This window comes from Hoplias malabaricus, chromosome 12 (assembly GCF_029633855.1).
Source record: "Hoplias malabaricus isolate fHopMal1 chromosome 12, fHopMal1.hap1, whole genome shotgun sequence".
NCBI lineage: Eukaryota > Metazoa > Chordata > Actinopteri > Characiformes > Erythrinidae > Hoplias > Hoplias malabaricus.
This window is the reverse complement of record NC_089811.1, coordinates 6,336-78,424: the sequence shown is the minus strand read 5'-3', so window position 1 is coordinate 78,424 and position 72,089 is coordinate 6,336. Positions and strand designations below refer to the sequence as shown.

The window sequence follows — 72,089 nt, the reverse complement described above, 5'->3', positions numbered from 1 at the left end:
CATCAGTTTAGAGCATCATCTGCACTTCTACTGACCACAGTTGTCATTTCCAGATGTTGCTTTGTGTAAACTGCAGGGGGCCTAGCATTCGCTGCACTACAGTAAACAATGCAATGACATTATCTGTAAGGGGCATCAGAACAGTGTCCTGGGGGGCTATGGAGTGGCCCAGTTGTCTAAGCGCTGTCATCAGGAGGTCGCTGGAGGGTGTCTGTGAGACCCAGATGACCTCGCTCTGTCTGGGTGAGTGGGTGGGTGGGATGACCCCCTCCCTCCACTCGTGAGGTGGCACGGTGCCAGCCAGTTTGGACATCTGTCGGCTGATGAGACAGACCTGAGCAGTGTGTGCTCTCCTCCGGTGCGATGAACTGTCCAGTGGCGTAAAAGATGAAGGCAGTGAAGGTCATGTGTCTCAGAGGAAGCACATGCTTGTCCTCCCCTGCCCAGTGTAGGGGTTTTGTGTGAGAGAGGAGTTCAGTTAATGAAAAACAAAACAGATCAGAGGGGTACAATTCTGTCAAAATCCAAAGGAAAAAAAAGTTATATTAATAAAGCTGCTGATGTGTGACTATAGAAAACGAATGCATTATTATCCGAGTCCAGTAGGGGGCCATAGTACCTCTGAAAGAGAGACATCAAAACACCACGAATCCTGAGAGAAACACAGGTTTAATCCCAAATCACTCCATCCTCCCTCTGTAGTGCACCACACACGTCCTGAAACGACTGAATCTAGATGTTAACAGTGCAGTGTATATTTCTAACACACATCATTTCTATTTATTCATCTGTGTGAATCTGAACTCTAGTGCTGTCTGTGTGTGTACAGTGTAGTTTATGACTGATGTAGTTCACTGTAGAGGGAGTGAGGAGCTGTGTGTGTACAGTGTAGTTTATGACTGATGTAGTTCACTGTAGAGGGAGTGAGGAGCTGTGTGTGTACAGTGTAGTTTATGACTGATGTAGTTCACTGTAGAGGGAGTGAGGAGCTGTGTGTGTACAGTGTAGTTTATGACTGATGTAGTTCACTGTAGAGGGAGCGAGGAGCTGTGTGTGTACAGTGTAGTTTATGACTGATGTAGTTCACTGTAGAGGGAGCGAGGAGCTGTGTGTGTACAGTGTAGTTTGTGACTGATGTAGTTCACTGTAGAGGGAGTGAGGAGCTGTGTGTGTACAGTGTAGTTTGTGACTGATGTAGTTCACTGTAGAGGGAGTGAGGAGCTGTGTGTGTACAGTGTAGTTTGTGACTGATGTAGTTCACTGTAGAGGGAGCGAGGAGCTGTGTGTGTACAGTGTAGTTTGTGACTGATGTAGTTCACTGTAGAGGGAGCGAGGAGCTGTGTGTGTACAGTGTAGTTTGTGACTGATGTAGTTCACTGTAGAGGGAGCGAGTTTATGACTGATGTAGTTCACTGTAGAGGGAGCGAGGAGCTGTGTGTGTACAGTGTAGTTTGTGACTGATGTAGTTCACTGTAGAGGGAGTGAGGAGCTGTGTGTGTACAGTGTAGTTTATGACTAATGTAGTTCACTGTAGAGGGAGTGAGGAGCTGTGTGTGTACAGTGTAGTTTGTGACTGATGTAGTTCACTGTAGAGGGAGCGAGGAGCTGTGTGTACAGTGTAGTTTGTGACTGATGTAGTTCACTGTAGAGGGAGAGAGGAGCTGTGTGTGTACAGTGTAGTTTGTGACTGATGTAGTTCACTGTAGAGGGAGCGAGGAGCTGTGTGTGTACAGTGTAGTTTGTGACTGATGTAGTTCACTGTAGAGGGAGAGAGGAGCTGTGTGTGTACAGTGTAGTTTATGACTGATGTAGTTCACTGTAGAGGGAGTGAGGAGCTGTGTGTGTACAGTGTAGTTCATGACTGATGTAGTTCACTGTAGAGGGAGTGAGGAGCTGTGTGTGTACAGTGTAGTTTGTGACTGATGTAGTTCACTGTAGAGGGAGCGAGGAGCTGTGTGTGTACAGTGTAGTTTGTGACTGATGTAGTTCACTGTAGAGGGAGCGAGGAGCTGTGTGTGTACAGTGTAGTTTGTGACTGATGTAGTTCACTGTAGAGGGAGAGAGGAGCTGTGTGTGTACAGTGTAGTTTGTGACTGATGTAGTTCACTGTTGAGGGAGCGAGGAGCTGTGTGTACAGTGTAGTTTGTGACTGATGTAGTTCACTGTAGAGGGAGCGAGGAGCTGTGTGTGTACAGTGTAGTTTATGACTGATGTAGTTCACTGTAGAGGGAGAGAGGAGCTGTGTGTGTACAGTGTAGTTTGTGACTGATGTAGTTCACTGTAGAGGGAGAGAGGAGCTGTGTGTGTACAGTGTAGTTTGTGACTGATGTAGTTCACTGTTGAGGGAGCGAGGAGCTGTGTGTACAGTGTAGTTTGTGACTGATGTAGTTCACTGTTGAGGGAGTGAGGAGCTGTGTGTGTACAGTGTAGTTTGTGACTGATGTAGTTCACTGTAGAGGGAGTGAGGAGCTGTGTGTGTACAGTGTAGTTTGTGACTGATGTAGTTCACTGTAGAGGGAGTGAGGAGCTGTGTGTGTACAGTGTAGTTTGTGACTGATGTAGTTCACTGTAGAGGGAGCGAGGAGCTGTGTGTGTACAGTGTAGTTTGTGACTGATGTAGTTCACTGTAGAGGGAGTGAGGAGCTGTGTGTGTACAGTGCAGTTTGTGACTGATGTAGTTCACTGTAGAGGGAGCGAGGAGCTGTGTGTGTACAGTGTAGTTTGTGACTGATGTAGTTCACTGTTGAGGGAGTGAGGAGCTGTGTGTGTACAGTGCAGTTTGTGACTGATGTAGTTCAATGTTGAGGGAGTGAGGAGCTGTGTGTGTACAGTGTAGTTTGTGACTGATGTAGTTCACTGTAGAGGGAGAGAGGAGCTGTGTGTGTACAGTGTAGTTTGTGACTGATGTAGTTCACTGTAGAGGGAGTGAGGAGCTGTGTGTGTACAGTGTAGTTTGTGACTGATGTAGTTCACTGTAGAGGGAGTGAGGAGCTGTGTGTGTACAGTGTAGTTTGTGACTGATGTAGTTCACTGTAGAGGGAGCGAGGAGCTGTGTGTGTACAGTGTAGTTTGTGACTGATGTAGTTCACTGTAGAGGGAGAGAGGAGCTGTGTGTGTACAGTGTAGTTTGTGACTGATGTAGTTCACTGTAGAGGGAGCGAGGAGCTGTGTGTGTACAGTGTAGTTTGTGACTGATGTAGTTCACTGTAGAGGGAGCGAGGAGCTGTGTGTGTACAGTGTAGTTTGTGACTGATGTAGTTCACTGTAGAGGGAGTGAGGAGCTGTGTGTGTACAGTGTAGTTTGTGACTGATGTAGTTCACTGTAGAGGGAGCGAGGAGCTGTGTGTGTACAGTGTAGTTTGTGACTGATGTAGTTCACTGTAGAGGGAGTGAGGAGCTGTGTGTGTACAGTGTAGTTTGTGACTGATGTAGTTCACTGTGTTTCAGAAAGAGAGAGAGACACTGTGTGACGTCAGTGATTCAGAAAAGCTGCATTTCGCTATAAAATTGACGCCACGGACAACAACCTTCTCAAAAATCTCCATTTTCAAAACACAGAGGACAGGAGGCTAAAACACACACAAAATACCTTTGTATTTAAAATTATCTAGATTCGTGTGGATGGGGCTTAGAGGCTGGTGGCGGTGATGTTTTTGTGTTTGATGTCTGTTATTGACATCTTTAGAGGGCGACAGTAAGCGATGTCTGTTTCTTTGATGTTTGTTTGATGTCTGTTTGATGTACAGTGTAGTGACGCTGTTGTTTCATGGTGGTGAGGAGACAGGGACCAGTTTGTGTTACATCATCACTGAGAGACCTTGGGCTAATGCTAATAAGCTGTGTAGCTAACACTAATGTTTTCATGCACTGTCCCATTATTCACTCCCTGTCCCAGATGAACACTTCCATTATCAGACTCCTGCTCTGTGTGTATTGATCGTTTAAAGCATAATGCTGGGTGTAGTGCAGTATCCGAGTCCATTTGCTTTTGAATAAAATTAAACGAACGACCTGCCTGCTCTCAGAGGGGCTTTAATGTGGGGGGGCTTTTAATTTCCCCAAATCGAGGGATTTTAATGACTTTTCTCAGAGAGAGAATTAAAGCAGAGAGCAGAGTTCGTGTCCCTGGAAAAGCGCAGGAGAGAGGAGAGACACAGTGTTGTATCCAGGGCCTGGCTAATTACTGATCAGTGCCTGATTATTGATTATAAACAGCCGGAGATAAGAGGTTTTCCCTGGGGCTGCAGCGCGTGGCCTTTGGCCGAGGGAGAAGAGCCACATTAGTGTTATTAGTGCCTTTGATTTGATTCCCGTTCTTCATTAAGGCGATTGATTGAAGGGAGGTGGATGCCTGCTTCCTCCTGTGTCCGGCTCCGCGGGGATCGGCCTGGAAGCGCTGGGCTCACCGGCGACCTGCTGTGGCTTTTAGCCTCCCACCCTGGGGTCGCCGCATGCCACTAGCATGCTAATGAGGACGGGAACAGGATGTCACGCTGTATTTTCCTGTCTCTGTCCACTCTGCCTGAGCATCACTACCGAGACACACATCTTACAGTCACACACTTCCTCCCTTCACACAGAACACACTGACCAGCAGTGGAGCAGCTGCAAATGAGCCTAGGGTCACATTCCCAATGATGCAGCCCACATTTTGTTCAGTCGTTTACACACCAGTGTAGTCTCAGTGGATCATGGCACTTCAGAACAAGCAGAAAACAGAGTGGTGCTAATGTCCTGGTAGTTAATTTCCACATTAAATGGTGAATCAATTACCTTCTAGCACCTGACATTTACTGTAGCATTTAAGGTGGAACTGAAAGGTGGAACTGAAAGGTTTAAAAAAAAAAAAAAGCTGTGGAATAAGAATCTGAATTGAGCTCTATATCACAGAAGAGTGAGGAGAGGGTGATGACAAATGACTGAGGTTCAGCACTGTTACATAAAGCTTCCACAAGGGGGCGTTCCTGTACATGTTCATTTTGTGTTTATATGCCTGTGACCCTTCTTTCGGCTTAGTGACCCCCTCCAGAGGTCGTAACCCTGTTCTGGAGCCGTATAAACCCCTCTAGTGACAGGGGGATGAAGCTGGACTTCATTGCTCACTAGCAGCTCAACACAGTGCAGTCTCAGCGCTTCACAAACAGAGAGACAGTAGTGTCCTCGCTGATCTGGTGACAGAGGACCTTATTTGGTTTCACTGTACATTCTGCAGGTGGAGTGGCCACTAGGGGGCGTACAGCTAGAGGTTAATGTAAACAGTGAATTTACCATCAGGTTCTGACTCTAAAACTCACAGCAGTCTCCTCACTGTGAGACTGGAGGTCACCAAGCATTCCCTCGTCAGCTGACAGAGCTGCCTGTGTGTGTGTGTGTGTGTGTGTGTGTGTGTGTGTGTGTGTGTGTGATTTGTGGATGACAGAATTGCAGGTGGCACCTCATTTAAAGAGCATGTGCAAAGCACTGACTCCTCTCCGCCCGCTCTGTGCCCCGGTGTGAAAATGGTAATTTACTTGGCCCCACACATGCAGCACCTCGCTCACTGGTTTTCCTGCATTGGTGAGGACTCCTACACATTTCTGTCTTATTGAAGCTAGATAATTATTAATCTACTTTTAAAGGTGTGCCTGAGTCTGACCGGAGGGTGTGAGGTGAGGTGGTCGGGAGGTGTTCACTGAGAGTCCTGGGGTTTTAATCCGAGTCGAGTCAGAGGGGTGTGTGAGGTCTGGTGGCTTCTCCACACAGATTCGGTTCCCCGAGATGAGCCCGGTTCTCTCAGCGCAGTTAGAGAACCATTCTGTAGGAGAGGCTTAAATGACATAGCGATCCTCTGATTGGATCAAACATGGCATTATTCTACAGCCCCCTGTGTTTGTAAACGGTGTTAGTACCTGGACCACACGAGTCCTCCTGTTGGACACGGACCCTGCAGACGTCCACGGGTGAGTTCCTTCCTTCTGTTCCCGGAGTGGAGCGTTAGTCTGTGCTGCTTTACACACAATAACAAAGTTCAATCCAAAACACTCAGAGCTCAGTAATTATTGAGCATTGCAAACACACGAGACACTGTGCACATCCTGCTCCTGATGTCCCCAACCTTCTTACGGCCCCCAACTTTAAGAAGCGTTTGTCCCCGCAGTGGAAAAGAGGCAAACGACAGCTGCACGAATCAAGTCACAGATGGATTTTGAAACCCTTTGACCTCCTCGTGGATGTTTGTGGACGTGTAGTTGACTGCATCATTTGAACACAGCAGCTCTCCTTCAGACTGTATGAGAATCTCATGAGGAACGGACCAATAGAAACGCTCCAAAATTGCTGTAAATAAAATCTACATTGTCTTTCATTAAGAGTTCATAAGCTTTCCCCTCCTTCTGTAAAGTTACTATGGAAGGTGTGAAAGGGGCTCTGTAAATAAACCTCCCTCTCTTTACCCTGTGTGTGTCTGGGCTGTTTGAGTCTTGGGAGTCTTGGGAGTTTGAGTAGAGTCTTGGGAGTTTGAGTAGAGTCCCGAGTCACTGGGGACTTCAGCTGTTCACTGTGTCTCTGATGGTGACTCGACTTCCTCCATCTCCCCAACTCCACCCTTCACCACAGGGTCTGGGTTTCGTCTGTGGAAACGTCCCCACCAAAATCTACTGTCCTTTAGTCCTCACAAGGGTAAGAAAACAAGTATACATACAGCTACCCCACCACACACACACTCACCCACACACACAGTTGGCCTGGTGCTCTGTGCTGGAAGTGAATGTGTTTCTGCACCTGGACTCCACAGGTGTCCGACAGCTCACGTCACAAATATAATGACTCTACTACTACACACACACACACACACTCACACACACTCACACACACACACACACACTCACACATACAGAAGACAGACACAAACGACCCAAAGAGGCGCTGTCAAGCGGAACGCTGAGCACTACAGCAGGGCATGCTGGGAAAGTTTGACAGGAGCCCTGAGTCTCTGAGAAACTAATAAAGAACTCAGAGCCTGTGGCTAATGGACACTCTTCAGCTGGATGTGGACGTCAGGAGCTGGGTCTGTTCAGAGCACCACACTGAATCTCCTCAAACACTTCAGGACGCTGTGTTTCTGCCTCAGAGCCGTGGATGTAGCGGTTAGCTTAGCCTACCTCCCAGAAAACACGGCGACACACGTTCGGTTCTGTGACGTGGACTGACAGACAACACTCACGTGAACATTGGAGAACCCTTCTGACGCGGTGGGCATGGCCTCTTCTCAGTATCTGTCAGTCCAAGATCAGTGACCAATGGGGATTCTCCTGTGAAAACAGGTCCGAAATCTGAAGCTAAAGACAGAGCAGAAGCAAAAAGAAAAAGAAAAAAAAAACAGAAAGCAAAGACAGGCAAAATGCAAATGAAAATAAGTATCAAATAACTGCAAACAGTAATAAAGTAGCTAAGTATCTTTTAAAAATATACTTCTGATGTATTTTCTGTGGTGGATTCACAGCATACTTTCGGCTCTTGATTCTAATAATTGCTCACAGATTTATTTCTGCTTTTGTTCGACCTTTGACACAAGGTTCGCTCCTTGGACTCGTGTCTGAATTAGATGCATGTATCAGGTGTGTCTTGTTTTTACTGCTCACATATCATTCATTCATTATCTGTAACCCTTATCCAATTCAGGGTCGCGGTGGGTCCAGAGTCTACCTGGAATCATTGGGCGCAAGGAATACACCCTGGAGGGGGCGCCTGTCCTTCACAGGGCAACACACACACACACACACACGGACACGGACACTTTTGAGTCGCCAATCCACCTACCAACGTGTGCGGAGGAAACCCATGCAGACACAGAGAGAACACACCACACTCCTCACAGACAGTCATCCGGAGGAAACCCACACAGACACAGGGAGAACACACCACACTCCTCACAGACAGTCACCCAGAGGAAACCCACACAGACACAGGGAGACCACACCACACTCCTCACAGACAGTCACCCGGAGGAAACCCACACAGACACAGGGAGAACACACCACACTCCTCACAGACAGTCACCCGGAGGAAACCCACACAGACACAGTGTGAACACACCACACTCCTCACAGATAACCACCCAGAGGAAACCCACGCAGACACAGGGAGAACACACCACACTCCTCACAGACAGTCACCCGGAGGAAACCCACACAGACACAGAGAGAACACACCACACTCCTCCCAGACAGTCACCCGGAGGAAACCCACGCAGACACAGGGAGAACACACCACACTCCTCACAGACAGTCACCCGGAGGAAACCCACACAGACACAGGGAGAACACACCACACTCCTCACAGACAGTCACCCGGAGGAAACCCACGCAGACACAGGGAGAACACACCACACTCCTCACAGACAGTCACCCGGAGGAAACCCACACAGACACATTGTGAACACACCACACTCCTCACAGATAACCACCCAGAGGAAACCCACGCAGACACAGGGAGAACACACCACACTCCTCACAGACAGTCACCCGGAGGAAACCCACACAGACACAGAGAGAACACACCACACTCCTCCCAGACAGTCACCCGGAGGAAACCCACGCAGACACAGGGAGAACACACCACACTCCTCCCAGACAGTCACCCGGAGGAAACCCACGCAGACACAGGGAGAACACACCACACTCCTCACAGACAGTCACCCGGAGGAAACCCACGCAGACACAGGGAGAACACACCACACTCCTCACAGACAGTCACCCGGAGCGGGACTCGAACCCACAACCTCCAGGACCTGTGTGACTGCGACACTACCTGCTGCGCCACCGTGCCTCTCTGCTCATTGAGTGTTTGAAGACCTGTGTCTTTACTTGTGCCTTTAAATATCCAGTCAGTTACAATACCTTCGTTTTAAAATGCTGCCTTCCAAGGCACTGATTTGTGAGAATGGATGACACTGAGGTTACTGCCTTCAATTTCAGACACAATCTATATTCAGCTCCAGCGTCTCACCTTACAGCACGGACCTCGAGTGCATTGCTGCACTGTTATTGCTGATTATTGTTAGATCATTAAGATGGAGGACAGAAAAGTCTAATTTGTTCATCTTTGTTACGCACGTTTAAACAGCTCCATTCCTTCACACATTCCTTCTAGTTTCAGGAGATTAAAGTTAAAAGTGAGTATTTTGGGGTGTGACTCCAGAGCCGTCCTGAGATGGCGCAATAGAGTAATGTAGAAAAGTCAAATAAAACAAACCAAAAACATGCCTCAGCTCCAGAAAGCACCCACACAGAGCACTTTCCTGTTCTCTGTTTGTGACCAATCAGAAAGTGGAGACTGGGTCCACTGCTCTAACTCTTTCATCTCTGAGCTCTTTCTGGAGCTTCTTTAGCTTGAAATGCCCACAGACGCCATCACGTTTCCTGCTGAAGTACTGTCTATTGTTTGGTTCCAGCTGGGAGTGAACCTTCTGGGTTCCATTTGTGGAGTGGGTAAGGATTCAGCCAATTCAACCTCGTCTCTGCTCACACATAAACACGGGTCCAGCGCTGTGATTGGACAGACTCAGACGAGGGGGCGGGGCCATTCTGAAGTCTCTGCACTTGACGTCAGAGCGACTCGTTTTATCCTGTGTTTCTGACTCAGGCAGCGCACAGAACACTGACTGGGGTCTTGTTTCACAGTGTGTGGGTTGGAAAGCACATTCAGCCTCGCTCTCTATGAGTAGGTGGGATGATCCCATCTCGCCTCATCACACAGTACACTGCCAACTAATGTGGGCATCTGTCGGCTGATGTGACAGAGCTGGGCAGTCAACCTGTTGTGCTTTTCAGTGATATTACATTAGCAACAGAGTGAAAAGATGTGGTAATGGACATCATGTGTCTCGGACAAAGCACATGCTTGTCCTCACCTCCCAGTGTGAAGTGTGTGTGTGTGTGTGTGTGTGTGTGTGCGTGGGGGGGGGGGGGCATCGTGTGATGGGGGCTTAGACTAACAGCTAATGTCTAATGAGGAGAACTGGGGATGATGAATGACTCTCTGGAGATTTAGCAGAAATCACGCAACGTCTTGTAGATGTAAGATTATTTCATTTATTTCTCAGCTCCTCTCTGTGCACTGGTGGCTGAAATAAAGTATGTGTGTGTGTGTGTGTGTGTGTGTGTGTGTGTGTGTGTGTGTGTGTGTGTGTGTGCGGTGGGCATTGGGGAGGATGGGGTGAGGTTCAACTGCAGCTCTATTGGAAAAGGTAGAATTGGCTGTGATTGGATTTTAAAGAGCCTGATTGGATTGAGGTTATAAACTGAGAGCCTGGGCCTTTGCTGTTGTTTATGAGCCTTCTCTGGGAAAGGGGCCTGTTGTTTTCTGTGTGATTTACACTGGACCTTCAGAAAAGCCCCGATTTCCACCTAAATCACTGCTGTCTGAAGAAATACTGAAAGAGCCGTGTGATTCACAGCTTTCTGTACAGCCATAATTCAGCACTGTGTTTGTTTTAAGCTGCCATTCTCCCCCTCGTCTCCACAGAGGAACACAGTTCTGTTTCTTAGGGAACCGTCTGTGACCCGCTTTGGTCCAAACCCCACGAGCCCCACAGAAGTGTTCTCCCCCTGTGTAAACAGCCCCTGTTCAGAACCCCCACTTTCAGCACCTGTTCCTTTAAATGATAATGAGCCGCTCGCTGTTCACCCCGACCCCGAGCGCACAGCAGTGAGGAGCGAGGAGCAGAAGCTCTGGTTTTTAGCCGTTTTCACTCTGTTCTCTTTCTTCTCCGTTTTTACTCAGTGCTCTTATTTCTCCGCGCTCGTTGTGTCTGTTTCTCTGTATTTACCTCGTCTCTGTGCTCTCTGAGTCTGATCCCGAGGCTGTTGAATCATTACCTTATTTACTGATGTGTTTTGATCACAGTCAGTGGTTGTATCCCGTGAATATGTCTCCTTCGATTTACAGATTTTTTTCTTGGAGATGGAACACACTCAGCAGTGTGAAGCCAGTGCTCCGCCTCGTCTCAGTGTTAACACTTTGCTCTCATCGCCTGCTCATCACCTGCTCTGTACATTCCTCAGTCTTCACGCTTTAACCTGCACAGCTCCATGCTGCTCTCCCTGGTGGGGCTCAGTCCTGGGGGCAGAGTGTACATTTATTCTGCTTGTCTGGGTCTGTTCGTCCGTGGTCAGCGAGACTAACACTGTGTTACACTTACTTTCTGGGTGGGTTTTGTTACACAGTCACAATTTCTCATAACACTCAAACACACAAACACAAACATTACAAAAAACACAAGTTGCCCTTTAACCTCTCAGAAATAAACTGATGGTAGTTTGTGAATAGAATTACCTTAAATTCTGTATTAACTGTAGATCTTTAAATTACACTGATTTCTCTCAGGCTTCGTGGTGTTTTGATGTCTATCTTTATACGTTACTTTTGCCCCCTGCTGGACTGGAATAATAATGCAACCATTTGCATTAGGGCTGAAACAACTAATCGATTAAAATCGAGTGTTAAAATAGTTTGCAACTAATGTAATAATCGATTAGTTGGGTCTAAGTTATTATATACATAGGTACAGTTGCTACACGTGACGAACTCTGGAAGAAGGGTTTGAAAAATGGCGGAGGCGGTCACAGCAGAGGATAATGATAGCACAAGCAGAGAGAAAAATGTACGACCCAAGTCATCAAAAGTATGGGAACACTTTACATTAACGCCTTCAAGGAACAGCGTTAGGTGCTAAATGTGCACAGCTGATCTTGCAGGGCACGGCAGCACAACATCACGGCATGAGCATCTGAAAATGAAGCCTGTTGGAGCTGTCTGTGAAAGAGATTAAGTATAGTAAGTTAATTCTACTTTTTCTCTCACTCAATGTTACTAGAGCCTGCTAGAGTAGTTAAACAACATTTGTTTTTTCTTAGTACAGTTATATTACACTCGCGTTTATCGAACAAGCCTTAGCTTCCCCCCAAGTTTTCTCTTCCACCTTAAATGTGTCAATGCTCGACCAGCATTTCCAAAACAGGCCGTAGTTTTAGTCAAGCTAGCGTTAGCGACAAGTCTTTTTCTCTCACTCAATGTCACTAGAGCCTGCTAGAGTAGTTCAACTAGAGGTCTCATTTTTAGTAAATTTATATCACTCTTGTATTTAGCGAGTTTTCCGTTCCACCTTAAATGTGGCGGCAGTTACATTCAGAGTTAAAAAAAAAAATCCAAACATTTTTAAAAATATTATATTTAAAGCCTTTTTCAAGGTCTTTTCTGTGTGGCGCTGCGTGTTAGTGTTTGAGTATCACAGCCAAGTGTATATTACATACACTGTTAAATATTGAAAAATATAAAATGATTGTAACGGTTGGGTTAATTCTTCATGTAAACACAAATTTTTAATAATGGTAGGGTGTGTGTTCCTTATACAATTACAACATTAGTTCTCTAAAATCTTAAATATCTTAACGATATCTGATCATGTGTTAGATGAATTTCCCTTTTATTCTCAGCACATGGCAGCTTCACCCAATATCCATTTATGTCATTTCAATTTGCCTGCATTGTTGTCTGCATTTTAGATCAGTAGTTATTGACTTAAAAAAAGGTGTATGTCCATATCTACACTTTCTCTCACACCTCAGATAAAAACAGCCCAGCATTGCTGACTATGTTTTGAAGAAGCTCTACACACCACAGCGAGCAGCTGTTCTCACTGATTGTGTCCTGAATATGCTAGTAACAGACAGGAAACCACATTTGGCTTGTCTTCCTTTTTATCCAATTAATAATCGATTAATCGAAAAAATAATCGACAGATTAATCCATGATCAAAATAATCATTAGTTGCAGCCCTAATTTGCATAGTCGTCAGCTCAGAGATATTTTCAAAACAGAAAGAGGATGATGTCCATTTTTTTTAAATATCTGTGATTGGATGAAACCCTTTGCAGTGCTTTGTGGGATATGTAGTGATTCCAACATCAAACAGATTAAGTGCCCAGAGGATTTGACTTTTGTTCTTTTTTTTATGTTTTGTCTCCGATTTCATTTGTACACAGTCATGATATGTCTGCGATCTGATTGGTTCAGCTGAGAGCATACAACTCTGTACATAAGCATTTTTCAAAATGTCTGTGGAGAAAACAAATAGGATTTTTACTTCCAGAGACAGAGAGTCGCTAAAAAATAGTCAGTTACTGTTTGGCTCCATAGAGAGTTATGCCCCTCCCATTTGGAGGTTTTCCAGCCTGCAGAAATACAGCACTCCTAATGGTTAGAGCAGAGGGCTTAGGGCTGAAAGGTCATTGGTTCAGTTCCCATGAGTGGCAGGACAATTGTGGGTGGTGGGAGTGAAGGAAAAAGCTTGTTTACAATTTCAGAGTTAGGATATTTCTGTAATACAGCCCCAGTGTGTTCAGCAGAATGAAGCAGGTGGTCCTAAAGTTTTGGCTCATTGGTGGCCATCTCGTGTGTATAATGCCCATGTCTTGTTAACTCAGCAATTCCACCTTAAAATGCACCCCGTGTCCCTGAGGAGAGCGGTGGTTAGCGTCTGTCACTGTGGTGATGTATGGGTAAGAGCTGGAAGCTGACTCCTTTGTTAAAGACAAACAGCGTCCACACATCACTGAGGACAACATCTGGATCCAGCACTCATTAAAAAGATGGAGCACCCAGATGTGGCAGCAGTGTCGTCTCGTAACAAACATAAACACAGAGGACATGACTAAACATGAGGGACTCATTCTGTTCATACCTACAACCTGTCTGCAATGTGCAATGGAACATAGCAACCACCCTAACAACTGCCTGAAATACCAGAACAACCACCCTAACAACTGCCTGAAATACCAGAGCAACTCCCCTAATAACCCCCTGAAATACCAGAGCAACTCCCCTAACAACCCCCTGAAATACCAGAGCAACTCCCCTAACAACCCCCTGAAATACCAGAGCAACTCCCCTAACAACCACCTAAAATACCAGAGCAACTCCCCTAACAACCACCTGAAATACCAGAGCAACTCCCCTAACAACCATCTGAAATACCAGAGCAACTCCCCTAACAACCCCCTGAAATACCAGAGCAACTCCCCTAACAACCACCTGAAATACCAGAGCAACTCCCCTAACAACCACCTGAAATACCAGAGCAACTCCCCTAACAACCACCTGAAATACCAGAGCAACTCCCCTAACAACCACCTGAAATACCAGAGCAACTCCCCTAACAACCACCTGAAATACCAGAGCAACTCCCCTAACAACCCCCTGAAATACCAAAGCAACGCCCTAGTAAACACCTGGAACATTTTGGCCACCACCTTAAATACTGTAGCTACCACCATAGCAACAACTTTTAATGTATTAGCATCCACTGAAACAACATACCACAACAACCCCCCCCCCACACACACACACACAGAATTACCATGGCCCATAAAACATTATTTAATTCATAATATGCCTTCCAACCTATAAACATCACCCCACTGCTCCACAACCAAGTGCCTGAGGGGCTTGAGACCCTTTGTGCTCATGTTCATGTCTTTCCTCACCAATGATTTTATCAGGAACCCCAGTACACCTGTTCCATCATGCAATTACCTAATCAGCCAATCGTGGAGCAGCAGGGACGTGCACAAAATAACACGGATACAGTCAGCAGCTTTGGGCCATGTTCACATCAACCATCATAAAATGAGTGGGGGAACATGAGACCTCTGTGATTGTGAGTGATTGTGATCTCAGTGAAGTCCAGTGAGAAACAGTTCTGCGGAGGGAAACGCCTCAGAGATGAGAGAGCTCAGTGGAAAGTAGCCTCCACTCAGTTCAGTTGTGGTGAGCAGGAGAGCATCTCAGAAACAGAGTACTGCTGCTGACCACGGGCTTCCCTCCCTGACCACAACTCATCATCTTCTAACAGCTACTTCCAGCTGGTGATGCACCATGTCACCAAGTAAGCGTGGTCTCAAACAGGCTTCATGAGTTCTGGGTTCCTCAGTGGCCTACACAGTCATGATGGTGGTCTAACCTGAATCCAGTAGAACAGCTTTGGGATGTGGTTGAATGGGACATTTACAGGATCAGCACATGTGGAAAATCATTGCTGCATGGTCCCTACTGTACTGGACTCTACTGGTCTCAATTGGTCTCTACTGGTCTCTGCTGAGCTCTACCACAACAACGGCGGTGGTAACGTTAAGCGGTGTTTACTCATGGTGTATTGGCGTGTTGTTGTTGTTGGGGACTGAACACAGCTCCGTCATCAGTTCAGACAGATCAGTAGAGTTTGTTCCTTCCTTGTTGCAGCGTCCAGCTCTCGCTGGATTCTTTCGTCGGCCACCGATCCAAGGAGCGTTTGAACCTCTTCAAAAGACCACGGCGTCATTTTACGAGCTGCCGTCGTGAGTCGGATAAAAACAAACGTGATCTCTGCTGCAGCTGGAGATTTTACAGATGGAGAGTTGGTGCTGGTCGTCTGCGTTGCGTGGCGTAGAGTGACGACTCTCTCTGGACGATCAGCGCTCTGCAAGGTTTACACGCCACGGTTTAGTCCCTACTCGACTCGCTCTGAACCACGAGAGAACAGCCACTAAACAAGAACCCGCTTCCAGAACCAGGACCTGATTCACCTGCTGGAGGAGTGGAAAAACGCATGGAGATTTGGGTAGAGCAGGAACCCTGCACCCACTGCTGTTGTGTACCTCACCTCCAGACTGAGAGAACCTGATTTCTGCTGCTCTGTGCTACTTGTTGGTTGGCTACATGCGGTTATCGACACTACGTGTGCTGCTCTGTCTGTCGTGTTCTTGATATTATGTTTGTCTGTTGTTGTCCTTTGTTCTGTGTGCTGTAGAAAATGACATATTTAAGAACAACAAAAAAACAAACAAAGAAACAAAACAAAACAAAACAAAGAAAACAAAAAACAGGAAAATATGATCTCATCGTCCAGAACAAAAGGACTGAAAAATGCGAGAGGAAATATTTAATGATAAAATACTGTATGTTTCTCTCATAGCTGAGGATGACTGTGAGCTTCTGAGATTTAACATCAGGGAGCTTCAGCTCATTGTGCTAACAGCATGCAGATGATCAATACTTCTCCATCCCTCTCTCTCTTTCTTTCTCTCCTAAAGACAGAGAGTGGAAATGAGAGCGGTCTCTCGTCTGGGACTTCCCTGAGCTCTGAGGAGTCTGGAGAGTCAGGAGTTTCAAACTTAGCAGCGCTTTCATGTCACAAAACAGCAGGAAAGCAAAGAGAGAGAAAAGTTGGTGGTTTTGGAAGTGTCAGAGCAGCCACCCACCATTAATTAAAGTGAAGGAGCTTTTCTGAGGTGGGCCACACTTCATCTTTACCCCGATCTTCAGTTGAGTAACATCAGCCTTGGTGACGCAGTGTTTGGAAAGAAGTCTCAACTCGAACCCAGCATCGAGATCAAAGGCCGGAGACACCGCCTCGACTCGGAAAAGCAGCAAACTTTCCTCGGCTCACGAGCCGAGAGCGGAGATAAAACGGCCGGCACAGCGACGCTAATGAGCTCTTTATTCCTCAGAGTCCTCTCTGCTCCTCGGAAACAGCACACGGCTCCGGTCAGACTCCATCTCCATCAAAAACCACTACAAAACACAGGCTAACCGCAGAGTCTCGCACTTCACTGAAACTTCACTGCAACTGCAGCCACGTCTCGGAAAGGCAGATCAATCACGGAAATAATGTTACGAGATTAATTCATTATATATCAGAGATAGGTGTATCATTTCACTGGAGAGGATTGTAGTTATAAGTCGTATGTCATAACCATGGTAACCAGTGGTCTTAAATATGATGCTTATTTGTGTAGAATATTGTAACCTGGACATATGTGTAGCATAACTGGGTTTCATGTGGAGTCTGTCCATTTAAATTAGTCTGAAAATGAATGCAGTTTGACCACAGACAATGGTAATGGGTGTTGAGTATCCATGGCAACAAGTACAGTATAATTATATGGGTATCAAAGCGTATGATAAATATTGTTCATGGTTATAATACACCTATGACCATGTGTAACCATGACTATGAGCGTAGCGTATCCATGGTATCGAGTGTCACATAACGCTGTATTGTAACCATAGTTACTAGTTAAGTGTATCTACAATTAGAGTGCTATGTAATCCTGAGTTGTATCTAGTGTGTGTATAGCGTATCCATGGTAATGATTGTCATCATATAAAGCAGATTATTAGTATATTGCAATCATGACAATTTGTGTAGCATATCCATGTTAACTACTGTCCTTAATTAACCATGATCATAAGTATATGGTAACCATGGAAATGGAAGTAGCATATCCATGGTAACCAGCGTCCTGCCACAATAGGTAGTGGTGTAGTTTATCAAAACCATGATTGTGTGTACATCATATAACACTCTGTTGTTACCATGGTAATGAGTGTAGCATATCCATGGTAACCAGCATCCTGCAACCATGGATTGTTGACTGAAGTCTATTTTTGCCATGATTTTGTGCTAAGTGTATCTATGGCGACAACTGCCCTCATGTTGCCCTGGCCATAAGTATATGGTAACCATGGTAATGAGTACAATGTAACAAATAGGAAAGATGAATTGTAACCATAGTAACTGTGGTACAGGTAATATGGCAGTGGGTTATTGTGCATTGTGATGGATAAAATCAGTGTGTGTGTGTGTGTGTCCTCCAGGTAGAGCCCGTTCTGTTCAGTTTGCCCTCCAGATGCAGAATCTGTTCATTCCACAACAACACGGCCGTCCCCCTCCCCCCTCCCCCCTCATTTTCTCGGCGGGTGATGGATGCTCCTCTTCAGTCAAACGGGATGGAGAGCCGTGATTAAAAACGACATCCAATATGGGAACGCCACAATTCATTGTGCTGGTGGCCTGGGCCAGTGATTCTGCTTTAATGAAGACACATTTTCCAGGGGAAGCGTGCGAGAGCTGTCAGCTCGCTGCAGACTGACGAGTGCTATTTGGCGGGAGGAGTAATCAGCAGATTATCAGCTGTGTGTTACTGCGGGGGAAAGACTGTCAGATCTCAGCAGCGCTCCCCTCTATTGCTCTCCTCCAGGACAATGAGCATTTACACTGACGCCAATCAGCCTTCAGAGCTCGCTCCAACCCGGCCGCCGTCACAGCGGGAGAACCTCCTGATTTCTCATCCGGCGACACTCCGTTTGAAGGCTACCTGCACGCAGACATCTTAACACTTCCAAACCGTCGCCGTCAGCACAAAGCCCTGGTGTTTTCCTTTTGTATTCGGGCATAATTTGATGATCTCTGCTCTTTTTTATGATGAGACAGTTCCACAGAAAGCAGGCCAAGAGACAGACATGGGAAAGATCACTTTTAAAAACCCCCCACTGAAAGATCAGAAGGTTTTGTCATCCAGCATTACTTCTGAACGGAAGAGAATTAATCAGCAGTGTGTTCCTGAAAGAACTCACAAACACATCGTCTCCACAGAGGAACACAGTCCTGTTGAAACGTCTGTGACCTGCTTTGCTCCAAACCCCACGAGCCCCACAGCAGTGTTCTCCCCCTGTGTAATCAGCCCCTGTTCAGAACGCCCGCTTTCAGCACCTGTTCCTTTAAATGATAATGAGCCGCTCGCTGTTCACCCCGACCCCGAGCGCACAGCAGTGAGGAGCGAGGAGCAGAAGCTCTGGTTTTTAGCCGTTTTCACTCTGTTCTCTTTCTTCTCCGTTTTTACTCAGTGCTCTTATTTCTCCGCGCTCGTTGTGTCTGTTTTGCTGAGTTTAACCTCGTCTTTGAGCTCTCACATAAACACGGGTCCAGCGCTGTGATTGGACAGACTCAGACGAGGGGGCGGGGCCATTCTAAAGTCTCTGCACTTGACGTCAGAAGCGGAGCAGAATCTGAGCGACTCGTTTTATCCTGTGTTTCTGACTCAGGCAGCGCACAGAACACTGACTGGGGTCTTGTTTCACAGTGTGTGGGTTGGTGGGCTCCACACTTTAATGGGAACATGGGAATTCTTCATCTTATGTCCCCTCTGTAACACAATTTAAAACAGATATTAAACTGTGTTTGTCAAATAATTAACTTTTAGAACACGTGGCTCATTTAATTAATGGTCATTGTGGTTATCATTGGCTGAATATATTATTATTATTATTATTATTATTATTATTATTATTATTATTATTATTCAGTGTCCACATCCCTGAGCTTTACTCAGTGAATCAGAGCGAGTGTGTGGCACTTTCTTTTCTCGGAGAAAAGCCTGTGAAGTCTCCGTATCTGTGACTTTCCCCTCACCAGGAGAAAGAGCAGCGGCCTTCACTCAGTCCTAATCTCTGGACATTTTTAAAAATGCATTATGAATAAGCCCCGTTGGGCGCGGGTCTTTTTGAAGTCAGCGGTTCTGTTTATCTGCTGAAAGGAAGCGACAGAGAAGGAGAACTCGCCCTTGTTTACTCAGGCCACTGTTGTGTGACACAAACATATGCTCCGTATCACAGCTGACCACATGTCCACGGCTTTAATAGCATCACACGCGCTCGCACACGCACACGCACACATCCACGGCCTTAATAACATCACACACACACACACACACACACACATATACCCAGCGGATCACTGATATTTTTATATCAAACACACACACAAAATATTTTCAGTAATTTACGTGTTCTGATTATTTTTAAGTGGAAACTAGGAGCTTTTTTTCATTAATAGGAAAATATATCAAAAGGACATTATATAGAAATCTCATTCAGTTTATACTCACATTAATCTGTGAATCTGGAGCCCTCCAACCCACACACTGTGAAACAAGACCCCCAAGTCAGTGTTCTGTGCGTTGACCATAACCCCACTCATTACTAACTCTGCTAAATTACACTAATGAATAACAGTGTATGTTACTTATCTCAACTAAATGACCTACAAAGGCTTAATTAACGCTATTCTCTGAGTAATTCCGACCCTCGTTAAGTAGTAACTCGTTAGCATTCAAGAAAACTCGGCGGTCCCCAGCATCGTCCACTTTGTCCATCTCCGGCTGCTTTAACTTTAGCTTTGAATATTTTCAATACAATCTGTATCCAGAGGTCAACGAGTGTGATTTATGAGCTGAGTGTGTCTTGCTGAGGGGGAGTGCAGTGTGTGTGTGTGAGAGTGTATACTCTGTGTGTGTCTTGTGTGTGTAATGTGTGCGTGTTTAGGTCAAAGAGAGACACAGTGTGAAGTTTTTCATAGTGACACCATCAACGACAACATGCAGAGATTCACCACAGAGCCACACACACACACACACACACACACACACACAGAGACACACACAGAGTTCTTGTCTGACATTGAACACACAGTTCGTACCTGTTGAGAAGCACAAAGTAATAATGAACCCTAATCTTAGCCTCTGTTATCAGCACATCAAGAGTTAATCCCTGCTGATGCTATAATTTCCCAGAGCCACCGAGAAACACGGGCACCATACAGCGCTGAAATTCTGGCTCTTCCTTTTTCCATTCCACCTTAAATAGTTCAGCAGATACGTCCTGGCACCATAACTTTAATTCAAGAATTGCAGTGCCTTCTTGCACTTTTATTCTAACTGTCCATTCAACCTTAAACAACACACTCCTCCGAGCGTGTTGAGTCTGATGAACAGATGTTAGTGTTTTCCTCCGAGCGTGTTGAGTCTGATGAACAGAGGTTAGTGTTCTCCTCCGAGCGTGTTGAGTCTGATGAACAGAGGTTAGCGTTCTCCTCCGAGCGTGTTGAGTCTGATGAACAGAGGTTAGCGTTCTCCTCTGAGCGTGTTGAGTCTGATGAACAGAGGTTAGCGTTCTCCTCTGAGCGTGTTGAGTCTGATGAACAGAGGTTAGCGTTCTCCTCTGAGCGTGTTGAGTCTGATGAACAGAGGTTATTGTTCTCCTCTGAGCGTGTTGAGTCTGATGAACAGAGGTTAGCGTTCTCCTCTGAGCGTGTTGAGTCTGATGAACAGAGGTTAGCGTTCTCCTCTGAGCGTGTTGAGTCTGATGAACAGAGGTTAGCGTTCTCCTCTGAGTGTGTTGAGTCTGATGAACAGAGGTTAGCATTCTCCTCTGAGCGTGTTGAGTCTGATGAACAGAGATTAGTGTTCTCCTCTGAGCGTGTTGAGTCTGATGAACAGAGGTTAGTGTTCTCCTCCGAGTGTGTTGAGTCTGATGAACAGAGGTTAGTGTTCTCCTCTGAGCGTGTTGAGTCTGATGAACAAAGGTTAGCGTTCTCCTCCGAGCGTGTTGAGTCTGATGAACAGAGGTTAGTGTTCTCCTCTGAGCGTGTTGAGTCTGATGAACAGAGGTTAGTGTTCTCCTCTGAGCGTGTTGAGTCTGATGAACAGAGGTTAGCGTTCTCCTCCGAGCGTGTTGAGTCTGATGAACAAAGGTTAGCGTTCTCCTCCGAGCGTGTTGAGTCTGATGAACAGAGGTTAGTGTTCTCCTCTGAGCGTGTTGAGTCTGATGAACAGAGGTTAGTGTTCTCCTCTGAGCGTGTTGAGTCTGATGAACAGAGGTTAGCATTCTCCTCCGAGCGTGTTGAGTCTGATGAACAGAGGTTAGTGTTCTCCTCTGAGCGTGTTGAGTCTGATGAACAGAGGTTAGTGTTCTCCTCTGAGCGTGTTGAGTCTGATGAACAGAGGTTAGTGTTCTCCTCTGAGCGTGTTGAGTCTGATGAACAGAGGTTAGCATTCTCCTCCGAGCGTGTTGAGTCTGATGAACAGAGGTTAGTGTTCTCCTCTGAGCGTGTTGAGTCTGATGAACAGAGGTTAGTGTTCTCCTCTGAGCGTGTTGAGTCTGATGAACAGAGGTTAGTGTTCTCCTCTGAACGTGTTGAGTCTGATGAACAGAGTGTTGACATGTGATGATTTGCGGAAACTAAGTTATTGTGCGAAGTTAATCATCACTGAACAATGAGTAGAAAATAAATAAATATAAATATCATCAATAAATGCAATTAATCCACAACAGAGTTCACAAAGTCTTTAAGGGGAAAAAAACACCTCTTTTAGTTTCCTCTAAAATAAAAGTTCTTGCAAACAAAAATGTGTTGAAAGACGTCTCCGGGCACACTCATGCATATTCATGATTTAATTAGGCGGAAAATTTCCAGACATATGGAGGAATATTTGTGACTTCCTGATACTTATGCACAATTATTCAAATTCCTCACGCCTCCACCTCCTCGCCACAATCAGGAGCTGAAACCCTTCCCTTCACATGATGTGACCCAACAGCAGGAGGACGCTCACATGAGAATTCATTATTATTTTTTATATCTTTCGCCTGCTTCGCTGAGTCTCTATGAAAAACAATAGCCCAGAAAAGGTCACGTTATTCTGCTGGACTTCATCTCAGAAAAAAATAGAAATTAAAAGTTAGAGGGCAGTTGGGATGTGTTTGGATTAATGTTTACATCTTTGCATCAACACTGTGAGGCTCTGTGTTACTTTTCCAAAATAAAGCTTTCTTTTCTTCTCCGTCCTTGGGTTTAATTTTGTGTTCCACCTCAAACTGTTCAGCAGATTTATTTTGGAAGCTCTATCTAAACTTCTGTTCCTCTTTAAAAGGCCCAGCAGGTACCTTCTGGTGAGTCCATACTAATTTTCCATTCCACCTTAAATAGTGAAGCCTTTTGATGCTTTTAATTTAATGTTCTATACCAGGGGTGATTAATTAAAACTAATTAACTTAATTATTAAGGTCCAGCCACAGAAAATGTCCCCAAACCAAGGTCCAGAACAAAATGTATAACAGTGCCCTGTGCATTAAAACAGCCTTGTAGTTATAGCATCATTAACAACCGAACATAAAATCACTTTCAATTCCATTTCAATATATTTCAACAAGATTTATTAATAAATATAAATGACAAATACTCCTATTACTCCTACAATAAAATGTCCTATTTTCATTTCAAGTAAAATTTACAAAATATTTTGAAAAAAAGGCATAATGTCCCTAATGACTACTGTAGTTACAGTTGACTTTATAGCTTTTCCATAAGCAGTGATCTGATTGGCTGCTATAGCTGAAGGGCGGGACTTTATTTGTAAAAACAATCCTTCCCTTAGTTTTTACTGGCCTCATCATAATGCACAAATCTGATTGGCTGAGGAGCCTCACATGTGATATGCAGAAACACATGTGATTGGTCTGTGAGTTTCCTGGAGCGCTAAACCTGCACCGTAACGACTAGAAGAGTCACACCACTTCAAACACACACTCTGTTCAACATTAAACAGCTCTTAATGGTTTATCAGTTTATCATCTTAATGGTTTATCCGGTCCAGGTCCGGATCGGACAGAGTCTGTTCCTGACCCCTGGTCTATACTATCTTTAAATGTGGAGCAGGATTTTTCTGGTGGTTTTAATATAATTTTCCATTCCACCTTAAATGTTTTAAGGTGGAGTGGTGTGTGTGAGTAAGAAGTGACTGTATCTTTTAAGGTGGAGCGGTGTGTGTGAGTAAGAAGTGACTGTATCTTTTAAGGTGGAGCGGTGTGTGTGAGTAAGAAGTGACTGTATCTTTTAAGGTGGAGCGGTGTGTGTGAGTAAGAAGTGACTGTATCTTTTAAGGTGGAGCGGTGTGTGTGAGTAAGAAGTGACTGTATCTTTTAAGGTGGAGCGGTGTGTGTGAGTAAGAAGTGACTGTATCTTTTAAGGTGGAGCGGTGTGTGTGAGTAAGAAGGGACTGTATCTTTTAAGGTGGAGCGGTGTGTGTGAGTAAGAAGTGACTGTATCTTTTAAGGTGGAGCGGTGTGTGTGAGTAAGAAGTGACTGTATCTTTTAAGGTGGAGCGGTGTGTGTGAGTAAGAAGTGACTGTATCTTTTAAGGTGGAGCGGTGTGTGTGAGTAAGAAGTGACTGTATCTTTTAAGGTGGAGCGGTGTGTGTGAGTAAGAAGTGACTGTATCTTTTAAGGTGGAGCGGTGTGTGTGAGTAAGAAGTGACTGTATCTTTTAAGGTGGAGTGGTGTGTGTGAGTAAGAAGTGACTGTATCTTTTAAGGTGGAGCGGTGTGTGTGAGTAAGAAGTGACTGTATCTTTTAAGGTGGAGCGGTGTGTGTGAGTAAGAAGTGACTGTATCTTTTAAGGTGGAGCGGTGTGTGTGAGTAAGAAGTGACTGTATCTTTTAAGGTGGAGCGGTGTGTGTGAGTAAGAAGTGACTGTATCTTTTAAGGTGGAGTGGTGTGTGTGAGTAAGAAGTGACTGTATCTTTTAAGGTGGAGCGGTGTGTGTGAGTAAGAAGTGACTGTATCTTTTAAGGTGGAGCGGTGTGTGTGAGTAAGAAGTGACTGTATCTTTTAAGGTGGAGCGGTGTGTGTGAGTAAGAAGTGACTGTATCTTTTAAGGTGGAGCGGTGTGTGTGAGTAAGAAGTGACTGTATCTTTTAAGGTGGAGCGGTGTGTGTGAGTAAGAAGTGACTGTATCTTTTAAGGTGGAGCGGTGTGTGTGAGTAAGAAGGGACTGTATCTTTTAAGGTGGAGCGGTGTGTGTGAGTAAGAAGTGACTGTATCTTTTAAGGTGGAGCGGTGTGTGTGAGTAAGAAGTGACTGTATCTTTTAAGGTGGAGCGGTGTGTGTGAGTAAGAAGTGACTGTATCTTTTAAGGTGGAGCGGTGTGTGTGAGTAAGAAGTGACTGTATCTTTTAAGGTGGAGCGGTGTGTGTGAGTAAGAAGTGACTGTATCTTTTAAGGTGGAGCGGTGTGTGTGAGTAAGAAGAGAGTGTATTATGCTATTGTCTGATTTTGAATGTTTTGGGTCTAAAAACATCCAGAAAAAGGTTTTTTTCTTTTATTACATTCATGAACATTGCTTTTAATTTCCCCCTCCCCTGGACAATAATAATCTTGGAGATATGAGGTTTTATGTTAAGGATGGCTGTGTGTATGTGTGTGTGGGTCTGAAATGACAGTATGTAAATGGATCATTAATATTCATTTGTGTGTGTGTGTGTGTGTGTGTGTGTGTGTGTGTATGTGTGTGCCCCAACTGTCATGGCAGATTTTGAGGAAATCTGCATGGATGCTAATGCTAATGCTAATGCTCATGTGTAGCTGTCCACACACTACATTCAAATTCCATCAGCTCCTGGTTCTCCGCTGCGGCTGCAGTCGAGGGGCATTAACACACACTTCACTTCAGGGGCTTTAAAGGTGCAGCGTGTTTATTCTGGGGTTTATTTGTTTGTTCTGTTTACTGTTGCAGTTTGAGGTTTTCAAGAGTCATCCGCTTTCAGCTGGAGTGTGTCGTTTTCCTTTTTCATTCATCAGTTCATCTTCTGTGGATTCAGCACTTCATCCTGAGCAGGTAACTCACCCAGTCACTCACACACTCACTCACTCACCCAGTCACTCACACACTCACCCAGTAACTCACTCACACACTCACCCAGTCACTCACACACTCACTCACCCAGTCACTCACTGTGTGTGTGTGTGTGTGTGTGTGTGTGTGTGTGTGTGAGTGAGAACACACCAACTCCTCACAGACAGTCACCCGGAGGAAACCCACGCAGACACAGAGAGAACACACCACACTCCTCACAGACAGTCACCCGGAGGAAACCCACGCAGACACAGAGAGAACACACCAACTCCTCACAGACAGTCACCCGGAGGAAACCCACGCAGAAACAGGGAGAACACACCACACTCCTCACAGACAGTCACCCGGAGGAAACCCAAGCAGACACAGAGAGAACACACCACACTCCTCATAGACAGTCACCCGGAGGAAACCCACGCAGACACAGAGAGAACACACCACACTCCTCACAGACAGTCACCCGGAGGAAACCCACGCAGACACAGGGAGAACACACCACACTCCTCACAGACAGTCACCCGGAGGAAACCCACGCAGACACAGGGAGAACACACCACACTCCTCACAGACAGTCACCCGGAGGAAACCCACGCAGACACAGAGAGAACACACCACACTCCTCACAGACAGTGATCTGAGGAGAGGATCCACACAGGACCCAGAGATCTTTCTGTTAGTTGACGATATAAAACAGTGTTTTTCAGAGTTAAATTAAATGAGGGAGTGGAATGTAACTGTAATAATCTGCTGTTTGGCTGAGGACAGAGTCTCAGAGATTAAACTAAACTAAAGTCTGTGTTGTCCCTCGAGGCTGGAGTCGTACACTTCTCCAAACACGTCCCATCTGCTGCTGATAAACTCTGATTAACACACAGCAGAACTGCAGCCGCTCTCTACAGGACACTGTCGGAAATCTGCAGTTTACACTCGCTTTAAAACTCCTTCAGTTTAATAACACCGTTACCGTCAGAGCGACACATACACATACACACACACACAGACACACACAGACATACATACAGACACTCGCATCAGCAACACCAGGAGGAGGAGGGGGACAGGAGGATGGGAGGAAAGGAGGAGAGAAGAGAGGGGAGGGAGAGGAGAGGAGAGGAGAGGGAGAGGGCCAGTAGGAGGAGAGGAGAGGGAGAGGGACAGTAGGAGGAGAGGAGAGGAGAGGAGAGGGAGAGGGACAGTAGGAGGAGAGGAGAGGAGAGGAGAGGGACAGTAGGAGGAGAGGAGAGGAGAGACGAGGGACAGTAGGAGGAGAGGAGAGGAGAGGAGAGGAGAGGGACAGTAGGAGGAGAGGAGAGGAGAGGAGAGGGAGAGGGAGAGGGACAGTAGGAGGAGAAGAGAGGAGAGGAGAGGAGAGGAGAGGAGAAGGAGAGAGACAGTAGGAGGAGAGGAGAGGAGAGGAGAGGGAGAGGGACAGTAGGAGGAGAAGAGAGGAGAGGAGAGGAGAGGATTGGAGAGGAGAGGAGAGGAGAGGAGAGGGAGCGGGAGAGGGACAGTAGGAGGAGAGGAGAGGAGAGGAGAGGAGAGGGAGAGGGACAGTAGGAGGAGAGGAGAGGAGAGGAGAGGATAGGGAGAGGGACAGTAGGAGGAGAAGAGAGGAGAGGAGAGGAGAGGAGAAGGAGAGAGACAGTAGGAGGAGAGGAGAGGAGAGGGAGAGGGACAGTAGGAGGAGAGGAGAGGAGAGGAGAGGAGAGGAGAGGGAGAGGGACAGTAGGAGGAGAGGAGAGGAGAGGAGAGGGAGAGGGACAGTAGGAGGAGAGGAGAGGAGAGGAGAGGAGAGGGAGAGGGACAGTAGGAGGAGAAGAGAGGAGAGGAGAGGAGAGGAGAAGGAGAGAGACAGTAGGAGGAGAGGAGAGGAGAGGGAGAGGGACAGTAGGAGGAGAGGAGAGGAGAGGAGAGGAGAGGAGAGGGAGAGGGACAGTAGGAGGAGAGGAGAGGAGAGGGAGAGGGACAGTAGGAGGAGAGGAGAGGAGAGGGAGAGGGACAGTAGGAGGAGAGGAGAGGAGAGGAGAGGAGAGGGAGAGGGACAGTAGGAGGAGAGGAGAGGAGAGGAGAGGGAGAGGGACAGTAGGAGGAGAGGAGAGGAGAGGAGAGGAGAAGGAGAGAGACAGTAGGAGGAGAGGAGAGGAGAGGGAGAGGGACAGTAGGAGGAGAGGAGAGGAGAGGAGAGGAGAGGAGAGGGAGAGGGACAGTAGGAGGAGAGGAGAGGAGAGGGAGAGGGACAGTAGGAGGAGAGGAGAGGAGAGGGAGAGGGACAGTAGGAGGAGAAGAGAGGAGAGGAGAGGAGAGGAGAAGGAGAGAGACAGTAGGAGGAGAGGAGAGGAGAGGGAGAGGGACAGTAGGAGGAGAGGAGAGGAGAGGAGAGGAGAGGAGAGGGAGAGGGACAGTAGGAGGAGAGGAGAGGAGAGGGAGAGGGACAGTAGGAGGAGAGGAGAGGAGAGGGAGAGGGACAGTAGGAGGAGAGGAGAGGAGAGGAGAGGAGAGGGAGAGGGACAGTAGGAGGAGAGGAGAGGAGAGGAGAGGGAGAGGGACAGTAGGAGGAGAGGAGAGGAGAGGAGAGGAGAGGGAGAGGGACAGTAGGAGGAGAAGAGAGGAGAGGAGAGGAGAGGAGAAGGAGAGAGACAGTAGGAGGAGAGGAGAGGAGAGGAGAGGGACAGTAGGAGGAGAGGAGAGGAGAGGAGAGGGAGAGGGACAGTAGGAGGAGAGGAGGACAGGAGGAGAGGAGAGGAGAGGAGAGGACAGTTGTCTCACTCTGTACTAAGACCAGTGAAATATGTGGTTTTCTCTTCTTGAATGAATAGATATTTGCAAATGTTACTTCTGTCAAATTGATCTGACACACACACACACACACACACACACTAACACTAACATACACAGACACGCAAACACACTCACACACTTACACACACACAGACAATCTTCAGAAATCCTCTCCATCAAATCAGTTCATATCAAAAATGCGTCTCTGTCTGGCGTCCAGAAACATTTCAGTCTCCGTCAGAGGACAGACGCTGCACTGAACATTATTTAAAATGTGTTTCTCCATGAAGGACATGCACTGGACACCACTGTCCCCTGTCCCTGCAGAGCAAGGTCATCAGGGCGAGGTCAGCAGGGTGGGGTCGGCAGTGCAATGTCGGCTGGGTGGGGTCATAAGGGAGCGGTCATAAGGGCGGGGTAAGCAGGGCTCGGTTCCTGGGTGGGTCCTCTCCTCGGGTCACTGGCTGTGTGGAGTGTGGTGTGTTCTCTTTGTGTCCATGTGGGTTTCCTCCGGGTGACTGAGTGAAACTCTTTACAGGTGTGAGTGTGTGACTGAGAGTGTAAAGTCACTGTGTAAAGAGCTGTAAATATGTGAGTGCCTTGCACCCAGTGAATCTGGGTAAGCTCTGGGTACAAAAGATGAATGAATGAATGAATGAATGAATGAATATAACAGTTTGAATAGAAGTGAAGGTGTTGCTGACCTGTCCTTCACCTGCAGAACACGACTGTTCCACGTCTGAAAGTCACTTCAGAAGAAGTTAAGGAGGATATTTCCTGACTCTCCTGGAGTTTATCAGGAATGTTTGTGTTTTGTTTTTGGGAAAACGAAGGCGTAAACGGATGCGGGAGAAGTAATCTCGCTCTCTCCGGGGCGGCTCCGCTGATGTAATCTAAAGCTGTAATTGTGAAAAGTTTGGTGTGTAATTATGAGTGGTCCCTCGCTGTTACGAGATTACAGCCGCAAATAATTTACATCGTCTCATTGCGAACTGTTAGAGCGGCCGCAGCCTGCAATTTGGAAACAAACAAAAATGAAAAAGGAACAATGACAAATAAAACGTGCTGAACGACAGAGTGACAGACAGAAAGAGTCTCGTAACGTTGGAGAGCGTGGGGAGCGAGGAACACCTAACGGACAGGTTGTTGCGAAGTGACAGCGAAGCTGAGAGAGGCGTGTGCTGAAGGAAGAATACATGATTGTGACGTTGTACCGTGGTGTTTAGGCAGCTTCAGTAAAAGCCCAGCCTCTACACATCTGTATTAACACTCAGACACTTTACAGTTTATCTGCTCTCCTTTAGAGTCACACTCAGTGGTTCTCCTCTCTGAGGGAGGTTCTCCTTTTGGTTCATGTCTTTGGTTCTTCTTTGTTTTCTAGAGCAAGTTCTCCTCATGGGTTTTGATTCCATTGCAGTAAATGGCTGTAGCTGGTGTGTGTCAGTATTTCGGTGATGTAACTGTATGTAGGTATAATGGCTGTAGCTGGTGTGCGTCAGTATTTTGGCGCTGTAACTGTATGTAGGAGTAAACGGCTGTAGCTGGTGTGAGTCAGTATTTCTGTGCTGTAACGGTATGTAGGAGTAAACGGCTGTAGCTGGTGTGAGTCAGTATTTCTGTGCTGTAACTGTATGTAGGAGTAAACGGCTGTAGCTGTTGTGAGTCAGTATTTCGGTGCTGTAACTGTATGTAGGAGTAAACGGCTATAGCTGGTGTGTGTCAGTATTTCAGTGCTGTAACTGTATGTAGGAGTAAACGGCTGTAGCTGGTGTGCGTCAGTATTTTGGCGCTGTAACTGTATGTAGGAGTAAACGGCTGTAGCTGGTGTGAGTCAGTATTTCTGGGCTGTAACTGTATGTAGGAGTAAACGGCTGTAGCTGGTGTGAGTCAGTATTTCGGTGCTGTAACTGTATGTAGGAGTAAACGGCTGTAGCTGGTGTGTGTCAGTATTTCAGTGCTGTAACTGTATGTAGGAGTAAACGGCTGTAGCTGGTGTGAGTCAGTATTTCAGTGCTGTAACTGTATGTAGGAGTAAATGGCTGTAGCTGGTGTGAGTCAGTATTTGAGTGCTGTAACTGTATGTAGGAGTAAATGGCTGTAGCTGGTGTGAGTCAGTATTTCGGTGCTGTAACTGTATGTAGGAGTATGTACTGTGTACTCTGACTGAGAGATTGACAGTGATGAATCCATTATGATGAAGTTAATCATGACATTCTTCTGTCTAGAATGAAACTCTATGTTTTGAAACAGAAATACTGAGACTTTAGGATCAAACACCAGCAAATACAACCTCTCACATTAATCAAGGTTAAGTAAATGGAGCGTCTGGATTAATGGAGATTAACGTTGTAATCATTTGACACTGCTAATATATACAAAATCACATATCTATTATAAACCCCTCAGTGAGGACTGTTTGAGAGGTTCTCACCTCGATTGCGATGATAATAATGCATCGTTGACTGCAGCAGGTGCAGGAAGTGCTTCAACATCACACACTGCAATCAGCTCCTCTCTCAGCCCACGTCCCACCATCACATCTGCATACGCCGCTCCCTGACGGAGTCTAATCAACAGAGTCCCCACAGCAGCCACAGAGACCCTTCTCAACATTCACAACAACTTCCAGACACTCACACTTCCACACGACAGCACAATTACAGCTGAAAGCAAACAATGTGTATGTGTCTATGAGATGTCTACGATGTTCAGGAGATACAGTCTAACTCATTTAATATGTTTATTTACTCAGTCGTGAGGAGTTTATCTATTTACTACACCATGAGGAAACTGATTACACCCTTATATAGGTGCAATAAAAAAATAAAGGTGCTACAAAGGGTTCCTTCAGCAATGCCCTAGAAGAACCATGCTGGTTTAAGAGATGTGTGCGTTTAAATAACGTTTAAGGGTTCTTTAGCCATTTCAACTTATTCTCAAAAGTGGTCCTTCTATGCTACTGTCCAAAGAATCTATTGTAGCACATTTGTTTTTAAAAAGGGACGTCAGCGATTGTGGGGAACTGCAGTTCTCTCTGGATAGTTTACATTCACAAGCTCATCATCTTTTAAGGTGGAGCGGTGTGTGTGAGTAAGAAGCTACTGTGTCTTTTAAGGTGGAGCGGTGTGTGTGAGTAAGAAGCGACTGTATCTTTTAAGGTGGAGCGGTGTGTGTGAGTAAGAAGCGACTGTATCTTTTAAGGTGGAGCGGTGTGTGTGAGTAAGAAGTGACTGTATCTTTTAAGGTGGAGCGGTGTGTGTGAGTAAGAAGTGACTGTATCTTTTAAGGTGGAGCGGTGTGTGTGAGTAAGAAGCGACTGTATCTTTTAAGGTGGAGCGGTGTGTGTGAGTAAGAAGCGACTGTATCTTGTTGGTGTCTGAAGTGTAAATTGTCTGTAAGTGTTTATTCACTGTTTGAATTCCCACAGAAACTCATGTGTAACTCGAGCTGTTTAGTTTTGTAGCACTTTCCCTCTGTGTTTACTTTCATGCCGTTAGCACTCTCCTGAATTTAGACTCAGTTCCACTTTAAGTAATGTAACTGTAACAGCAAAAATAAGTCAGTGGTACCCCCTATGGAGCAGGAATAGAGCAACATCCTCAGTCTCTCTACTTTTTTTTTTTATTCTTTTGGAGTCTTTTTTCTCAGATTTACACATTCACGCTGAGAATGATACACCAACATCATCCCTCTTCTGTGGAGGTCCTGAAGATTGACGAACGGTGGAACTGGGCTAACAAAGTATACAGAGCAACAGGTGGATTATAGTGTAGAGCTATGAGAAGGTGGCTTTAATATTGTGGCTGGTTAGTGTATATTATGGGCTTGTTTTTCCAGAGGTGGTGGGGTGGGGCGTGATGATGGGGTGGTATGGGGGTTGGGGGTGTTGGGGGGGGTGTTGATGGTGTGGTATGGGGGTTGGGGGTATTGGGTGGGGGGGTGTTGATGGCGTTGTATGGGGGTTGGGGGTGTGTTGGGCGCTGTACGGTGGAGCTGCTGCACGTGTGTTAACCTGATGAGGGGAAAGCGCCCAGAGCCAAGCACCTCCATCTGTGAACTCAGGTGAATCCCTGAGAGCGAGGGGAAATGAGGGGGAGAGGGTGTGTGAGTGTGAGTGTGTGTGTGTGTGTGTTTTAGTCCTGCAGGCATGTGTGTGTGTGTGTGTGTGTGTGTGTGTGTGTGCGTGCCAGCTGGGTTTTCATGGTCAGTGAGTGGCGAGATTTTCATCCCAGAATGCATCAGTGCCATGGGGCTACACACACACACACACGCTGCACTGAACACACATTTCCATAATGTAGCCTGGCTGTGGAGGACACCCACACATTCTCCTGTTTTCCTATCTTAGTGGGGACCTCCCAGGCCCTGTGTGACTGTTTCTTTCGTAATGAAGCTGCTCTGAATCGTCCTCGGCCCTGATTCCCGTCCGGAGCGCGCTGAGCTGCTGGAGCTGACGGATTAGACGGAGATCTGGTCTGTTTTAGTACATGACGGTTCACAGTGGTGGATTATCTGTCCTGCATCAGACTCAAGACAAAGAGTCTAAAGGTTTATAAATCTGTGAGTTAATGATGAAAGGTTGTAAACAGCTTAAACGCCATGAATAATCACATAATAATCAGACAGTAAACATCTGGTGACTTTGGTTCTTCTAACTGTGGAAGTGTCAGAAAACGTCACGGTGAAGAAAACGTCACATCATTTCATATGTTAAAGGCTGCACAGTGAAGACCCCCATGACCCCAGAACGGTGCAGTAGGGTGTACCCCAGGCCCCTGGAGCTGTAGAGCCACTGTAGGGTGAGATGATGCCCCTCTATCTCTCCTGTGTGAGACAAGTGTGGACCGTGGTATCAGAAGAGCAGTCAGACCATCGCCTACAGACGCTGTAAACACACGAGCAGAAACAGCACCACGACCGGCACTTTCTCTGTATCACACAGCGCCCAGAATGACAACACCACAGCTCTGTTTGTGTTCATCCAGAGCTCTTTTACTGCAGAGATATGGGAGACTCACCCAAGCGTCCACTTTTTCTTTTCAGAAAACCATTGCGTGGAAGAGATTCCGGGACGATGTGTAACTGCGTGAGGGATAAAATAAATGGATTCCCATTTTGACTGCGTATCACTGGCATTAAAACAGAGCCCACAGAGGCAGCTACAGAGCGCAGCGTATTTCTTACTCTCCAGTTTTTATAAATAAACACAGTTCCTCGGGTTAATGCCTTTCATAATCAAACCTTTCCCTCAGTTCTTTAAAAGGCGAGAAGATCCTTTGGAAAAAAAGCTATTTGAGCATTGTCTCCCTATGCATTTGTTCTCCCAGTGTTCTCCCCCTGTGTAAACAGCCCTGTTCAGAACGCCCACTTTCAGCACCTGTTCCTTTAAATGATAATGAGCCGCTCGCTGTTCACCCCGACCCCGAGCGCACAGCAGTGAGGAGCGAGGAGCAGAAGCTCTGGTTTTTAGCCGTTTTCACTCTGTTCTCTTTCTTCTCCGTTTTTACTCAGTGCTCATATTCCTCGTAAACACGGGTCCAGCGCTGTGATTGGACAGACTCAGATGAGGGGTCTGCATTTAATTAATCTGTGGGAGTGAACACACACACACTCACACACTCCTACCCTGCGTGCCAGGCAGCCATCCCAGCACAAAGGGAGCAGCCTTGTTCAAGGGCACCTCAGCCATGGGTGTTGAGGGAGGAGACAGTTCTGTTTTGTCACTCCTCTGATCCCAAGCCCAATTCTCTAACCCTTAGACTCCACCCACTCTCCCACTTTCTCCTGGAAAGGCTGTGGTGGTGTTTCTCCACCACAAGTCCCCAAACAGACATAAATACACACTCCCACACACACCTGGAGTCTCCCGGACAGGCAGCACATCAGGATGCGCCGAACAATGCTCTCTAATTCCCTCCGAAGCTCATCTGTCTCAAGTGTTTGGTTTCCTTTCCGTTGCCTTGGAGCAAACAATTACGGCACCTATTGAAGTGCGTTACAGTGGCGTAATGTGCCCGACGCAATTACGGATTCCAATAAGCAGCGCGTTTAGGTGGAGGAGCGGAGGAGGTGTGGAGGAGGACGCTGTGGAACGGATAATTATTCCGGTCGGAGCGCTGGGTTTAACGGCCGTAATGAAAACCCAGGGCCGAGTCCCGGGCCGGTTCAGGGGCTGGGTGTCTGTGTTATTTTTGGGGGGTGTATGTGATGATGGGCTTTTTTTTTATGGTGCAGATGGTGAATCATTTTTCATTCTCCAGGCCACACTCACACTCTCCACGCCTCGGGGTCAACACGCTCTCCTTCAGCCAAGCGACTGTCTGGAACATTTTATCTCCACGGAGGAGAAATTAACATTAACGCAGCTACGGCTCTGAATTTAACAACTCTGAACATACAGCAGAGACCGGGGGGCACATACTTAAAGAAACAGCTCGGAAAAACACCAACCAGACACAGGTTTTACAGCCTCCGCAGCGCGACGCAGACAGGTAATAGATGCATAAAGTCCACCAATGATATTTCTCTCAGAGCTAGACTCCACTGATCTCCCCATTCCCTGAATATTTAAACGGATACTGAGTTCCACAGAGCAGTGGACGATGGAGGTGGATGGAACCAGACGTCCTCCTCTAAAAGCCCCTCACTGAAAGTGAGGACAGTAGACGGTGTGGGACAGTGGACAGTGGAGGTGGATGGAACCAGACGTCCTCCTCTAAGAGCCCCTCACAGAAAGTAAGGACAGTGGACGGTGGAGGTGGATGGAACCAGACGTCCTCCTCTAAAAGCCCCTCACAGAAAGTGAGGACAGTAGACGGTGGGGGACAGTGGACAGTGGAGGTGAATGGAACCAGACGTCCTCCTCTAAAAGCCCCTCACAGAAAGTGAGGACAGTAGACGGTGGGGGACAGTGGACAGTGGAGGTGAATGGAACCAGACGTCCTCCTCTAAAAGCCCCTCACAGAAAGTGAGGACAGTGGACGGTGGAGGTGGATGGAACCAGACGTCCTCCTCTAAAAGCCCCTCACAGAAAGTGAGGACAGTGGACGGTGGGGGACAGTGGACAGTGGAGGTGAATGGAACCAGACGTCCTCCTCTAAAAGCCCCTCACAGAAAGTGAGGACAGTGGACGGTGGGGGACAGTGGACAGTGGAGGTGAATGGAACCAGACGTCCTCCTCTAAAAGTCCCTCACAGAAAGTGAGGACAGTAGACGGTGGGGGACAGTGGACAGTGGTGGTGAATGGAAGCAGACGTCCTCCTCTAAAAGTCCCTCACAGAAAGTGAGGACAGTAGATGGTGGGGGACAGTGGACGGTGGACGTGGATGGAACCAGACGTCCTCCTCTAAAAGCCCCTCACAGAAAGTGAGGACAGTAGACGGTGGGGGACAGTGGACAGTGGAGGTGAATGGAACCAGACGTCCTCCTCTAAAAGCCCCTCACAGAAAGTGAGGACAGTAGACGGTGGGGGACAGTGGACAGTGGAGGTGAATGGAACCAGACGTCCTCCTCTAAAAGCCCCTCACAGAAAGTGAGGACAGTGGACGGTGGAGGTGGATGGAACCAGACGTCCTCCTCTAAAAGCCCCTCACAGAAAGTGAGGACAGTGGACGGTGGGGGACAGTGGACAGTGGAGGTGAATGGAACCAGACGTCCTCCTCTAAAAGCCCCTCACAGAAAGTGAGGACAGTGGACGGTGGGGGACAGTGGACAGTGGAGGTGAATGGAACCAGACGTCCTCCTCTAAAAGTCCCTCACAGAAAGTGAGGACAGTAGACGGTGGGGGACAGTGGACAGTGGTGGTGAATGGAAGCAGACGTCCTCCTCTAAAAGTCCCTCACAGAAGTGAGGACAGTAGAAGGTGGGGGACAGTGGACAGTGGTGGTAAATGGAACCAGACGTCCTCCTCTAAAAGCCTCTCACAGAAAGTGAGGACAGTAGACGGTGGGGGACAGTGGACAGTGGTGGTGAATGGAAGCAGACGTCCTCCTCTAAAAGTCCCTCACAGAAGTGAGGACAGTAGAAGGTGGGGGACAGTGGACAGTGGTGGTAAATGGAACCAGACGTCCTCCTCTAAAAGCCTCTCACAGAAAGTGAGGACAGTAGACGGTGGGGGACAGTGGACAGTGGTGGTGAATGGAACCAGACGTCCTCCTCTAAAAGCCCCTCACAGAAAGTGAGGACAGTGGACGGTGGAGGTGGATGGAACCAGACGTCCTCCTCTAAAAGCCCCTCACAGAAAGTGAGGACAGTGGACGGTGGAGGTGGATGGAACCAGACGTCCTCCTCTAAAAGCCCCTCACAGAAAGTGAGGACAGTAGACGTTGGGGGACAGTGGACGGTGGAGGTGGATGTAACCAGACGTCCTCCTCTAAAAGACCCTCACAGAAAGTGAGGACAGTAGACGTTGGGGGACAGTGGACGGTGGAGGTGGATGGAACCAGACGTCCTCCTCTAAAAGCCCCTCACAGAAAGTGAGGAGAGTAGACGGTGGGGGACAGTGGACAGTGGTGGTGAATGGAAGCAGACGCTCTCCTCTAAAAGCCCGTCAAAGAAAGTGAGGACAGTAGACGGTGGGGGACAGTGGACAGTGGAAGTGAATGGAAGCAGACGTCCTCCTCTAAAAGCCCCTTACAGAAAGTGAGGACAGTAGATGGTGGGGGACAGTGGACAGTGGAGGTGGATGGAACCAGATGTCCTCCTCTAAAAGCCCCTCACAGAAAGTGAGGACAGTAGACGGTGGGGGACAGTGGACAGTGGAGGTGGATGGAACCAGATGTCCTCCTCTAAAAGCCTCTCACAGAAAGTGAGGACAGTAGACGGTGGGGGACAGTGGACAGTGGAGGTGGATGGAACCAGATGTCCTCCTCTAAAAGCCTCTCACAGAAAGTGAGGACAGTAGACGGTGGGGGACAGTGGACAGTGGAGGTGAATGGAAGCAGATGTCCTCCTCTAAAAGCCCCTCACAGAAAGTAAGGACAGTAGACGCTAATCATTCTCTGATGATACATGATGTATCTTCTCTGATGCATAATCAATACATTGACACCAAATATCTATACTCCTACTGAATCAGGCAGTTCCTCTGAACATAGGCCCCTTCGGTTTGACCGACCAGAGCCTGTACTTCATGACTCCAGGTGATGGCTCTAATCAAATGAATAGAGCAAAGCTGCGGCTGAGAAAAATACACTCAGCCAGGCATCATTCTCTTTCAAGTCGGAAGTCGGGCCACTGCAGTTTTTACAACATTGAAGTCACAAATGTATTGGACAAAGACTGTGTGATTTGCAAAATGTGTCTTGTTAAAATAAAGTACACAGGCAACAAAACGAACAAACACAGCCTCCACTGAACTGTTCTGCTTCCTGGAAATATATGGCTATTTTTATTTGGAATAATCACCCACTTTTGGTGCTTTTCCACTGCATGGCCCCTACTTTACAGGTCTTTACTGGACTCTACTGGTCTCTACAGGTCTTTACTGGACTCTAGTGGACTCTGCTGGTCTCTACAGGTCTCTACTGGTCTTTACTGGACTGTGCAGAACTCTACTAGACTCTACAGGTCTTTACTGGACTCTAGTGGACTCTACTGGACTCTACTGGTCTTTACTGGACTCTACTGGTCTTTACTGGACTCTAGTGGACTCTACTGGACTCCACTCTGTGTTTGGTCCCTGGTTGGAGTTTCACTCCCACAGCCACTGCCCCCATCTCAAACCCCTGTCTCTAGCGGGAACAGCAGGCTTTGAAAACCACAAAACCACAACAACGGCGGCAGTAACGTTAAGCGGTGTTTACTCATGGTGTATTGGCGTGTTGTTGTTGTTTGGGACTGAACACAGCTCCGTCATCAGTTCAGACAGATCAGTAGAGTTTGTTCCTTCCTTGTTGCAGCGTCCAGCTCTCGCTGGATTCTTTCGTCGGCCACCGATCCAAGGAGCGTTTGAACCTCTTCAAAAGACCACGGTGTCATTTTACGAGCTGCCGTCGTGAGTCGGATAAAAACAAACGTGATCTCTGCTGCAGCTGGAGATTTTACAGATGGAGAGTTGGTGCTGGTCGTCTGCGTTGCGTGGCGTAGAGTGACGACTCTCTCTGGACGATCAGCGCTCTGCAAGGTTTACACGCCACGGTGTAGTCCCTACTCGACTCGCTCTGAACCACGAGAGAACAGCCACTAAACAAGAACCCACTTCCAGAACCAGGACCTGATTCACCAGCTGGAATAAACATAGTGTTTAGTGGAGTCCAGTATAGTAGGGGCCATGCAGAGGAAAAGCTTGTATTTATGAACACAGATGACGTGGGCCAAACCAGGGCCAGGATCATTCTGTTCTCTGAGACATCAACGTAAAGACCATGTGAAGGCATGAGTGGCTAAAGCAGTCTTATCTGGAGTGCAGGACTCATAGAGTTCACTGCTGATATCTACTGATAGCTAGCACAGAAGTGATGTGTTAAGACTGCACTCCGTTCTGTCAGGGATTCTCTGGAAGAGTCTGAAATGATTTAGATGTGCAGTTTTTTTCTACAAAGCTAATTAGCCCAGAAGCTAATAAACGTCCATTACTCTGCTACATTAGCTTCGTAGCTCCAGTGTGGAGCTAAATGAGAAGATCTCTGATGAGTGACTGCGTTTGGAGTGATGAGAGAAACAGTGTAAATCGGGTTTTAAAAGAGCGTCCGTCTCTGAAATGAAGGCAGAGAGAAGGAAGATGTCTACCCCAGTAAGCACAGACAGACCAGAGACATCCTGAGATGTTAATTATGGACATGCCTGTCCTGACCTCAGTTAGTCCATAATACAAAACTGTCCAGTGTCCATCAAATATAGCCTTCTGTGATTTCCTCGTCACCGACGTTAACCGTTGAGGTATTAAACATGTCCTCGTCTAATGGACGTCCTCCATTGATCGGTTTCAGGTTCTAAAGGTCTTTTGTCCTCACTGAGAGAAGAATCCACACTCAGGAGTCCTCCCTCCATTAACTGATAAGAATCCTCTTATCGCGGATCTCCATCTCGGCTCTGATCTCTCGGACATCACCTGACGTCTGGTCCTCTCTGTCTGTCAGGAGAAGTGTAATTATGCGCCGGTGGGAGCTGCCTGGACGATGATGGACATTTTGATTAGACGCTGCAGCATGCTGATACACACAGAGAGAACACGCAGCCTCAGGCGCGGTAAACACACACCTTTCCTCTGAACACCGGCTCAGGAAATATGGTCCAGTTTGTGATGTGTGAGTCTGGGATGAGTCTGAGTGTGTGATGTGAGTCTGGGATGAGCCTGAGTGTGTGATTTGTGAATCTGGGATGAGACTCAGTGTGTGATGTGTGAGTCTGAGAGGAGTCTGAGTGTGTGATATGTGAGTCTGGGATGAGCCTGAGTGTGTGATTTGTGAGTCTGGGATGAGACTCAGTGTGTGATGTGTGAGTCTGAGATGAGTCAGATTGTGTGATGTGAGTCTGAGATGAGTCTGAGTGTGTGATGTGAGTCTGGGATGAGTCTGAGTTTGTGATGTGAGTCTGAGTTGAGTCTCAGTGTGTGATATGTGAGTCTGAGTGTGTGATGAGTCAGATTGTGTGATGTGAGTCTGAGATGAGTCTGAGTGTGTGATGTGAGTCTGAGATGAGTCTGAGTGTGCGATTTGTGAGTCTGAGATGAGTCTGAGTGTGTGATGTGAGTCTGGGATGAGCCTGAGTGTGTGATTTGTGAGTCTGGGATGAGTCTGAGTGTGTGATATGTGAGTCTGGGATGAGCCTGAGTGTGTGATTTGTGAGTCTGGGATGAGACTCAGTGTGTGATGTGTGAGTCTGAGATGAGTCTGAGTGTGTGATGTGAGTCTGGGATGAGCCTGAGTGTGTGATGTGAGTCTGAGTTGAGTCTCAGTGTGTGATATGTGAGTCTGGGATGAGACTCAGTGTGTGGTGTGTGAGTCTGAGATGAGCCTGAGTGTGTGATATGTGAGTCTGAGATGAGTCTGAGTGTGTGATGTGAGTCTGAGATGAGTCTGAGTGTGTGATGTGAGTCTGGGATGAGCCTGAGTGTGTGATGTGAGTCTGAGTTGAGTCTCAGTGTGTGATATGTGAGTCTGGGATGAGACTCAGTGTGTGATGTGTGAGTCTGAGATGAGTCTGAGTGTGTGATTTGTGAGTCTGAGATGAGTCTGAGTGTGTGATGTGTGAGTCTGAGATGAGTCTGAGTGTGTGATGTGTGTCTGAGATGAGTCTGAGTGTGTGATGTATGAGTCTGAGATGAGTCTGAGTGTGTGATGTGTGAGTCTGAGATGAGTCTGAGTGTGTGATGTGTGTCTGAGATGAGTCTGAGTGTGTGATGTGTGTCTGAGATGAGTGTGAGTGTGTGATTTGTGAGTCTGGGATGAGTCTCAGTGTGTGATGTATGAGTCTGAGTGTGTGATGTGTGAGTCTGAGATTAGTCTGAGTGTGTGATGTGTGAGCCAGAGATGAGTCTGAGTGTGTGATGTGTGAGTCTGAGATTAGTCTGAGTGTGTGATGTGTGAGACAGAGATGAGTCTGAGTGTGTGATGTGTGAGATAGAGATGAGCCTGAGTGTGTGATGTGTGAGTCTGAGTGTGTGATGTGTGAGTCTGGGATGAGTCTCAGTGTGTGATGTGAGACAGAGATGAGTCTGAGTGTGTGATGGGTGAGTCTGAGATGAGTCTAAGTGTGTGATGTGTGAGATGTTTCAGGAGGCTGGTGAACTATTTAGGACACTACACGTCGTAGTGAACAGGGCACAGTTTTGGACACGGTAACAGTCTTGAGTTTGTGAGGTGAGTCTGAGCCTGGCGTGCAGTTAGCATTATGCTAAATCATAAAGTATAATCCTCTGTTAGTATTTACATTAGCGCTGTAGCAGCAGACTGGTCTCGTCTGATGGATCAGAGCCTCACAGCTGCGTCTTTGCTGAGCTCTAACTGCAGCGTAGCGGGTCAGAGATGTTCAGAACTCGCCGGCTGTGTCTGCATCAGCACTTCCTGCAACCCGCGCTCATTCCGAAGCTAATGGCGTCTGATCTGAGGGGTTCTGACAGACGCTCGGATTCAGAGCTGCTCTGAATTATGGATGTTGGGAATGCTGCTGGATCCCTGATGCATTTCTGCAGAGGGCCGCTGTTTTTCTGATGACTGTGCGACTGAAGCGGTAGAGCAGCTCCTGCAGACGTGGTGGAAGGGACGTTTGAGGATGTTTCTGAGCTCGGTCGTGAGTGACGTCACGTGTTGTGCGCGTGGAGAACGTGCCGTTTCTCCTCTGCTGCTGGCGGAGGTTGAGCAGGACGAAGAAGTGAATGGAAATCTTTAAAAAAGCAGGCGGCGAATGCCACAGAACTGTGGCCAGATGTGTTCACATCAGGACCAACATGTGCTGTGTGAGACAGGGAGTGTTTTTATGTCTCTGTGGGGACAGGGTCTCCTTCAGAAGATGAAAACACACACATTAAATGCAATGAGACAAACTGTGACATGGATGTGCAAGGGTTGTTAGGTGGTTGCTATGGTGTTACTAGGCAGGTGTTATAGATTCCAAGTTGGTTAGGTTGTTGCTATGGTATGCAAAATGTGTGGTGTTGTGGTTTCCAAGGTGGTTCCTAGGTGGTTGCTATGGTACCCAAACTGATTGCTATGGTGTTGTTAGCTGGTTGCTGTAGTGTCCAAGGTGGTGGCTAAATTTAATAGCATGGTTGCTATGATGTTTCCAAGTGGGCGCTGCAGTTTCCAAGGTTGTCACTAGGTGGTTGCTAAGTTTTCCAGGGTTGTAATGGTGTCACTATGTAGTGTGTATGATATTGCAAATGATTGCTAAGGTGTTGCTAGGTGGTTGCTATGGTGTTAGCACACTGGTTTTGTAATTCCCCTAATTTGATGTTGTGGGTGGTTTAGACGATGCATGTGGTTGCATTTGTAATTTATATTGCATTGTTGTTTCTGGCGGTTGCCTAGGTGTTGCTATGGGGTAACGTGGTGTTCCTTATTGTTGCTGAGGAGGTTTTGTGTTAAAATGTCAGTTCAAGAAGTCAAGGTATTAGACCTCTGACTTGCGTTTGGAAATTCTGGAAAGTGGCTGGAATTCCACAGCGGAGGATGTCATTCACTTTCATCAGTGGGAGTTTTCAGAGCAGAGAGAGAGAGAGAGAGAGAGAGAGAGAGACTCAGACACATGGAAAGTTTTAACTACACTCTGCCTTAACTTCATCACACTTCAGTGTCCAACCTCCAGCATTCAGCCTTCATTTACAGTTCCACTCCACTCCACCCTCTCTCCCTATTTCTCTGTCTGTCTCTCTCTCTCTCTCTCTCTCTCTCTCTCTCTCTGTCTGTCTCTCTCTCTCTCTCTCTCTCTCTGTCTCTCTCTCTATGAGTTATCACTGCACCTAACTAGAAATACTTTAACAGCCAACACACAGCCATCTAGTTACACTCTAGCAACTTTCAGAAACTAACTACTCTTAGCAAAGTCTTTGATACCATAGCAACCACTAATGCACTCCACAGTAGCACATCAGTTATACACCAGCAACCTCTACAACCTCGCAATTCCCTAGCAACCAACTGGGGTACAATAGCAACCAACAAGCCACATTATAGCAACCACATTAAATCACTCATTCATTCATTGTCTGTAACACTAATCCAGTTCAGGGAGGCGGTGGGTCCAGAGCCTACCCAGAATCACTGGGCGCAAGGCAGCAACACACCCTGGAGGGGGCGCCTTCACAGGGCAAACACACACTCACACTCACACCTACAGATACTTTTGAGTCTCCACCTACCAACATGTGTTTTTGGAGCATGAGAGGAAACCTGAGCATCCGGAGGAAACCCACACAGACACAGAGAGAACACACCACACTCCTCACAGACAGTCACCCGGAGGAAACCCACACAGACACAGAGAGAACACACCACACTCCTCACAGACAGTCACTCGGAGGAAACCCACACAGACACAGAGAGAACACACCACACTCCTCACAGACAGTCACCCGGAGGAAACCCACGCAGACACAGAGAGAACACATCACACTCCTCACAGACAGTCACCCGGAGGAAACCCACGCAGACACAGAGAGAACACACCACACTCCTCACAGACAGTCACCCGGAGGAAACCCACGCAGACACAGAGAGAACACACCACAGTCCTCACAGGCAGTCACCCGGAGGAAACCCACACAGACACAGAGAGAACACACCACACTCCTCACAGACAGTCACCCGGAGGAAACCCACGCAGACACAGAGAGAACACATCACACTCCTCACAGACAGTCACCCGGAGGAAACCCACGCAGACACAGAGAGAACACACCACACTCCTCACAGACAGTCACCCGGAGGAAACCCACACAGACACAGAGAGAACACACCACACTCCTCACAGACAGTCACCCGGAGGAAACCCACGCAGACACAGAGAGAACACACCACACTCCTCACAGACAGTCACCCGGAGGAAACCCACGCAGACACAGAGAGAACACACCACACTCCTCACAGACAGTCACCCGGAGGAAACCCACGCAGACACAGAGAGAACACATCACACTCCTCACAGACAGTCACCCGGAGGAAACCCACGCAGACACAGAGAGAACACACCACACTCCTCACAGACAGTCACCCGGAGGAAACCCACGCAGACACAGAGAGAACACACCACAGTCCTCACAGGCAGTCACCCGGAGGAAACCCACACAGACACAGAGAGAACACACCACAGTCCTCACAGGCAGTCACCCGGAGGAAACCCACACAGACACAGAGAGAACACACCACAGTCCTCACAGGCAGTCACCCGGAGCGGGAATAGGACCCACAACCTCCAGGACCCTCTTTAGTTGTGGAACCGAGACACTAACTGCTGCAGAACCGCGCTGAACTCCACTATTGTTGACTCTGTTGTTGAGTGAGTGCTTATTCGTACATCTCTTCTCTGTCTGCACTGGTAGTACTTCAGAAAAGTGCAGTGTGTACAAAACGTTCTACGAGTGTGTGAGGTTCTGGGTTCTCCTCGGCCCAGCGGATCCTGGACGGCTGGAATATTCCGGGCACGTTCCAGCGCTTCACTTAACCTGCTTCCTTAAGCACAACGCTTATTTTTCCCTCATTGATTTTGGGATAATTCCACATAATTACTTTTATCGGAGAGGCACGGAAACCCCTGGGCAGATGGTGTGTGTGTGTGTGTGTGTGTGTGTGTGTGTGTGTGTGTGTGTTGGGGGGAGGGGGGGGGTGTAGTTCCTGGCTCTTTCCACAATTAATTAAAGTCCATTAAATGCTTACCCTGCTTTTAGTACTGCCATGTATTCTAGAAAGGGACCCCCCCTCAAAACACACACACACACACACACACACACAGAGCCACTCTCAGCCTCTCGAACCCCTCGCACACGGGTCATTCTCAATCATGTTGAATTTCCGCTTAATCTAGCGAGCCACTCGTCCGGTCCCGGCGGCGCTGAGCTGCGTTATTATCCGTCCGAGAGGCCAGCGGTCGAGTGGAAACCACGCCGTATCGGCTCTGATTGCTTTTCCAAATGAAGCATGATGACCAGAGCGGAGCGCCGCACTCGGAATGATAAACAAATCCGCCATCCGGGTCCATGCGTCCCCTTAATTCCCTGCTTAGGAACGCGTGCTTCATTTCATTAATCAGCCACAGTATCATTAGCTCAATCCCAGCAGCCCCCTCTCTCCCCCTTCCCCTCCATCTCTCTCTCTCTCCATCTCTCTCTCTCTCTCTCTTCCCCTCTCTCTCTCTCTCTCTCTCTCTCTCTCTCTCTCCATCTCTCTCTCTCTCTCTCTCTCTCTCCATCTCTCTCTCTCTCTCTCTCTCTCTCTCTCTCACCCTCTACCCCTCTCCCTTCACCCTCTCTATCTTCCCCCCTCCCTTCCTCTCTCACCTCTGCAACCCATCTTTTCTCCTTCTCCTTCTTTCTCTTTCACCCTCTCCCTCTCTCTCTCTCTAACCCTCTGCGCCCCTCTCCCCCTTTCTCCTCAACTGAACCACACCCGTCCGAGGACAGAGATCTGCTGCTGCACCCCACTGACCACGACAACGTCTTCATCAGTGCAGCCATCGACCCAAGACCATTAACAAGACCCCCACATCCACCCAGGACCACCTCCACCAACACACACCTTCAACACGGGTGTTTCTGATAAAGTGGCCAGTGAGTGTCAGTAGAGGGGGGTGTTTCTGATAAAGTGGCCAGTGAGTGTCAGTAGAGGGGGGTGTTTCTGATAAAGTGGCCAGTGAGTGTCAATAGAGGGGGTGTTTCTGATAAAGTGGCCAGTGAGTGTCAGTAGAGGGGGGTGTTTCTGATAAAGTGGCCAGTGAGTGTCAGTAGAGGGGGTGTTTCTGATAAAGTGGCCAGTGAGTGTCAGTAGAGGGGGGTGTTTCTGATAAAGTGGCCAGTGAGTGTCAGTAGAGGGGGGGTGTTTCTGATAAAGTGGCCAGTGAGTGTCAATAGAGGGGGTGTTTCTGATAAAGTGGCCAGTGAGTGTCAGTAGAGGGGGGGTGTTTCTGATAAAGTGGCCAGTGAGTGTCAGTAGAGGGGGGTGTTTCTGATAAAGTGGCCAGTGAGTGTCAGTAGAGGGGGGTGTTTCTGATAAAGTGGCCAGTGAGTGTCAGTAGAGGGGGGTGTTTCTGATAAAGTGGCCAGTGAGTGTCAGTAGAGGGGGGGTGTTTCTGATAAAGTGGCCAGTGAGTGTCAGTAGAGGGGGGTGTTTCTGATAAAGTGGCCAGTGAGTGTCAGTAGAGGGGGGGTGTTTCTGATAAAGTGGCCAGTGAGTGTCAGTAGAGGGGGGTGTTTCTGATAAAGTGGCCAGTGAGTGTCAGTAGAGGGGGGTGTTTCTGATAAAGTGGCCAGTGAGTGTCAGTAGAGGGGGGGTGTTTCTGATAAAGTGGCCAGTGAGTGTCAGTAGAGGGGGGTGTTTCTGATAAAGTGGCCAGTGAGTGTCAGTAGAGGGGGGTGTTTCTGATAAAGTGGCCAGTGAGTGTCAGTAGAGGGGGGTGTTTCTGATAAAGTGGCCAGTGAGTGTCAGTAGAGGGGGGGTGTTTCTGATAAAGTGGCCAGTGAGTGTCAGTAGAGGGGGGTGTTTCTGATAAAGTGGCCAGTGTGTGTCAGTAGAGGGGGGGTGTTTCTGATAAAGTGGCCAGTGAGTGTCAGTAGAGGGGGGTGTTTCTGATAAAGTGGCCAGTGAGTGTCAATAGAGGGGGTGTTTCTGATAAAGTGGCCAGTGAGTGTCAGTAGAGGGGGGTGTTTCTGATAAAGTGGCCAGTGAGTGTCAGTAGAGGGGGGTGTTTCTGATAAAGTGGCCAGTGAGTGTCAATAGAGGGGGTGTTTCTGATAAAGTGGCCAGTGAGTGTCAGTAGAGGGGGGTGTTTCTGATAAAGTGGCCAGTGAGTGTCAGTAGAGGGGGTGTTTCTGATAAAGTGGCCAGTGAGTGTCAGTAGAGGGGGGTGTTTCTGATAAAGTGTCCAGTGAGTGTCAGTAGAGGGGGTGTTTCTGATAAAGTGGCCAGTGAGTGTCAGTAGAGGGCGGTGTTTCTGATAAAGTGGCCAGTGAGTGTCAGTAGAGGGGGGGTGTTTCTGATAAAGTGGCCAGTGAGTGTCAGTAGAGGGGGTGTTTCTGATAAAGTGGCCAGTGAGTGTCAGTAGAGGGCGGTGTTTCTGATAAAGTGGCCAGTGAGTGTCAGTAGAGGGGGGTGTTTCTGATAAAGTGGCCAGTGAGTGTCAGTAGAGGGGGGTGTTTCTGATAAAGTGGCCAGTGAGTGTCAGTAGAGGGGGGGTGTTTCTGATAAAGTGGCCAGTGAGTGTCAGTAGAGGGGGGTGTTTCTGATAAAGTGGCCAGTGAGTGTCAATAGAGGGGGTGTTTCTGATAAAGTGGCCAGTGAGTGTCAGTAGAGGGGGGTGTTTCTGATAAAGTGGCCAGTGAGTGTCAGTAGAGGGGGTGTTTCTGATAAAGTGGCCAGTGAGTGTCAGTAGAGGGGGGTGTTTCTGATAAAGTGGCCAGTGAGTGTCAGTAGAGGGGGGGTGTTTCTGATAAAGTGGCCAGTGAGTGTCAGTAGAGGGGGGGGTGTTTCTGATAAAGTGGCCAGTGAGTGTCAGTAGAGGGGGTGTTTCTGATAAAGTGGCCAGTGAGTGTCAGTAGAGGGGGGTGTTTCTGATAAAGTGGCCAGTGAGTGTCAGTAGGGGGGAAGGGTGTTTCTGATAAAGTGGCCAGTGAGTGTCAGTAGAGGGGGGGGTGTTTCTGATAAAGTGGCCAGTGAGTGTCAGTAGAGGGGGGGGGGGGGTGTTTCTGATAAAGTGGCCAGTGAGTGTCAGTAGAGGGGGGGGTGTTTCTGATAAAGTGGCCAGTGAGTGTCAGTAGAGGGGGGTGTTTCTGATAAAGTGGCCAGTGAGTGTCAGTAGAGGGGGGGGGGGGGGTGTTTCTGATAAAGTGTCCAGTGAGTGTCAGTAGAGGGGGGTGTTTCTGATAAAGTGGCCAGTGAGTGTCAGTAGAGGGGGGTGTTTCTGATAAAGTGGCCAGTGAGTGTCAGTAGAGGGGGGGGGGGGTGTTTCTGATAAAGTGGCCAGTGAGTGTCAGTAGGGGGGAAGGGTGTTTCTGATAAAGTGGCCAGTGAGTGTCAGTAGAGGGGGGGTGTTTCTGATAAAGTGGCCAGTGAGTGTCAGTAGAGGGGGGTGTTTCTGATAAAGTGGCCAGTGAGTGTCAGTAGAGGGGGGTGTTTCTGATAAAGTGGCCAATGAGTGTCAGTAGAGGGGGGTGTTTCTGATAAAGTGGCCAGTGAGTGTCAGTAGAGGGGGGGGGGGTGTTTCTGATAAAGTGGCCAGTGAGTGTCAGTAGAGGGGGGTGTTTCTGATAAAGTGGCCAGTGAGTGTCAGTAGAGGGGGGTGTTTCTGATAAAGTGGCCAGTGAGTGTCAGTAGGGGGGAAGGGTGTTTCTGATAAAGTGGCCAGTGAGTGTCAGTAGAGGGGGGGGGGGGGTGTTTCTGATAAAGTGGCCAGTGAGTGTCAGTAGAGGGGGGTGTTTCTCTAGTGTTGCTGTAATGTGTGTGTGTATATGTGTGTGTGTGTGTGTGTGTGTGTGTGTGAAGCTGTAAGATTATGGAGAATACTTCATGAGGCTGGAGCGGGGAGAGGAGGCCTTTGAAGGGGTAAAAAGAGAGTGGGGGGTGTGGATTGTACGAGACCTCGGGACGACCCAGGAATTAAATTAACACATCTTTCCTCGTGGCCCGAGATTAAAGAAACATTTTCAATTTCAAAGCCTTTGGTGGGCGCTGTGTTGATCATTTTATAGATGTGGCTCCGAGGCTCACGCTCTCCGTCTTCGCCGAATAGGACAATAATCGACAGAGCCATCAGCCCCCCACCGCGCCTCCATTAAACCTGGGACACCGGCTCTATTAGGGGACATTAGGAATATTCCCATCTCTGAGTCCGAGCCGGGAACTCATTTCCAGCAGCTTCCACTTGGGATTTACAGGAGGAACCAGGAGATAAGACTCAATCCCAGGCTAATTGCCACCTCTGGCCTGTCTCCTGGCCTACAACCGGGAACAATGCTCCATCCTCATCCACTGGATAAACACAATACCACCGCAGACCCGTCCTTTCCATTATTTCGTCTCTTTCTGCACAAGAAAGTCTTCTGCCCGCTCTTCCGCAGCAAAAGGTTAATTGAATAATGATTTTTTTTGTTGTAAAGTGTTTCCTCTTCATTATTCCACCACAGAGACCCACAATGCACCAGAGAAACTGGCAGAAACACTCTGACACAGAGAGAGAGGAAAACAGATGTGGCCTGTTTTTCTCTCCTTTAAAGCAGACATTTTACAATAAAACCCTGTGTTCAGTCCACGTTCCCCCATTATTATGTGAATCTGGAGCCCACCAACCCACACACTGTGAAACAAGACCCCAGTCAGTGTTCTGTGCGCTGCCTGAGTCAGAAACACAGGATAAAACGAGTCGTTCTGATTCTGCTCCGCTTCTGACGTCAAGTGCAGAGACTTTAGAATGGCCCCGCCCCCTCGTCTGAGTCTGTCCAATCACAGCGCCGGACCCGTGTTTATGTGAGAGCGCAAAGACGAGGTTAAACTCAGCAAAACAGACACAACGAGCGCGGAGAAATAAGAGCACTGAGTAAAAACGGAGAAGAAAGAGAACAGAGTGAAAACGGCTAAAAACCAGAGCTTCTGCTCCTCGCTCCTCACTGCTGTGCGCTCGGGGTCGGGGTGAACAGCGAGCGGCTCATTATCATTTAAAGGAACAGGTGCTGAAAGCGGGCGTTCTGAACAGGGGCTGTTTACACAGGGGGAGAACACTGCTGTGGGGCTTGGACCTATGTTCCTCTGTGGAGACGAGGGGGAGTATGTCATGTATAAATTCCCACAATCAAAAACACCACACAGAGACAGAGACGTCCGAATGATAATCAAAGAAAGGCACTCATATGAACTTTGGACAGTGAACTCAGGTCAGTTCTGGAGCAGAAACACAGCTATAAATGGAACAGTTTGGGTTTCTTCATGGTTTTCACACTTTATGTTCATTTTATTCAGTCCCTTGGCTCGGTTTCAGCCGTTTCTCTCGGTCTCACAGCAGCTATCAGTGGCATCATCACATCAGAGCCAACTGTCACGGGCTCCGTACATCAGCGAAAACACAGACACCTCCAAACCTTATTTTATCACCCGTCAGTAACAGGGTTCTCATGGAACTCAGCCATAAACATAAGCTGGCTCCAGCTCCTTTTATTTTCTGTGGAGATATAACTGCTTCTGTTCAAACCCACTGAAGTCACGCTCCGATTCGCAACGTAACGCTCTGCTTTCTTCGGTGCCATGAGCTGACCTTGTTTTTATGACCTGTGTATTTTAGGATGTTCTCAAAAAAAGACTGAGTAAAGAAAAGCAAACTGAGACCTGAGACACGTTCTCACCTCGGCCTCAACTCTCCACAAACACAGACGGGTGCAGTTTACACAACACTCTGTTTGTTCACTACAACATCACTTTACTAATGCATTACTAATACATCAGTAAAACTACGTGTGGTCATTTAATAACAGCACGGGGAACGTTACAGAACCACTCTGGAGAAAGGAGAACTTTACAGAACCACTCTAGAGGAAGGAGAACATTACAGAACCACTCTAGAGGAAGGAGAACTTTACAGAACCACTCTAGAGGAAGGAGAACTTTACAGAACCACTCTGGACAAAGGAGAACTTTACAGAACCACTCTAGAGGAAGGAGAACTTTACAGAACCACTCTAGAGGAAGGAGAACTTTACAGAATCACTCTAGAGGAAGCATAACTTTACAGAACCACTCTAGAGGAAGGAGAACTTTACAGAACCACTCTAGAGGAAGGAGAACTTTACAGAACCACTCTAGAGGAAGGAGAACTTTACAGAACCACTCTGGACAAAGGAGAACTTTACAGAATCGCTCTAGAGGAAGGATAACTTTACATAACCACTCTAGAGGAAGGAGAACTTTACAGAACCACTCTGGACAAAGGAGAACTTTACAGAATCACTCTAGAGGAAGGATAACTTTACAGAACCACTCTAGAGGAAGGAGAACTTTACAGAACCACTCTAAAGGAAGGAGAACATTACAGAACCACTCTGGACAAAGGAGAACTTTACAAAATCACTCTAGAGGAAGGAGAACTTTACAGAACCACTTTAGAGGAAGGATAATGTTACAGAATCACTCTGGACAAAGGAGAACTTTGCAGAATCACTCTAGAGGAAGGAGAACTTTACAGAACCACTCTAGAGGAAGGAGAATGTTACAGAACCACTCTGGACAAAGGAGAACTTTACAGAACCACTCTAGAGGAAGGAGAACTTTACAGAACCACTCTAGAGGAAGCAGAATGTTACAGAACCACTCTGGACAAAGGAGAACTTTACAGAATCACTCTAGAGGAAGGAGAACTTTACAGAACCACTCTAGAGGAAGCAGAATGTTACAGAACCACTCTGGACAAAGGAGAACTTTACAGAATCACTCTAGAGGAAGGAGAACTTTACAGAACCACTCTAGAGGAAGGAGAACTCTACAGAACCACTCTAGAGGAAGGAGAACCTTTCAGAACCACTCTGGAGCGCGGAGAATGTTACAGAACCACTCTAGAGGAAGGAGAATGTTACAGAACCACTCTGAAGAAAGGAGAACCTTTCAGAACCACTCTGGAGCGCGGAGAATGTTACAGAACCACTCTTGAGCATGGAGAACGTTTCAGAATCACTCTGGAGCACGGAGAACGTTACAGAACCACTCTGGAGCACGGAGAACGTTACAGAACCACTCTGGAACACAGATAAAGATCGTTTAAAGAATCAAAGAGACAAGCTCCTTTCAGTTTTTCATCACCTTCTTCATTCCTCTTCACTTCATGCTCATAGTAAGTTTAATGTTTTGGGCCAGGGCCATATTTCACACGTGTGTGTGTGTGTGTGTGTGTGTGTGTGTGTGTTTGTGTGTGTGTGTGTGTGTGTTCCTCTCTGGACTCAATGTTCTGTGAAGATCCTGTCAGCTCCAGTCAGTGGCACGTTTGTTAATGAGGCTCAGTGTGACTCGAGGCGGTGAGAAATATAAAGAAATAAAGCTGAACCCTGCCGTCGCTCCTCACTTCTGGGATTTTTCTGCGGTTCTTTAATTAAAGACGGCTCCGGGATCGGCCCGAAGTCCAGCAGCCGTGTCTTTGAGTCCTTCACACGGTCAAAAGCCATCAGCTCCTTTTACACAATGCACAAATTTTCCTAATTGTGCACAAAGCCGCTTCAAACCGGCAGTGGGGAGCCCCCGGAGAGAGCGGGGTAAATGAATTAAAGAGTTAAATCAGCCTCCCTCACCCGCAGGGCTACAGCCTTTTAATTAAACAGGTTATTTATGGTAAAAACACAAAAGAAATCACCCAGCGAGGCCACGTCTGAATTAAATCCTCTCCGACAACGGCTCCGAATGAATACATTAACGTTCAGGTCAGAGGTCGCACTGACCGCTCGGTCCGAGGAGGATTAACTGACTTCGGACTGAGTTAATTGAGTTAATTGAGTTAATGAAGTGTTTTAACAGGCCGCGGGAGCTACAAATATCAAAATAAGAGTCTCCGTTACCTTCCCGAGTCCGCAAACGAAAACAAAGACAGCTATTAACAAAGAAATATTAACATATTGAACATCTGTGGCTAAAATCCTCTGGACATCTCACTAATTCTCATTAATACCTCCTCAGGGGGAGCCAGGCCCGGACCCTGAGAAACTCTGAGACTCAGAAACTCCAGACTCCGAACCTGGAGCGACAGATGAGCTACGGCCTGTGAGCGAGGAGGTAGGAGCGTCTCACGGAGTGGACAGAGAGTGGACACAGGCAAGGCACCTTCATTTATAGAGAACACTTCATACACAGAGTCTTTACACAGAGTCAAAACAACTGTGAGTGAAGGCATTTAAAAATATTAAAATAATGCAATAAAAGGCATTACTTTACTTAGATTTGACAGTAAACAAAAAATATGTGATTCAAAACATGATAAAAACTCCACGCACACCAGCACAACACACACTAACACACCGCCATGATCCAGCAACAAACGTAGGTCTCTAGTGGGGGCGGTGGGGAGCAAGTGATGGACACACTTATTCATTCATTCACTGTCTGTAGCCCTTATCCAGTTCAGGACGGCGGTGGGTCCGGAGCCTACCAGGAATCATTGGGTGCAGGGCAGGAACACACCCTGGAGGGAGCGCCAGTCCTTCACAGGGCAACACACACACATTCAATCACACACTCACACCTACGGACACTTTTGAGTCTCCAATCCACCTACCAATGTGTGTTTTTGGAGCGTGGGAGGAAACTGGAGCACCCGGAGGAAACCCACGCAGACACAGAGAGAACACAGCACTCTTCACAGACAGTCACCCGGAGGAAACCCACGCAGACACAGAGAGAACACAGCACACTCTTCACAGACAGTCACCCGGAGGAAACCCACGCAGACACAGAGAGAACACAGCACACTCTTCACAGACAGACACCCGGAGGAAACCCACGCAGACACAGAGAGAACACACCACACTCTTCACAGACAGTCACCCGGAGGAAACCCACGCAGACACAGAGAGAACACACCACACTCTTCACAGACAGTCACCCGGAGGAAACCCACGCAGACACAGAGAGAACACACCACACTCTTCACAGACAGTCACCCGGAGGAAACCCACGCAGACACAGAGAGAACACACCACACTCCTCACAGACAGTCACCCGGAGGAAACCCACGCAGACACAGAGAGAACACACCACACTCCTCACAGACAGTCACCCACAACCTCCAGGACCCTGGAGCTGTGACAGAGACACTACCTGCTGCACCACCGTGCCTCCCTTGTGCACACTTAAAAAAATGGGTGCTTTAGTAAAGAAAATGGTCTGTGTAGAACCCTGAACACTTGATGAACCTTTTACATGATTAAAGGGTTATTTGCCTCGTGATACACACGTCTCACAACAGTGGGGCAGCGCTGACCCTGAACCTGATCCGGAGCCTACTTCTGAGCGTGGGCTGAGATCCCTGCTGTGTCCAGAGCGTCTGAGGAGGACCGTCCAAACGAAGTGGGACCAATTTAAAAGCTCATTAACGGGAGCCGAGGTTCACCAGACGGAGTTCTCGTTCCGCAGGGAATTGTGGGAGAACCTCCACACGCGCATGTAACGGAGCGCATGAAAATGAGGCAGGAACCCAGGGACCGAATTACCAGGAGACACCGGCGGAGAGGAGGCAATTTCCCCGAGATTGAACTGTGGGTTGGAGGGAGAGCGCGGCCGCGTGGAGTGGTCCTCCAAATGGAAATGAGAGCAACTGACCAAGACCTTTAGTGTCAAACACGGCCGGCTGAAGGACGTTATTCTGCTCGACCAGCGCCTGATGAGCTACTCGGAGCTTTCCAAAGCGCCTCATTTCAGCGTCAATGTCAACGTTAATATTCTCCGAGAGTTTCACATAATCACGGGCAATTATACACGGGTGGCATTTTATCACTCCAGTCGTATCAGGAGCGTTTTATTAAATCTGCGCTAATGCAATATAGACGCCTGTTTTTAAAGGCAATTAAATCTGCCTTTGTGCCTCTTTCTTTTCAGCGGAAACCTTTGCTCTGGTTATTAATCTGTCGGCTGCTTTGCATACTGCCTTTTACGAAGTGTACGTCTGCGCTCTGACGCCGTAATCATTTTCAAACATAAGAGCCTCTGTTGGGCCGGGGGTTAAAGGTGGCAGATGCGTACAGAGGAGAGTAATGGCAGGCTTTGTGCCTCGATTAAAGCGCTAATGCTGCGAGATAGCCACCGGATCTGTGTCCAGAGGCTTTGATCATGAGCAGATTACCTTCTCCCTGCTGCACACCACAGAGCCGCACTCTCGGTGACCTCAGCACTCGGGGAAGGACGCTGATTCATGTGTTTATGCATTTGGACATACATTAGATCCCAAACAAAGCAAACAGCAGTAAACAGTCACACTCTCTATCTCTCTCACACACACACTTCATTAATACACGTGCCAGCCATAGACGGACTCCTGAGGACACTTTTGGGGTCACTTTTAAGTCGTGTGTGGTGTCAGCAGAAAGAAGTGTCTTAAGAAGGAAGAAGAAATGTGAAGCACTTCGGGGTCTACATCAGTGAGACTTCACTCTTTCACTCATTCATTGTAAAATGCTTTGGAAACTCAGTCGAAAGCTTCTAGTGTTCCTCGTGGGAGTCAGGGGCCGACGTGCCCTCGTTTTCCGGGAGGAATATCAGGACCAGCCTCAGGGTGCCCTAACTGTTCGTGGGCTTCGTGTTCTAGAGTTCAGGAAAAGGAAGGTGAAGCCCTGCGAGGACACGGGGACGTACAAACACACGAGAGACGCCTCTGAGAAACCGTCATGGTCCCCATACCTCACCACGGCGGGGCACAGCCAGGAGCGAGATCAAACCAAACACTTCATATCGAGGTCTGCGCTGTAGAAAAGGAGCAGAGGAAGCAGAGGTGTCTGTGATCAACACTCACAAGGTGATACTTCCCCCCAAATTGACTTTGTTTGCTGTTTATTTGGCGACTAATAAAATCACACCTGTCTCCGGAGATAACATTTTCATAAGTGAAAGCTTAGCAATAAAAAAGAGCTTTTCGGTGGTTCTCCACGCGCCGAGTGTCTTCCTTCAGGTTCAGTGGCTCCCAGCGCCTGTCACAGAGCTAATACTCACCTGAAATCATCCTGCAGTGAAGGCCATGCAGATATCAGGAGTTGTGGGTGTGGCTACATGCCCAAATAAGGAGTTGTGGGTGTGGCAGAATTTTTTCTATGAATTCAAGGTAGTGTTTGGAAATATCTGCCATTGTGTCCTAAAAGTCTCAGCAGCAGCTCTGTGAAAGTGTCAAACAAATAAACACAGTGGAGTTTGAGTTCCTAACTTGTGTTTATTGAGAGTCAGAAAACATGTTATTTCTTACTAATTGAAGGAATAAGGTTTAAAAGACCGTTGGTCCCCCCCCCCAACGGTGTTGGGAAACTCTAATAGGCGTCTTGCCTGTGACGTAGATGGTGGACAACAACTCTAGAAGCTGCACTTAATTTAATGCAAAATGAGGAAAAGGTGTGTTGTTTTTGGCTGCAATCATTCAATGTACAGTGGGACATCTGTGAACAAATGGCCCAAAGATCCCAAAATATCCAGAAAATGGACTAAATCTGTCCACTTTAAACGGGCACTTTGGAAAGGACCGTCCGCTCACTCCGTTATCTGTAGCTCATTTCACTGGCGCTTTTCCAACAATATGGGCATGTAAGGACACCAACGAAAGGTGTTCAAGAGCCTCTGTAACATGGAGGTAAACAGGGTGAGGACACTCACTTCGCCTGTTTTAGTTGGTGTTAGTTAACGTTAGCTTGACTCGCTAAACTCGGTGGCTCAGATTATACTCGGCTACGTAGCTGCATTACGGAGGTTTATAGTGTCGGATGAATTCGAGTTCGACTTCGATCACATTTACAAGAATAACGGTACCTCTACATTTGAGTTTAGCTTATTGCTAGGCTATTGTCATGAATAATGTTGGTTATTTAGCTAGATACTGTCATAACAGTCAGTCATAACGGTGTTTTACCGCGGCGTTGTACAGCTGTTGTCCACCAGTGACGTGATGGAGCTCAGGGGGAAACTCTTTTGGAGCCAGCTGCAGGTGTCAGTTTCTAAATGTGTTTACATTAACAAAACACACTCGACTTAAAGCTTCGGGAATAAGCACCAGGAAGTGAACACAGCTCTGAATCCTGCTCTGACTGCAGTTTACAGCGTGGCTGACGCTCCCTGAGACGGAGGGCTGTTCTAGAGAGGAGGAGGTTGTTGATGTGTAGCGTATCTCTGCAGGTTCCGCTGCGGTATGTAAGTTCTGATGTATATTTCATTCCTCTGACCTGTTTTTCTTACTGTACTCGGGGCTAAATTTATCTGCGTTCAGATCAGACGTAACCCGATGAGACATGTGACACGGCCCATTACTGAGAGGAGGGTTGTGGAAAGGAGAGAGTGGCACATTACACGGCCACGGGGGCGTCACCTGGGACGCAGCGGCCTTTCACTGCACTTAATGAGCTAAGTCAGGTGAACTTTGGGGAAGCCTCGCTTGGCTTTTCTTACACGCCCTGTACACGTTTGTCCAGTCATTTTAATACACAGTGAATGGTAACAGAGCGTCTTCATCTCCACAGACTACAGTCTTCTCTGTGGAAGAGCTGTTTACTGATTGTTATGAATTAAATAATGCGCTGAAGCCTGTGTTTTATCTCTTTTATGCCTCACAATGTGGTAAATGCAGATTTTACCCCAGTTCCGGAGGTTTATTTTGTCCCACTTCACAGCTCACACACCTCAGAAAAACACAATAGCTCCTGGCCTCTCGTGGCTTATTTCTTTAATTAAAAGTAGAATGAACGCCCAGCCCCTGAAAGGTCTGAGCGCTGATGAGAGCTGACAGCACACAGAGGGAATTAAACATATGGACTTCAGCTTTTTCTGAAGGTAAAACTGTGTTTATTTGGTTCCGTCAGGTCTGAAATGTCGAGATCTAGAACATGCTGCTCCCGAACGAAGCAGGGAACTCTTTCTCCTTTAAAAAAAGTAACAAGGTAGGAGTCTTCAAAAATACACAAGCTAAGGCTGCCTTCATGTTATTTCACTCATTCATTCACTCACCCTCTCACTCACACCCATAGGCAGTTACACACACACTCACTCCAGAGGAAACCCACACAAACACTGAGAGAACACACCACACTCCTCACAGACAGTCACCCGGAGGAAACCCACGCAGACACAGAGAGAACACACCACACTCCACACAGACAGTCACCCGGAGGAAACCCACACAGACACAGAGAGAACACACCACACTCCTCACAGACAGTCACCCGGAGGAAACCCACACAGACACAGGGAGAACACACCACACTCCTCACAGACAGTCACCCGGAGGAAACCCACGCAGACACAGGGAGAACACACCACACTCCTCACAGACAGTCACCCGGAGGAAACCCACGCAGACACAGAGAGAACACACCACACTCCTTACAGACAGTCACCCGGAGGAAACCCACGCAGACACAGAGAGAACACACCACACTCCTCACAGACAGTCACCCGGAGGAAACCCACGCAGACACAGAGAGAACACACCACACTCCTTACAGACAGTCACCCGGAGGAAACCCACGCAGACACAGAGAGAACACACCACACTCCTCACAGACAGTCACCCGGAGGAAACCCACGCAGACACAGAGAGAACACACCACACTCCTCACAGACAGTCACCCGGAGGAAACCCACGCAGACACAGAGAGAACACACCACACTTCTCACAGACAGTCACCCGGAGGAAACCCACACAGACACAGAGAGAACACACCACACTCCTCACAGACAGTCACCCGGAGGAAACCCACGCAGACACAGGGAGAACACACCACACTCCTTACAGACAGTCACCCAGAGGAAACCCACACAGACACAGAGAGAACACACCACACTTCTCACAGACAGTCACCCGGAGGAAACCCACGCAGACACAGAGAGAACACACCACACTCCTTACAGACAGTCACCCGGAGGAAACCCACGCAGACACAGAGAGAACACACCACACTCCTTACAGACAGTCACCCGGAGGAAACCCATGCAGACACAGAGAGAACACACCACACTCCTTACAGACAGTCACCCGGAGGAAACCCACACAGACACAGAGAGAACACACCACACTTTTCACAGACAGTCACCCGGAGGAAACCCACGCAGACACAGGGAGAACACACCACACTACTCATAGACAGTCACCCGGAGGAAACCCACGCAGACACAAAGAGAACACACCACACTCCTCACAGACAGTCACCCGGAGGAAACCCACGCAGACACAAAGAGAACACACCACACTCCTCACAGACAGTCACCCGAGGAGAGGATCCACCCAGGAGCCGGGCCCCTGCAGCTGTGTACCACTCTTCAGGTTTGTATCAGATTTTCCATTCCACCTTAAATAAAGACGTTTTTACATTCTGGTTCCTAGGCTTTTAAGGTGGAACTGTTCATTCCAAAACAACAGCGTGTATGTCCTGCTGAGCTATCTGACGTGGAATGGAATGTAATACTAAAGGTGTTAGAGTTTAAGGTGGACTGGACGGTTTGAATCAGGTGCTGATTCTGTTCTGAGATCTTTCCACTGACCACAGCTCACTGTCTCAGGCCTGAAGGAGGTTGTAGAGCTCAGACCTTTGTTCCAGCACCGTATCTGACCCCGGTAACTGTCCCTGAACTGGACCGTGCTCTGACCTCGGAGGCTGTAACCAGTGTGTGTGTGAAGGTCAGGTATTTATTCGAGCTACAGACAGAGTGTAACCCGGATTAAAGGCAGGGTGTGAAGTTTATAGTCCTGAGTACAGCTGCTCTTCACCACACAAACCCACCAGTGTTTTATAATAACGACTGTAAAACCACCCTGGGACTCGTTGGGTCTGGTAATAAAAGCCGCTCTCTGAGAATAGAAACGTTAATTAAGCTTTTAATTTAACAACCTGACAGTTTAGTGTAGCGTCTCCTCCGGAGTTACTGCACCGCTCTGACCTTGAGAGAGAAAACCCAAACAAAAACAAGACCCAGCGTCAGATGGAGGGCTCACTACAACCCCAATACCTTCAGGCACCAGACCCTGACAAGAATCCGTTTACAGCATTTACAGAGAACCCAGGGGCTGTGTCCAAAATCACACACTTCACAGCAGACCCCCCCCCCTGGGCTCCCTCACCCTCACAGTTCACCGTTAGCCACAGAGAGAAAGACGGGTCAATCGTTGGCCATGGTGTCCCAGGTGGTTGCTAATGCGGTTCTAGCCTGTGGACTAGATATTTGTCAGTAGATATATTAGACGTACGAGTGAGATTTAAAGAATAACATACACCTTCTAAATCATTATTCAATCATTTTTTTGTCGTTTTATGGTAACATTCGTGAACTGCTATTTCATTAAATAGATGTAAAAATGAAGCAGTTTGACATCGATCACTGCATTGGGTTTGAGCTCCTTTAATAAAATTAATAAAATGAAAACTGTCATTTCTATCATATGCAGTTTTTACCATAAAATTATATAAAAAAAAAAACAGAAGATTGCAGCAATTTAAAATGAAAACATTCTCGTAAAAACACAATCACATAAAAACACTTTAAACTGTATTTGAACTCCTAATTTAACAGAAGGCTTCACTACAGAGACTCAAACCCACTTTAAACACAGTCACTGAGTGTTTGAGCAGCCGCAGGTGTGTGTACTTGTAAAGGGCCAGAGCCAGAGAGGAGCTGGAGTCAGGGAACGGTTCAGTACTCCAGCTCCCTCTGGACTCTGCCCCTAATGCAATTACACACCTGCAGTGGCTCAAACACTTGGTGAGCAGTTCCCAGGAGCGAACACCCATGACCATTATATTTTACATATAGTATCTTTACACATGATTATATTAGTGCTTCAGACAAACATTAGGGAAAACTATGATGAAAAATATTTGTTCAAAACTAAAGCTAGAGAAGAACTAAATAAAATAATGAAGAAAAGAACTATGAGGAAAAGTTTATCAGGTTTTTTATCAATTAATAAAAACTACTCTTTTTCCTTCAGGGAGACAGTATTTAAAGAATCAATACTCGGAGGTTGACTCTTCTTCACGAACTATTTACTGTGACTTTATTCCACTGCTCTCACTGTGAACAGAGGCGCTCAGAGGAAGGACAGCTCTGAACCAGACTCTGAAAATAGTGGATGGAGTCGACTGATGCTGTTTTAAACTAAAATCTCCTCACGCTCCTAAAAGAAAACCTTCTTTCTTCACCACGACCCTGTGACAGAGCGGCGGATCCTGCGGTGTGTTATTCATGCTGTGTGTAAAATGATTTCTCTGAACAGAGAGCTGCAGGAACGACGGAGGCTCGTAAAGTACACGTAGTTAGTGAAGTGCAGTTGAGTCAATTCCGAAAGAATCGATTCTTTGAGCATCTGGGAGTAAAGCAAGTAAACGGTCGGTCGATGATTCAGAGTCGAACCTCTTGAGTCGATTCTGACTTCTGCTTTTTAAAATGTAGAGAATGTAATGTAATCTTGGGCATTGACTGGACGCTCGGTGACGGACTGGTGCTCAGTGCCGGGTGTGTTCCAGACTCACCACGACCCTGAACTGGAAAAGAGCTACAGACAATGAATGAATTATTGAAACTACACTAACGTGTTTTTAGTCAAAAGTCTAAGAATAAAACAAAATCTAAATCAGTCGCCGAAAGGAACACTGCAGTGGAATGTTTTAATAGTGAGCTGCTACAACAACAATTCAGCAGCTCATGAGCCCATGGTTGTGTTGTATCACTTGTATAAATGTGCTATGTCTGCAGTGATGTCACTGTACCGAACCCTGGCTGTGGTCCATCTACATCCACCGCTACTGTCAGGAGCGTCGAGCCGTCCTTCAGGATGCAGGGCACACTCTGCGTGATCGGTTGAGGACCTCTACACTCCGGGAGGACCTTGGAGTACAGCTGCTGCCCCTTCATATGACAAAAAGCCAGTTGTGGTGGCCCCAGGGTGCCTCCCTCTGGAGGTCCACCAGACCCCGGGGGACTCCCAGGACCCAGAGGTGTCTGGGCTTGGTCCTGCTCGTCCTGTTGCCACTGCCACCATCATACGATGAAAAAAAAGCAATGTCTGCCCATGATTACCTTATTTACATAGGACACGCCCCACTTCTTCCTCATTTACATGTCATTTACATGAAGCCTACACTAATCCCTGCTGACATCCCTCCGCATTCATCGACGCTCGTCTCTAAAACCCAGCCCCGAACAGGGCTCACTCTCAGTGTTCTGTGCTGATGAGCAATGAAATTGTGATTATGTAAATGATATGCAAATAACACTCTGCTAATTGATTGGGTATTAGCTTCCATTACTGTTAGCAGTAATATATTAGCTGTGTAGCGTCAGAGCTAAAAGTTGAGGAGCAAAATTTAGACACAAAGCATGTCTGAGCTGCTCGATTTATACCTGCGGTCCTGAAAATAAATGTCAAGCTGGGTCAGCTGAGAGCAGTGGACCGGGCCTGGCCACTCAGAGCTTTATGCTTTCTTCAGCTTGGAACCTTTAAAGCAAATTAGAATCTGAATTAGAGTCACTTTATTGGCCACTGTGCTGCACACAGAGGAATGTGTTCTCCAAATTTAACCCACACCCTGCAGTGAAACACATTCACACACACTAGTGAACACCAGGGGGCAGTGAGCAGTGCCCGGAGCGATGGGCAGCTCTAGCCACGGGGCCAAGGGGAGCAGTTCTGGGGATCGAACCGAGCCCAGTTCCCTCACCACCAGAACACTGTTGCATTAAAAGTATCTCCTTATCAAAAGTCTCCTGCTGCTCAACCATGTCTCCTCATTAATCCAACAGGTGTCTCCTCTGGAGATGTAGTGGAGATCTCAGTAAAGTCGTAATCTGTGCTCAAATGAGACACACCTCTCTCTTTATTTCTCATTTAAAGTCTTCATATATCTGCCGTGTCTCGTCCACTGTCTCAATCTCTTTCTATTTCTAGTTCTCAGAGACTCACCATCATGTCTCCTGAGTCACTACAGAGTGACCTTTGAGCAATGATGAGTTCCTCTAGGCTGGTACGAGCGGATCAGACACAGCAGTGCTGCTGGAGTGTGTATGCCCCAGGTGAGAGGACAGAGAGCGTCTGTAATGTTATGGCTGATGTGTAGGTGAGGTGTAGGTGCTGATGCGGAGGTGAGTCAGTTTTCTGCGGAGCCTGTGGATGGAGAGTGTGTTGATTATCGCAGAGGCACAGTCCTGTTTGTGCTGTTTCGTGCTGGTTGCCAGGCGTTTGTTTATTCCTCCGTTCTCGCGGAGTCAGGTGGTTACAGAACGTGGGCGTCCTTAAAGACTCGCTCCATAAGTCTTCGGACGAGATCAGCTCCGAAGAGAAGCAGCACAAAGCGCTGCAGTTGGGCTTTTTATATAACAAGAGATTTATGTAAATGATACCGTGTCATTTTTATATAACGGAAAATAAATATGTAGATTCCCTGCTTTCTCTCCCCTTTCTCACCTCCATCCACTGAACGGATTATTATTCTACTCCCCTCTTCATCCCAGCCCCCCTCCACCTCCTCCTCACTAATCACCCGCTTCTTTTACACAGTGATAGGACACCTCCAAATCTCCGAGTGTTAACTCAGGGTCGTTTTAAAGGGCTCCTGTTGGTGGATTTGTTGAGGGAATGCGGAGATACGAGGTCCTGTTCTGATGGTGGCGGTGTGTCGTGTGAAGCCCGTCTCCCTGATGCTCTGGAGCTGAGCGAGGGCCAGGCGTCCGAGCGGCAGCGTCCGGTCAAAGGGAAGCAGACGCTGAGCCGAGGTTGTTTCTTTTTGTCCGGAGCAGCAGGTCGACAGCAGGAAGAACAGATCAGCTCCAGAAAAACACCAGGGGGCGCCACTCTGGAGCTGTGACTCACTCAGAATGAGTAATACTACAGAGAGAGAGAGAGAGAGAGAGAGAGAGAGAGAGAGAGAGAGAGAGAAATAGAGTTTGTGTGTGTGTGTGTGTGTGTGTGTGTGTGTGTGTGAGAGAGAGAGAGAGAGAGAGAGAGAGAGAGTTTGAGAGAGAGAAACTGAGAGAACCTTAGCAACAATCCGGAATAACATAGCAACCTTCTAGTACAATTTTAGCAACCACATGGGACACCATAGCAACAGATACCACCTAAACATCCTTCTGGAATACCGTAGCAACAGTCTAGTATCATCATGGCAACTTTCTGATATAACATAGCCACGGTCTAGTACCATCTTAGCAACCATCTGCAATGACATAGCAACAGTGTGGCACCAGCTTAGCAACCCCCTGGGATACCATAGCAACAGTCTAGTACCATGTTAGCAACCACCTGGAATACCACGACAACCAGCAACACCACAGCAACCACATTTTAAAGAGCTCTGTGTAGACTTATTTTAGACGTCATTAAAGGGTTAACCTTCAGTAAAGTGCCCCCTGAAAACACACTGTGTCCAGCTTAAGGTTCAGGGCATGACTCATTCTCACCGTTGTAACCAAAACTTGTATCTCCATTTTTATTTGATTATTTTTGGACCTATTTTGAAGTTAAAATTCCCCGCGGCAGACGAGGAGAAATGTCACGCTGAAATTAAAGCTTGTTCCGTCGGCTTTTCCCGGAGGTGCCGGAGGGCTCCTGTGGAGATGTATTTTTCCGGGGAGATATGAGGTTTTGTCGAAACACAACAATGTTATGTCCGTTTGATTCTTGGCCGAACTATCGCAGCTCGCTGAGGCGAGGAAATTGAAAAGTGATAGTGGCATTCAGCGGGTTTGGGGAATGTGTGTGTGTGTGTGTGGGGCTGGTTTCATCATGTCGAAGCAGATAGCGCTGAGAGAATAAGCTTGTCCCGCTCTGAAAAAATAAATATATAAATAAAAAAACAAAAAAGAGAGGGAACATTCTGCAGCGTTCTCTCCAAAATAAACACTTCACCCAGCTCTCACCCACTCACCTCACCGACCCTGAGAGTGTGTGAGTGACTAGGTGAGTGTGTGAAACTGTGCACAGAAGTGTGTGTGTGTGAGTGACTAGGTGAGTGTGTGAAACTGTGCACAGAAGTGTGTGTGTGTGTGTGTGTGTGTGTGTGAGTGACTAGGTGAGTGTGTGAAACTGTGCACAGAAGTGTGTGTGTGTGTGTGTGTGTGTGTGTGAGTGACTAGGTGAGTGTGTGAAACTGTGCACAGAAGTGTGTGTGTGTGTGTGTGTGTGTGAGTGACTAGGTGAGTGTGTGAAACTGTGCACAGAAGTGTGTGTGTGTGTGTGAGAGTGACTAGGTGAGTGTGTGAAACTGTGCACAGAAGTGTGTGTGTGTGTGTGAGAGTGACTAGGTGAGTGTGTGAAACTGTGCACAGAAGTGTGTGTGTGTGTGTGAGTGACTAGGTGAGTGTGTGAAACTGTGCACAGAAGTGTGTGTGTGTGTGTGAGAGTGACTAGGTGAGTGTGTGAAACTGTGCACAGAAGTGTGTGTGTGTGTGTGTGTGAGTGACTAGGTGAGTGTGTGAAACTGTGCGCAGAAGTGTGTGTGTGTGTGTGAGAGTGACTAGGTGAGTGTGTGAAACTGTGCACAGAAGTGTGTGTGTGTGAGTAACTGGGTGAATGTGTGAAACTGTGCACAGAAGTGTGTGTGTGTGTGTGTGTGTGTGTGTGTGAGTGACTAGGTGAGTGTGTGAAACTGTGCACAGAAGTGTGTGTGTGTGTGTGTGTGTGTGTGTGTGTGAGTGACTAGGTGAGTGTGTGAAACTGTGCACAGAAGTGTGTGTGTGTGTGTGAGTGACTAGGTGAGTGTGTGAAACTGTGCACAGAAGTGTGTGTGTGTGAGTGACTAGGTGAGTGTGTGAAACTGTGCACAGAAGTGTGTGTGTGTGTGTGTGTGTGTGTGTGAGTGACTAGGTGAGTGTGTGAAACTGTGCACAGAAGTGTGTGTGTGTGTGTGTGTGTGTGTGAGAGTGACTAGGTGAGTGTGTGAAACTGTGCACAGAAGTGTGTGTGTGTGTGTGTGTGTGAGTGACTAGGTGAGTGTGTGAAACTGTGCACAGAAGTGTGTGTGTGTGTGTGAGAGTGACTAGGTGAGTGTGTGAAACTGTGCACAGAAGTGTGTGTGTGTGTGTGTGAGTGACTAGGTGAGTGTGTGAAACTGTGCACAGAAGTGTGTGTGTGTGTGTGAGAGTGACTAGGTGAGTGTGTGAAACTGTGCACAGAAGTGTGTGTGTGTGAGTAACTGGGTGAATGTGTGAAACTGTGCACAGAAGTGTGTGTGTGTGTGTGTGTGTGTGTGAGTGACTAGGTGAGTGTGTGAAACTGTGCACAGAAGTGTGTGTGTGTGTGTGTGTGTGTGTGTGTGTGTGTGTGTGTGTGTGTGTGAGTGACTAGGTGAGTGTGTGAAACTGTGCACAGAAGTGTGTGTGTGTGTGTGAGAGTGACTAGGTGAGTGTGTGAAACTGTGCACAGAAGTGTGTGTGTGTGTGTGTGTGTGTGTGAGTGACTGGGTGAATGTGTGAAACTGTGCACAGAAGTGTGTGTGTGTGAGTGACTAGGTGAGTGTGTGAAACTGTGCACAGAAGTGTGTGTGTGTGTGTGTGTGTGTGTGTGTGTGTGTGTGTGAGAGTGACTAGGTGAGTGTGTGAAACTGTGCACAGAAGTGTGTGTGTGTGAGTGACCAGGTGAGTGTGTGAAACTGTGCACAGAAGTGTGTGTGTGTGTGTGTGTGTGTGAGTGACTAGGTGAGTGTGTGAAACTGTGCACAGAAGTGTGTTTGTGTGTGTGTGTGTGTGTGTGTGTGTGTGAGTGAGTGACTAGGTGAGTGTGTGAAACTGTGCACAGAAGTGTGTGTGTGTGAGTGACCAGGTGAGTGTGTGAAACTGTGCACAGAAGTGTGTGTGTGTGTGTGTGACTGGGTGAATGTGTGAGTGGTGCGTGAGTGTGTGAATGTGTGACTGCGTAAGTGTGTGTGAATGTGTGAGTGACCAGCTGACTGTGTGAAACTCTACAGGTGTGTGTGTGTGTGTGTGTGTGTGTGGAAGATGAATGAATGAGTATTTTCAGTGAATATTTGGTTGGATGCGGAGCCCATGATTAGGAATTTTTTAAAAAGTAATTGATGAATGTAATTATTAATGAGACAAAGACAGTGGATGGGTTTCTCTGTTTTATTAGATATTACTTTAACATCATTCATTTGGCAAAGTGGCGTAAAAAACATAGTTGCTTTGTCTTATCTAAATATTTCCGTAGGTACTAGATAACTCGCACAATTAAAAACAGGAACCTATTTACATTACGGTAAATATTACATTAATTATAAATAGTATTCATCATATTTAATTACAGCATTTACATATTCATAAAGCAACTGCTGGGAAAACAACTTGCTCATTACACACAGTTCTCAGAAGAGTTTGGGTTCCACGCGGTTCTAAGGTTCTCCAAATGTACATCAACATTGCCACAATTGACACCAACACTACCATCTCTGAAGCCTTCGGCACACAGAGAACCTTCTAGAACCAAATTAGAGTTATTTTATTTCCTTTCACATGGAGATAACACTATGTCCCTACGTTCTAGATATCAACCAGGTAACCCCAAAGTTCTAGGTTCTTATGATTTTGAGTAACTTCCAAGGCATTATAACAACATGACTCTGTAGGTTCTAGAGATGAACTGAAGACATGTGAGATACTCTTTGCTAAGTACTAGGTTCTAGTACTAGGAACTAAACAGGTTCTAGATATTTCCTGGTTTAGTCTGGGCTACAAAAGCTATAGTACTATGTGATTTGTGGGGAACATTCTGGTTCCAACAAGTCTGACTATAAACACTGAAATGCACACAGGGTTCTAGATATTAGCTCCAAATGCCTAGTGGGTTCTAGATATGTACTGAGTCTGCATGTGGTAAAGTTTTGAAAATGTTGTGGGCTGATGTATGGCAGGCAGCAGTAGGACATAGGCTTGTGTCTAGTACTAAAACCTCAATCAGTTCTAGATATTAACTGCATAAATGCGTGAAACAAGTTTAAATGTTCTATGTAAATATTTAGAGTAAGGTTGCGGAAAGTCAGTTCTAAGACAGTGTAACTAGGAGTAGGTTGAAGGTTCCTGAGAGCCTAGAACCTTTTGTTGGTTACAGAATTGTTCGGTGTGATGGTGAGGGTTTAATCCAAGTCTGTCTTCTACCCAAAATGTCCTAGATATTTTTGAAGTAAGTGTTTGTTAAAGCTCCAAACACACTTTCAATAAACTACACTGCAGTGACCAACGGGTTCTAGATATTAAATGGGTAGGTGTCAGACACAAATTCCAAATGTCCAGCAGGTTCTAGATATGATCTATGTAAGTGTGTCATTAATTGCAAATGTCCAGCATGTTCTAGATTTTAACTTGAGCTTTAAGATTTGAGTTTGTATATGGCACAAACTCTAGAGTTCTAGGTATTTATTCTGAGGAACACGAGGGTAATATCACACCCCAAGTAAGTACTAGTTTTATGGTTCTTGGACTAGGAATGCCACAGTTCTAGATAGTATTTGAGTAACAATGTGATATATTCTGTGGCATTCACACAGAAGTAACTGAGTACTTGATGGAACCTAACTGGTTCTAGATATCAACTTAGGTATTGTGTAAAAATTTATTTTGAGAGAAATCACAGCATTTCCCTCAGTCAGAAGACAAAGGGCAGCATGTTCTAGATATTAAGTGTGGCAAAAAGTGCAATGTTGAACCACAACAGTAGGTTCCAAGGCAGTCTGTGTATTACCCTGCAGCACCCAATGGTTCTAGATAATAATGGCTAATTTTCAAATGGAATTGCACAGGGCTGTCAATGTATTACCACACAGTAACACATTTATTGATTATCTAAAACCGGTTGGGTACATCAACGTCAGGACTTGCCATCATGCCACTCAATGTTATTATCTAGTACAGCAGTACTGTATTCTTGATACGTCATACTTTCTCAGTTAATATCTAGAACCTAGAAGTTATTAATATAATTTTATGATTATTATTATTATCATTATTAATTATATAGAAGCTCATTGTTTTAAAATCCGGAAGTTCTTATGGTTCTTAGGGAACAGAGGCAGGGCGGAGGAAGAGGAGGACACGTGGACCCAGGAGGTGGAGTTTGGAGCTAAACTCTGAGTGGTGCAGATGGAGGCGGGGCTATGACCAGATAACTCCTCCCTCTGGTCCGTCTCGTGTTTTTTCAACATGGTCCTGGTGTGAGGCGCTGGTGAAGACAGAGACGGAGAGAGTAAGAGGACAGGTGTAGCGTCCTCAGCCCCGCCTGCTGGGTCCTAGTGTGCTCTAGATTTAGGACTCATGTCCTGGTCAGGGAGGCGGGGCCTGTGTGGTGGTTCAGCTGAAGTGAGCCCCCTCCGACCGGCCTCAGGGGCCTCGGCCGTAATACAATAATTGGGCTGGAAAATAGAAATTATTTGGGCTTTGATCCAGCTTTCAGCCCTGGATCAAAGAGAAATGTTCGTGTCCTCCTGGATCCACACATTCTACAGGTTCTACATGTTCTACAGCTACTGTGCTTATAACACCCTATAACACACACATAAGGCATCAATAACCTCATGCTGGATCAGGCTGGGGTTGCCAGATTTGGGCTTAAATTAATTACAAATAAACACCTCTTGGGACAAAGCATTATAAATGTTATATAAAGCATTATAGGACATAATAACTACCTTATAATACCTGTCATAAGCCTGTATGAGACCCCTTCACCTTCAGTGTCCTCTGAATATTAAAACTCTCCTCTGGGTGATGTGGACCTACACAGAAGTGTAAACCAGCCTCGAGAGTATAACAGCACCTCTGACGAATAAACACGGCTCTGAAGTGGGCTGCATATTTATAAATAGCTTTGGTGATGTTTATAAAGCTTTATGAATATTCATAGCCTCTTATAGACATGGTATTGATCCGTCTACAGGTCTGAACGTGTGTATATTCATTAGTAAAGATGTCACTGATCTGATTATCGAGTCTGATCGTTCTCCTCGCTCTTTCCGCAGCTGGAATGAGGGAAAGGATTCAGAAATGTTTTAGATCTGATGCAAGAAGGAGAAACAGGAGCCATTAAAGCTATGTGCAAAAAAAAAAAAAAGATATATATATATATAAAAGAAAAACACAAGCTCTTATCTGGTTGATATCCCAGTGGTTATTATTACGGCTGTGTGCACTGCGTCAAAGTCTGGTTATAACACGGAGGAGACGGAGCTGTGGGCTTATTCACTCGTAGCGCTCTTGTCTCCACTCATCCGCAGCTTGGCTCTGGAGCCCGAGTGAGTAATATCTCCATAAATCATTCAGAAACAACACTGATATCTGTGCCTTAATGATATTCTGGTGGTCCTGTCCTACTGGATTCTTCAAGCTGACACACACTGTTCAGAAACATTATGCAAAACAAGGGGAAATGCTGGACATGTCTGAGAAGATCAGATGTAGAGAAATGGAGAGGTGAAGGGTGACACTGATGATAATGTAAATCTGGTTGTGGTTGTAAGCAGCTGATTCGGGCTCCCGCGAGATGAGAGCTCTGTAATGGACTGGAGAGCCCTGTCCAGGTAGGGTCTGGATCGACCGGTGTGTTTATGCTACTACAAATCCAGCCCCTGGAGCCCAAGAATCTAGGGACTCATCTGGTGAGAGAAATGCAATCCAACCTAGAGGTATAGGTTGGCCTTAAGCGAGTGAATGCCTTGCCACCTGCAGAACCTGAAACTGTTGGAACAGGGTGGCTTTGCCTTGAGTGAGGGGATGTTTCACACCCTAAAGAACCCAGACACATAAACCTAAGAACCAACTTTCAACTCTCCACAGGCGGGATGTGAACTTGGTTGAATCAGTTGGTAAAGCATTGCTCCACAATGCCGAGCTGTAACAGTTCCATTTCCACTGCGATTTGAAAGTTGTTTCTCAGGATTTTGCATCTGCATTCCTCAGGATGTGAGCTGTACCCTCACTCAAGGACAAGGCCACTATGTTCCTGCAGTTTCAGACTCTGCAGGTTGCAAGGCATTCACTCGCTTAAGGGCAAGGCCAACCTATACTTCCACATTACCATTTGAGTCCTAGTTTCAGAGCTTTGGAGTTCCTCGGTGTGCAGGGGCTGGATCTGTGATAACACAAGCAGAACAGTGTGACCCACTGCGCCAGGGATTGGTATAATGTCCTATTACCTGTTAAGATGTTTCATTATAGCTTTCGACAATTAACCAAGTACAGACTAGTAATTTGTTTATTATCGTTACTGTGTTAGAGGGAAATCAGTGTCATATTGGCTGCATGATTCTGTTTCTGCATTGCAGGCATATGCAGATATCTGCAATCACTCCACTCCAGTGAGCAGTGGTCCACTCCTGGCAGAGCCGCGATGCTATTAGACCATTATCTGTGCTCTGAACTTCATCTGAACAAAAAATAGTGACCACTTCATTGAAAACGCTTGTTCTGCCACATGCCACAAAACAGATCTGTCCACTTCTGTCAAAGACATGTGTGCACCAGCCGTGGCAAACTGGACATAAGTGACCTCAGGTGGAATATGGCCTTATTCCAGTGTTTACAAGGGGCTTATATGTCAGTCCACTCAAGTGCGGTCATCCCATTGGCCGAAGATATGGGGAATGTGGGTCAGACCAGGGCCAGCTCTTATCTGGGACCAAACCTTGTTGTCTGTTAGATGAAGGACAACTTGTGTCTCAAGAGCTAGAACCTTTCAAAAAAAGGCTAGTGTGGTTTAATATTGAGTTAGACCTGGAAATCCTCAATGGGCTATAAACCCACCACAGGAAGAGTCCTTCCCATCAGACCAGAGTCCAGAATGAAACATTCCCAGAGTGGTGAAAAATGGCACGATAGAATGAATGCCACATCTGATGTGTGTCAGATCTGATCATGGTTGGTTTTTGAAGACTCTATACACATATTTCATATATCCGCGATGGGACCTGAGAAAGTTGATTATTATCGAGAGATTCAGCCAGATTCAGACATCCTGCGAACACCGTGCTGCTCTGAATAATTTTTAAGCCCTGTCTGAGAACACACACTATAAAACCAATCGGAAACTGAAGCATGGTTTATGAATGAAGCTCCAGATGTTCTACACAACGTTTCTACATTTGCTAAAAAAGCTTTGAAATCTCAGCAGCTCGTAAAGACCCAGAGAAACAGCAGGAAACGGTCACTCGTACTTTCTTACGCTTGGATGTTTTGTCTGCAGCTGAGGTCGGTTCTAATGAAAAATTCATCAAGCGCATTAAACACACACAGATCTGCCTCGCTCTGCAGCTGCTGCTCAGGGATCCGCGCTCGCAAACAACGGCAGCAAACAGGGGGAAAATTTCATAAGGCGTCCCACAGAGCCTGTGAATGTGGGTCACTTCTGGCAGAGCTGCCCGTCTTGCAAACTGCAAAATGCTCATTCAGCCAGACATCCCAAAGCAGATTGGGCCACTTCTGGTAAAGACATAGCTGTGCTGACCATGGCAAACTTCACGTGAGACTAATGTGGCCCAAACTGTCACAAGAGACCCCAAGTCTCGATGCCAAGTCTAATCCTGACCCCGAGGAACTCTGAAACTCAATAGGGACTCATCTGGAGAGAAGACATTTCAACCTGGAGGAAAAGGGAGGCCTTGCCCTTAAGCAAGGGAATGTTTAAGAAACTGCAAAACCCATACATGTGATCCAGACAGACCAC

At 47.1% G+C, this 72,089-nt stretch overlaps 1 protein-coding gene across 1 annotated transcript; it reads left to right on the top strand.

The window, feature by feature from the left end:
- Window positions 1-13,743: 13,743 nt before the first annotated feature.
- On the top strand, window positions 13,744-51,477 carry LOC136710925 (involucrin-like). The gene is made up of 4 exons (XM_066686835.1): window positions 13,744-14,259; window positions 14,538-14,601; window positions 14,716-14,833; window positions 50,856-51,477. The coding sequence occupies exons 1-4, from the start codon at window positions 13,744-13,746 to the stop codon at window positions 51,475-51,477; spliced, it is 1,320 nt and encodes a 439-aa protein (XP_066542932.1).
- The last annotated feature ends 20,612 nt before the right edge of the window (window positions 51,478-72,089 follow it).

Coding starts and splice junctions, on each gene's coding strand:
- LOC136710925 (XM_066686835.1), top strand. CDS start 13,744: ATGGAACATAGCAACCACCCTAACAACTGCCTGAAATACCAGAACAAC. Junction 14,260..14,537: donor AATACCAAAGCAACGCCCTA/GTAAACACCTGG, acceptor TGATTTTATCAG/GAACCCCAGTACACCTGTTC. Junction 14,834..50,855: donor GAGAGCATCTCAGAAACAGA/GTACTGCTGCTG, acceptor ATAATGTTACAG/AATCACTCTGGACAAAGGAG.